The sequence below is a fragment of the Phalacrocorax carbo genome, chromosome 3 (genome assembly GCF_963921805.1).
Source record: "Phalacrocorax carbo chromosome 3, bPhaCar2.1, whole genome shotgun sequence".
Classification (NCBI taxonomy): domain Eukaryota; kingdom Metazoa; phylum Chordata; class Aves; order Suliformes; family Phalacrocoracidae; genus Phalacrocorax; species Phalacrocorax carbo.
The window spans coordinates 30,237,202-30,291,947 of NC_087515.1; the positions used below are offsets into that span (position 1 = coordinate 30,237,202).

At 40.9% G+C, this 54,746-nt stretch overlaps 1 protein-coding gene and 2 long non-coding RNA genes across 6 annotated transcripts; 1 reads left to right on the plus strand and 2 right to left on the minus strand.

Annotated features, from left to right (window-relative positions):
• Positions 1-2,150: 2,150 nt before the first annotated feature.
• On the minus strand, positions 2,151-23,517 carry LBR (lamin B receptor). 2 transcript variants are annotated; one of them, XM_064446348.1, is made up of 14 exons: positions 23,384-23,517; positions 18,672-18,852; positions 16,956-17,136; positions 15,155-15,240; positions 14,313-14,490; positions 13,521-13,717; positions 12,701-12,755; positions 10,643-10,837; positions 9,217-9,320; positions 8,646-8,771; positions 8,381-8,549; positions 7,020-7,100; positions 6,793-6,915; positions 2,151-4,686 (listed from the first exon to the last, which is right to left on the minus strand). In XM_064446348.1, exons 2-14 carry the CDS (start codon positions 18,834-18,836, stop codon positions 4,526-4,528), a joined length of 1,821 nt encoding a protein of 606 aa, XP_064302418.1. In that variant the 5' UTR covers positions 18,837-18,852; positions 23,384-23,517; the 3' UTR covers positions 2,151-4,525. The 2 variants fall into 2 exon arrangements, with proteins under 2 accessions (XP_064302418.1, XP_064302417.1); XM_064446347.1 differs by having other exon boundaries at positions 15,155-15,238; positions 16,948-17,136.
• LOC135312490 (uncharacterized) lies at positions 23,379-38,441 on the plus strand. 2 transcript variants are annotated; one of them, XR_010372044.1, is made up of 3 exons: positions 23,379-23,469; positions 27,722-27,821; positions 28,118-28,225. It is a non-coding gene; the product is annotated as an uncharacterized LOC135312490 (long non-coding RNA). The 2 variants fall into 2 exon arrangements; XR_010372043.1 differs by lacking the exons at positions 27,722-27,821; positions 28,118-28,225 and adding exons at positions 35,412-35,533; positions 37,537-38,441 and having other exon boundaries at positions 23,389-23,469.
• On the minus strand, positions 27,737-32,473 carry LOC135312491 (uncharacterized). 2 transcript variants are annotated; one of them, XR_010372046.1, is made up of 5 exons: positions 32,122-32,473; positions 31,925-31,977; positions 30,099-30,201; positions 29,253-29,419; positions 27,737-27,871 (listed from the first exon to the last, which is right to left on the minus strand). It is a non-coding gene; the product is annotated as an uncharacterized LOC135312491 (long non-coding RNA). The 2 variants fall into 2 exon arrangements; XR_010372045.1 differs by having other exon boundaries at positions 31,925-32,468.
• Positions 38,442-54,746: the final 16,305 nt, after the last annotated feature.

Genomic DNA, 54,746 nt, shown 5'->3' on the forward strand with positions numbered 1-54,746 from the left:
AGTATGTTTCCGCTGATGAATATACGATCGGTCATGTATCTCACCCTTGGGATCTCTGTGCAGTATTTCTCCTGAACATCTGCGAAGTCATTTCTCACGGCTGTTGCACAGACTGACTGAAATTCTCTCGGCATCAGCATCTTCTGCAAGTCTCTTAGAAGGGGAATTTTACTGGCTCAAACGTCCCCATTTTCAATTGCAAGTCATCTCCATTTACATTTCACGGAGGTCCTCAGGATGAGTTTATAAGCCAACAGCTGTTCTTTATGCCATTACTGCTGCATGTTCAGCTTACATTTCTTCGGGCAAGGCTGAGGAGGGAACTGAAGAATACATGGACTCACCGAACCATTACCCTCTTACAATCCTTTATGCAGAGGGCAAGCAGAGAAGCAAATGGTTGTACTGAAAAAAATGTAATTTTCCAACAGTAAGGCATGCTATTCCTTAACACGACCAGGTGGTACCGACACTGTGAAGTAACAAGCAGCTAGTAAGTAACCTGCTCCACCAAGCGTATGTAAATTGATATGCAACACTGTGAAAGACATGAAAAGGTTTTGCTGCAGCCCGCCTGCCTGTGACTGCAAACGGAGCCTGCCATTTCCTCCCCCCAGTCAAACGGCAGGAGAACAAAATACCTCAAGGTACAGAAGGAAAATCACCTGAACCATTCGGCTACAGTGGCGCTAGGCAGTCTTCTCAGGAGAAAGGTGGCCGGCGTAGTGATGCGACATGAACGCGACAACCCCACGAATGAGAAGAGAAGCTGGAGTACTAATCCAGTTTGGCAACTTCAGTCTTTTCTTCAAAAGGTTGCCCCACTCCAGTGATGGGGCAGGAAATATTCTTCTCACGATACGCTGTTACATTGTTATTACTTATGCTTTTATATACAAAAGGGAGGACTGAGGGTTGTTTTATTAAAAAAACACCTTTCTAAAAAAAAAAAAAGTGCTTAGCTCTTCTGAAATATTCAAAACATAAAAGCACTATCAAAAGTTTCCCCACCAGAAAACAGTGCTGGAGTTTTTGGTTACATACAGACAGCAAAAGACATTCTCCATCCCACACTGGAAAGGTTTTACATCCCCCTTGCCGAAACAGCTTCCACTCCACAAGAGGTAAGAACCGTGCTTCTCTCCCAGGTTTAATGAGTTATTGTAAGTGTAATTTAAGCAAACGGTTTTATTACCTGTGGAAAGTAACTTTCTGTGGGGAAAATTACCATTACACCTCCTTTAATCACGTATCGTATTTCTGCTCAAGTCTTGTTCGCATTCGGCCAAATTAGCAGAAAATATTTCCGTGCCGTATGCCTCAGGCTGTATCCCCCGATTACATGCAATAACTGTTGGCTTTTGACTTCTATTAGAAGCTGTGGGTTAAAAATTCAATATAATACAGGCAAAACAAGCCTTGATTCTTTTTACGGTTAAAATTAATTTTATTTTTGGATTGACAGAACGGAGGACCAAGAAGAGGTAATGCATTAATGAGCCTTGCCCACCCCCCGGCCCCCCCAAGGATGCAGGGCACCGCCGCCCCCGGCTGACCGCTTCACTGCACGGCAGCAGCCAACCGGCAACACGAGCAAGGACAGATTCACAAAAGCAGGCGCCCTGCCGTGCCAGCGCCGTGCCAGTTCTCAGACACGTTTAACGATGCCTATTTAATTTCTCTGAAGCCCTCACCTTTTCCCAAAAACATAATCACTTTTTCCTCCCTCAGTGACAACTGAAGTTACGGCCACCGAGGCTGCTGAGCCTGCGCTCCCGTCTCCTGCCATGCCACCGACTTCTTAGCGCTTTTTCTTCAGTCCGGCAGACGGGCAAAGCAGCTGACAGACAGAGCCGATGCAAAGAACAGGCGTGCTCTCAGGCTGACGGTGGATCTGTGAAGTTTTGCATCAAGAGAAGCAGAAGAAAAGGGAGAACTGGAGATCTCCTTTTAACTGGAGAGACCTCCTTCCCTTGAAATTCCCAAGACAGGCCAAGAGAAGCACCACATGTGAGCTGGCAATGCTCAACCCACAACCGCAGATACAAAAGGAACTTCAGCCAGCTTGCATGTTTACTTAGTAAAATAAATCGATGTCTTTTTTCTTCCTCAGACACCACAATTGGAGAAAAAAAATAAAAACACACTACTAAATTTTAAGCAAAAGCTTTATTTTAGTTCATAGACTTGTTTGTATTAAAAACAATTACTTAAAAATGCAATTCACATAAAACTGAACATGTAAATAAAATGAAGTTATCATTGGTGAAGGTCTATTTCTGAAAGACATGGGCTCTGAATCACATTTTAACAACCTTGAGTGGCAACAGATAAAATTGGGTTGGCGGCAGCAGCTCCTGGTTTACAGGAGTTGAACTGTGAACCCCTTCGGTACATTTTAAAACACCAGCTGCAAACCGCCACAGCGAAATGATTGCTCCATTTCCCATTAATCCATTGAGCAGCCATTGAAGAAAAAAAAAAGACCAGTATCCCAGTTTGATCTGCCGCTTCACAGGAGTAAATGCTCTTCGGCGTTGCCACAGGCGCTGCAATTTTCCTCCAGGAACCAAAGTACTCGTCTTAAAACATTTTCCTTACACCACCAACAGACAGATTTTCAGAGGAGGCTGTCACAGTCAAGCTACATTATATACATGTCAAATGTACAATTGTCTTAAAAAAATGCCCGTGTACAAAATAGAGGGTTCTTTTATTAGAAAAAAAAAAATCACATGCTAGATTTCAATTACAGCAACATTTTAAAAGAATTGAAAGTAATTGGTGAATAACAGCAACATTCTGATTTATTAGGAACCTTCCCGCAAGCAAGTGTAGAGGTACCCGCACTATATTCAAGATTCTAATAAGCTTTTTTGACAATTTGTGCTACAAACTTCACGTACGAAGTATGCAAAAAGCTCTCGGTTGTAACGACAGAATAAGAGCCAGTTAATTAATGCAAGATTATTTCAGTAAAATATAAAATTATTCTACTTATGAAGTAAATACTGCAAATGCGTCTGATTTACAGCCAGTTAGATGAAGAACACACCTAGTGACTAGAACACATACATTAGTTAAAAAGTCAAATATATACAAAAATATATTAGAAAGTGGTCGAGGTTAACCACAGGCTCATGTAAAAAAATGTTGTTTTAAATAGCAATAGCAAAAAAATAGCCATTTTCTCTATCTGCAACAGTACAAAAGGCAAAACCTACATATGAGGTAGCAATGCCAAATTAAAAAAACCCAAAACAACACAACTTTGGATCAAGGAGAATTTTCTATATTTTCATAGCGTATCTGCCAATACAAATATTTAAACGACCACTTCAATTGTTTCAAGAAGTAATACATTAATTTACAAAAACCTTTATTCAGTGAACATTTTTTAAAAATTACTGGAAATTTATTTAGTTACTGCTTTCTCCTGTCTCTAAAAAAAAAAGCTATCGCATTTTCAAATCCAAACACTGTACAGCGAAAATGTGGCGGCTTTATTATACACACTCAGTAAATGCTATGGTACATTAAGACATAATTTACAAAGATCAGAATAAGCCAACTGTGGTCATCTTATTCTTTTCTGCCAAACGGGCGTAGGCTGCGCCTTGAGCTGCCCCGCGTTTGATGCTAGGTGCAGGATCAGGGCCCGCTACTCACCTCCACAGCCCTGCCCACAGCTGAAACAAGTGTTTGTACCATCTGCCTTCAGGAGCCTGAGCCAGAAGCGTGGCTTCTCTCTAGGGTCAGGGGCGCTGCTGGGCAGCAGCTCAGAGCCCACCTTGGCCTGTGCTCAAACTGCCTCAGGAGTGCGGGGATGGGACAGGAGGGGACAGGTGTGCCCCTTCCCTCCTCCCGATCCCATCCTCTTGCCCCTGCTGCAGGCACAGGGCAGGAGGCGCCACCGGAGCCTCCCAGACCAAAATATCCCATTAATTTAAAGCCAGGAGGGGGAGAACCAGCCAGGTGAGCCGTGCCAGCTCTGGGCTGGGGGCTGCAGGGCAGCACAGCCAGCGGCACGGGCCCCTCCTGTGGGTCAAATCCTCTGCTTCAGCTCCACCAAGCAAAGATACCCTGCTGCTCCTCCAATTCAGGCAACTGAGTCAGACATCTGAAGTTAGATGGTACAATTAACACCAAAAAAAATGAACTGGAGGGAATTTCTGTATTTGTTGTATTAAGAAAAATAATATACTTTACATCACAGTGCTTAATTAAATGCAATTAAAAAATGTAAACTTAGGATTCTAGATAAAATTTAACTTGAAAAATCAGGGCTCCAAGACTTTCTAAAATTCACAATTTTTTTTAAAAAAATGAAGTCACAGACAGTCAGTTCACATAACTCACAGATTAAGATTATTTGTAAATACCTGTTGACGCACTTCACTGTTTGGTCACTTTAAAAAAAAAAGCCTAAATAACAAATAGACCAAGTGCAAAGGTAAGAGGTATATGTTTATTTGAAACGAAACTAACTTTAGAAGTAATTTGCAGATCAGGCATCTGGAGTGCTCTAGTAGATGTAAGGAAATATGCGGTACGGTACACGCTGACAATACCTTTCCCATGCTAAGCCGTATTTTTGCTTACAATGATGTTCATCACGAGCTTCTCGATGAACAAGCAAGCAGATAAAATATATCACGTAGAAATACGGTAAAATGTGACTAAAACCTGTAGAAGAAAGTGAGAAAGCCACATTAGATACATTTAAAAAATAATCCAGAAGTGTTAGCTATTAACAACATGTACAAGCTGGTGACATATACTGGTTACGGACTGAAGCATCTTATACTTGTATTGTAAAGCATCAAATATTCAGCAAGAGAGTACAAAAATTGTGAGACGTTTACATGCAGACAGGAAAAGACCCACCAAAAAAAAACCCCAAAAATAATCCTTAAAATTCAGAGTCTCAAAATCTACCAACTTCACTCTCAACACATGCAAAGCTGGCACATATTTTAAGTTCTTCAGCTATCAAAACCAGAGAAATAGTTAAACCTCTGCAGCAGTGAGCTGCCCCACAGAAGCCCCACAAGGTCTTCTGTATCCTGGCTGTAGATGGTAACTGTAGCTTTGCTCAGAGCATGCTACTTGACTTGTGGATGAAAAACTGGACATGAGCCGGCAGCGTGCACTTGCAGCCCAGAAGGCCAACCGTATCCTGGGCTGCATCAAAAGCAGCGTGGCCAGCAGGTCAAGGGAGATGATTCTGCCCCTCTACTCCACTCTGCTGAGACCCTGCTTGGGAGTGCTGCATCCAGCTCTGGAGCCCTCAGCACAAGGACACAAAAATGATCCGAGGGCTGGAGCGCCTCTCCTACAAGGACAGGCTGAGAGAGTTGGGGTTGTTCAGCTGGAGAAGAGAAGGCTGCGGGGAGACCTTATTGCAGCCTTTCAGTACTTAAAGAGGGACTATTGGAAAGATGGCGACAAACTTTTTTGCAGGGCCTGTAGCAATAGGACAAGGGGTAATGGTTTTAAACTAAAGGAGGGTAGGTTTAGAGTGGATATAAAGAAAAAATTTTTTACAATGAGGGTGGTGAAACACTGGAACAGGCTGCCCAGAGAGGTGGTAGATGCCCCATCCCTAGAAACATTCAGGGTCAAGTTGGACGAGGCTCTGAGCAACGTGATCTAGGTGAAGAGGTTCCTGCTCACTGCAGAGGGGTTGGACTAGATGGCCTTTTAAGGTCCCTTCCAACCCAAACCATTCTATGACCCTATGATCCCCTCCCACCCATCCTCACCCCACACACTGTTACGGCAACACTTCCACTTCTGCCACGACGATGCTGACAGAGGATTCGAGTCCCTGGTTTTCATGGGGCAAGCCTTTTCCAGGATACTCTCTAAGAGCATATATGCTAATCTACTATCATCTACTTTCAATTAAATCCAGAACAAAATTAGCCCTGGAGGAACACATGAACTCCAGCATCCTCTCTCAGCTGATGCTCCTGGTCAGGGCATTAAGGACTTGGTGACAAGGTCGCAAGGTACCAAAACCGCCCGTGTACCACAGTCTGCAAAAGGCAGTCTGTGCCATGGGTGCAGAATAGCTCTGCCTCAGCAGCACATCTGTCACACATTTCTGTGCTTTTATAGAAGAGAAATTCCTCCAGGCAAGGGAGGAGCCCAAAGCCATTTTTCAGACTTGAATGAGAGGAGCAGGACTACACCATGATCAGATATATTTTCTGAAACTCTCACTGCTCTTTCTAAGGTCTTACGAAGAACCAGGACTAGAAACCCCATTGGACAAAAGACTCCCTAATTTCCTCCAAGTGTAAACTTCATGAAAACTAGGAAGTATTCATTAAAAAAAACTTTCAAAGAGAATTCCACTCCTTTGTGTTTGATTTTTTTTTTTAAAACGTATTTTGCTCAAAGTCCATCCCTTTATGCGGTAGTCCTTGTCTCCAAGGGAACTCCTACTTTTTGGGAACTCCCTTTGAAAACACTATAGCACAGCCGCTAGCCTTAAAAACGTAAAGAACAACTTATGAGCAAGCAAACCCCATTGTTATTGAATAATGAAGTGTCAGAAAGAAGAGTCAAATCTATAGTATGATATGTCAAATCTATGGTAAGATATAAAGGATAAGATGTAAGATAAGGATAAGGTGTCGCATTATGCTTACAACACAGATTTGTCATTTGATTAATTATAGGTTTTAATATCTCAAATAATTATCACTCTGCATTTCAAACCCAGTCAGATGCCAAAACATCCAAGCATTTTTAATGAAACCCACTTTAGTCTCAGGAACTTACCGCAGGGTAGGGACCATGCTAGAGCCATGATGATGTCACCGAGATAATTAGGGTGACGAACAAAACCCCACCAACCCGTGACAAGAAGCCCTTTTCCAGTTGCAGTGGGTATAAATTTCAGATCTGTGAATAAAGTATTGTAGTCAATACAACAACTGAAATGTCTGTTTAAATAGTACAAAGAGACTGTGTACAGCAATTGAACAAATTTTGAAAAATGCACTTACAGGCCAATTTGGGATCTGCTGGATTCCTTCGGAAATTATTTTTCTGAGAATTTGCACTACGGAATATGTAATATCCAATACCTGAAAATAAATATTATTTATTTTGCATTTTCAGTATTTTCCAGTTTTCTTTCCTTCAACAAAGCAATCACATGCTCTCTGCCACTCTTTTTACATCCAAGTCTTTTCCTCAGAGATGCAACTGTGGCTCTCAGAGCTCTAACACAGAAATGCTATTGGAAGCCTGCGTTCCAAATGCTCTGACACATTACTGACTAGTTTTTAAGATCCTGGAGAAGCTTTATTTTCACATCTACTTTTACATTTATATCTGACATAGTTTATTACTGTAACACTGAGTTTGCAATTCATATAAGGTGATGTGCTGCAGTTTAAGATTAAGGCTATTAGCAGGCCAGTATTTTGCTACCGTGCCTACTCTATAAACTGACCAACTATTTACAAGTTCACAATATTAAAAGAACGAGCCAAAGAAGAATTATCTGGTTTTGAAATTCATTTCCCCCATCATTTTCACACGGCAGCTCAAATTCTTTTCCAACCTTAACGATTCTATGAAATTTGTTTTTCAATACAGCCTTGGAAAATGCATGATCACAGCATACTTCAAAGATGTTTAAAAAAAAACCAAGAAAAAATATTAACTGAAAATGAAAAAAAAAAAGTTGTATTACTCAGGATTGCACATACTAAACTGTATGCCTCATATTCTTTCAAAGTGTTTAAATGCTTTGTCATGTCTACAAAAACCTTTTTCTTTTAGGTTTACTACTTAGATAAAAGGGACAAACTACAGGGCCATATTGCTGCAAATTTAAGGTCCCCTAAAGGTGCATGATCCTTTCTCAAAGAACTCGGCTAGAGAAAAGGAGATGTTTTCCGTTGACATGAGCTTGTAACTACAGGCATCAGGGAAGGAGATGCAAAATGTTAAACAACAAAAACCTCTTTTTTCCTTAGGGTCAGTAAAGCACAGCCAACACGCTATTGAGTTTTTGGTTTTTTTGTACGAGTCACTCATAGTGAGACTGAATTTAAAACATTTTGAGTGAAGTGCAGCAGATGCCTTAAGTCACTTCTGCAACCCCAGGCAGCATCCATCTAAAGATGCCTCTCAACAGAACAATTAGGTGTCCAGAGTCTCGTTTATCCTTCATTTAGTAAGACAAGAATTTGTTATATTCTTTGTACTAAACAGTAGCCAGACACATCCTTCCACCAGCTGTGGTAATACAGAAAATACAATCACCACATCTTAGTTAAAGCTTCACCTCACAACTGAAAGAAACAAAATCAATACTACATTGTTATTACCAGGAACAACATTTACTATAACTTACAGTTCAGAATAGTAATTGCAGCAGCAGCAGGCCAAGAAATTGCAGTCGGATGACCAACTAAATAGAAGGCCTGCAGACTGTAGACAAACGGAACCCACACCAAATCTCCAAATGCTAGCATGAATCCAAATCCATCATGGGTAATATCCATTGTAGTCAAAATAGCTTCCTGGAAGCAAGGAGGAAGGAATTTATAATTTACAAAGCTTAATTCATTTAGCATTGTAATTAGAAATGGTAACAGTTTAATATGATTGTCATTTACCTCATTCCAAAGAGCATCCACCACATACAGAAGCTGAAAGCTGTTCACAAGTATCATTGACAGAGACGGCATATTTTGATTGTGTATCTTCATCTCAGCCAAGAGCATTGCCAAGTTTATAACAACCTAGTTTAGAAAAAATTTTATTACAAATTTTCCTTGTAAAACAAAGCAGTCTCTTCTATTACACCATAGTACATTTTAATGCAGATGTTTTCGACCAATGTTTAAGTTAAAAAAAACCAAACAAACACCACAACAAAACCACACACTATTTCACAAGCCACAGTTTGCAACATTTCTCAAGCTGTATAACCTCAACATATGAATACTTTAAGAACAGTTTTCGTTTCCCACAAAGAAAAGAAGCTAGAATGGAGAAATTTTCCTAAAGTGAATAAAAATGGTCTTTAAAAATCTGGCAACATGAAACTTTTTCCAAGTACTTTTTTCCTCTTTATAAATGCATATAGTATCCTTAATACCAGGTTTATATATATATATAACTTTTTTTAAATAATCCATTTGTGTAGTATTTAAACTAATAGAATAACTAAGATTACTGACTCACCCAGCCAATTAATCCTGGACGCAACTCACAGAAGTATTTGAGGTCAAAACTGCCAATACGAGGGTTTAATTCATGTCCAGTAAAAAAATCATAAACAAAATACCCTGCAGATAAGACAGAGTCTTTGTTAGCAATAGTCTTCCTTTAATCTGCCACTACGCTCCTCCCCATAAAGCAGTTCCTACTTTCTAAACTTCTTTCATAAATTAAAAAAAAAAAAAACCTTTAGATTGGCAAGAAAAATGTGAGGGCATATGCAAAACACAAAGCAAACCCCACATGGTTTATATTTTAAGAGGCCCAAATATTTTATTTATTAGGAGGACTAAACACTTGAGAAGTTACTGTAGGCTTATTTCTCCTTGACACTTGTTCCTTCTTTATTTTCAGCCTTATCCTGAAGCTCACATCACAGTTTCCACGAGCATGATCTTGTGGTATTAATTCTACTTTTCCTCCTACTTCATTGCTCTTCTCTGGGAGCAAGAATTCCTTTAGCTGTGATAATTACCTGTCCATCAAATGAAATGGACAGGAGGAAAATACAATACCTTGACTTCAACAAGATTCCCTGCACTGAGTTAGCGACAAGCACTTTTCAGAACAGATACAGATGCTACTATGCCACTTACAGAGGCTAGAATTGTGCTTTTCAAAGAAAATTTATTTATGATCATTTATTATTTCCCTTCATACACATATGTGCTGCACTGACAAAGGAACTGAGGGTATTTGAATACTCCGTTTTAACACACTAAATGGTCTGTCCATAAACTCATTTTCTTAGCCACCCTATCATCATTTTAAAAAGCAGTCTGTTTAATATTTAATGCTAATTGACTTCTCTATCTCTCCTTTGTCCTACAAACACATATGCATTTAATTGATACATTCTGGATAGGCAGTCTTATGAATGTAACAGAATCCCTTTTGAAAATTCAATTTAGTAAACTAGATTTAGAAGCGCAAAGCAAAATAAGAGTTTACAAATACATCGTAATTTCAAGTTCTGTACCTGACTTTCCACTAGCAAAATATCTAGATTTTCCAGTTTTTCTTTCCATTCCCAGCTGTTGCAGGAAAAGGCCCACTGGCAGAGGCACTATGAAGCAAACTAGACGCGCTCTTCGACAAATGCTAAAAATGGAGAGGAAGCAACTATCCTCTCATTGCTAGGGGACTAGACCAGCCACCAGCCAAGATATTTTTTGTGTAAACTATTCAAGATAATCCAACTAAGATTAAGCATTTTACCATATCTGAGTGTGAACAAGAATTGCTATTTAACTTGCAACATGAATTTTACATTGGTAGAAAGAAAAAGACACAGTATTATAATAACCATCCCTAAAGCTAGCCTTTAATTCATAAAACAAAACTGTAGCAAACAATTGGAAAGAAATTATCAAAAATATTTATAACTCACCAGAATTTCCACCTGGTGCTAGTTCTTCCTCGGGTACTTTCAGGGACCGAAAATACAGATAAATGCTCAACACCATAGAAAAAGCTGCAGCTGACACTGCAAACTGCATGAAGTGATCATACAAATAATGAAGTTCAAATTGGAAGTATAATAAAATTCCAATAGCTGCAGCAGTCAAAATAAAAGCATAAAACCCTAAAGGATATAGAAAAAAATATATTAGCCAAAGTGAAAAATCTTTCTAATACAACCTACCCAGTCCAGCCTCTCTCCATTTTTTCCTTCTTCCAAGATTTGTTTATATTCCAATGTCTTACACATCCCATGCTCTTGAGGTTCAAAATTCTGGGGGACAGCAATATACCTAAGACATTCTATCTATGCCGCGAAATTTTTTGTGCTCCTCATCAAAAGGACAAGAGGCAGGACACTGAGTGCTCCTACATTTATTACAACAACATAGGATCCAATTTCAGATTTTATAGTGGAAATATGGGGAGTGACACTACTACTGGATAATGACAGCAGGTCACAAAATCTTATCTGTGGGACAGCTCAGATAACTCAAAGAAGAAATACAATTATCTTCATATATATAATTTGATACAGACAGCAGTAATTAAAGTACTAAAATAACTATCAAGTCAAAACTTCAACACAAACTTTTTTACTTTGGGAGTACAAAATCATGTAGAATGGAATGATGTCCAAATATAAGCAGACAACTCTGCACAGCTTTCGCCTAAGTACCTTCTATAAACCCTTTCACAGGGTCACAACGGTTGAGGTTAGAAGGGGCCTCTGGAGCTCATCTAGTCCAACCCCGCTGCTCAAACAGGGCCACCCAGAGCTGGCTGCCCAGGGCCGTGTCCACACAGCTTCTGAATATCTCCAAGGAAGGAGACTCCACAACTTCTCTGGGCAACCTGTGCCAGTGCTCAGTCACCCTCACACTAAAAAAAAGTGGGAGGGAACCTCCTGTGTTTCACTTCGTGCCCGTTGCTTCTTGTCCTGTCACTGGTCGTCTTACTTCCCTCAAGAAGGCTTTCAAAGTTGCTTTGAGAATTAGCCTTTGAAGCAGCAAGAAGATGGCTTCTCTTTTTTTTTTTTTTCCCTCCTTTTAAATTTTTTTTTCCTTTTTAAACTATCCAAATCATGTAGCTTATTTCCTCCCTTTATCAGAATATAGGAAAAAAAAATAGCAGGTCTATACCCCTACTAAAGACATAAGTCCAAAACAAGAGAGTTATGAGGCAGCCTCAATATGACTCACTTCCGCAGGATGTAATTCACTCTGCATCTATGATTTACTGCCCTATTCTGACTTTAAAATGGTGCATCTTACCAGACAAAATCAAAAAAGACTCAACTCTTTAATATAACATTTGAATTCTACTACCATCACGCAGTGTCCTTGAACTGACTAATCAAATAGGTAGTCTGGAGTACCTGCAAGGCATCAAAGTACACTTTTCTATTTAAGCCTGAAAAAAACAGGACTGCTCAAAGTTGTTGAACCGTATTCTAAACCTAGATGAGAAGCTTGCCTTATTTGTAGGAAGTGAAATCAGATCCGCATAAAGACTCAGAACCGTTCTTTGCCAGGCCAGGATAAGAACATCTTAAATCAATTACACCGCACTTTTTATGAGTCTGTAAATCAGAGACATCCAAGATCATCTGGACACATGGGTAAGATCTCTCCAGATCACTCCTGAACATCTCCAGAGCAACAGTCCTTGTTACGTGAGCATTACTAACACTTCCAATAGGCAATTGCCTGTTTAGCAATTATACAAGGAATATGACAGGAGTCACCAGACACATCCTGGATGCAGATCTGTACAGTATAGTGTCTTGCTCTTGGGGCAGTTAGTTCGCGATCATTACTAATGGTCTCCTTCCAAAAAAAGGCTCATCAGATTTTACTTAAGATTTACAAGAGATACATAGTTTGACCATAGAGTGTATCTTTCAGCACATGTATCTTATGATACTGAGCAGTGCAGATCAGACAGTGGTATCAAATTTCAGAGTAAGCAACTGCAACATACTTACCATTTATCCGGTACTGCAGTTTCCTTCCATTTGAAAGAGGCAGGCCTTCTACAACCTGGAAGGATAAAATACTAGTGTTTCAACAAAGTACTTTCTGGGGGTACTGGCAGGGGAGGAAAATCAGCCACATCTCTGTCACAAAGACATTCAACCTATATAACCAGCCGGACACATTCAAATCTGAAGATCATGCACTGTTCTCAGAAGCATACTTTGGATATCAAAAGGGTAACTGTTTCAAATAAGAACATTAAAAAATAAAATCTCTTCCTAACCAGCCTCAAGAAAACAGAACAGCCCCAATCACTGTAAACATGTATAGCAATAGAACAACATGATTGCATGAATTATTTATTATAGTGTTCTTTCACAATCTGCCAGTATCCCTCAAGCCAAAGAGGGAAACAGAGCATTTGCCTGATATACATATGACTAGAATGGTTTATAGCTTCCTGGAAGTGAAGATTAGCTTCCAAAACACTCGATATCAATAAGAAGGTATCAGTTAGGTGATTTAGAAGTCAGATACCTGCAATTCTTCTAGAATTATATCAAACAAAGTTTATCCATGCTTTGATTTGAACTCCTATATAATGCCTACTGCCTTTTCCTACTGTAAGACTAAAATGCACAGCCATTAAATTCTTAGCAAACTGTGCTATTTTAAGCTTGCAGAGATCTGCAGTAGCCATATTCCAACTTAATATGGAAAACAAATTCATTTGCTTTCAAATTCACTGCATTAAGAACATATCCTAGCTTCCAGCCTAATGCACAAATTAATTATCCATAAAGACCCAATTGCTACTGAACAGCTTACCTTTCCAACTGGCAGTAAGTAAAACAGAGCTTGAAGGAAAAACCACAGAAGAAAAACACCAAACACCCTAGCCTCCCAAAGACTTTCGAGTTTTGGAAGAGGAGGAGGGAAGTTCATAAGACTGGGGTCATCTTGTTTGACCATCAACAGCAAGTAAAACACAGCAGCAGGCAGAAGAAATATCAGTGTGAAGGCCCCTGTAAACAGGCATCATGCCGTATTAGAAGATAAACATAGAAAATAAAAAACCTAGTTTCAATCCCACTAATAAAGCTCAATATTAACTTCTAGTAACAAAGAAGAGGTTGTCATTGTCTATTCCTGAAGTAAGACAGCAGCATCTCCCAGTCACGTAATGGGATACAGAGACATTCTTCTCACTCCTGTATGGGGACGTATAACCAAACTGAAGGATCACACCCACTGCATCCCTTTAAAACTTCTCAAAAAACTGTATAAAGAATACTTTACTGTCTAGTTTGAAGCACCTAGGTTTTGAAAATGTAAAAACTTTGGTAGTTACCTCTTAAATTTAATTTGGAAATATTTAAATCTCACTGTGCAAGGGAAGGCTCAAGATCTTCACCATATTTCACAAGAGAACCAAGTGTAAGAACGGTTCTTTGACCACCACCAATACCCACAGACTGCGTGAAGCACTGTCATATGACTCTGGATTCTGCAACCAGGGTCCAAAAATTGGAAAAACAGTTCTTGACATGACAGTATGGTCAATAAGTAAAAACCGTAGAAGTACTAATTTTCAAGTATTAGGACAATTTGCACACATACCAATTCGTCCACCAAACTCTAGCTCCTTTGTTTTTGATGATGCTTTCTCAATTTTTTTTACTGTCTCAATAATCTTTTTCTCTGAATATATCTCTTCTTTTTTCTTTTCTTCTTTTCTTGGGCGCAAGCTATACTGTTCAAGCACACGCTCTATTTCCAGGTCTGGTTTCAACTTTTGCTGTTAATGAATAAAAAGAATTTACTAATAAAAATCCCCAGAGATTTTCTCTTATTCTGTTCCAATATTTTTTATTTAGGAGGGCGTTGTTCACTATAAAACGCTAGTATGCAAGTGTTCTACTTCTATACAGTACTTAAGCTTATGCCTTTACATGAAGAGACTGATAAAACCACTTTCACTGTGATCACTTAGGCTATGATTACATATCAGCAGCAGTTCCAGCACAGGTTATCAATTCCCACCCTCCTCCCCTCCTTTCTGCCGTAACTCTGTGCATTAGCTAACAATCATGACTAAAGAACTGATTTGGCTTACAAAAAAAAAAAACCAAACACAACAACAAGAAGGAAAACCCCAAAACCACAAACAAACAAAAAACCAAAAAAACCCAAACCCAAACCCAAACTCCAACACAAGTAATCAGTGAGGATTTGATTGGGAAGGGGGAATCAAACAAGAAAAATGCATGTCACACAACTCTAGTACTCTTCCCTTCTGGCAACTTTATCTCCCTCTCCGCTGAACCGTAAACTTATTTGACCTCTAAGCTTTACGTTGCATTCTATTTCTCCTTGATTACTGTATTGCCGTTTTCTAGGGATTTCTGAGAGCGCTAAGTTAGAATGAGACAGAAAACTAAGAATAATTACAATGTTCATACCTCCAAGCTTATGCAGGATGTGTCATTTCTTTCTGTACTGTCAGGTTCACCATTGTACCTTCTGGTGTTATTCTCACTCAGTTTCTGTTTAAAAGAAAAAAATCCTAGTTTTAGCTTTCTGAAAATAACAGCTGCATCAAGTATAATCATATAATGAATAATTAAGAACACTAACTATCTGGGTTTTTTCCAATTGGAACTGCTCTGGTTTTCTCCACAGGAAAACAAGTGGGTTCAATACCCAATGTATGAATAGTTTCAGCTCACAAACAGGGGAAGAAAACTCATTTAAGAAAAGGAAAAGGTTACTAATTCTTTTTATTAGCAGTGAAATTAAGAGAGAATACAGCTTCTAAGTTATTTTTCACTCATCGTTAGGAACTGCCAAGTTCAAAATACACATCTATTTAGTAATTTTGTTTGGAATGCAGAGAAAATTTCAGTGTTCTGTATATGACACTGCTCTGCAGGACTGAAGTTCGGTTTTCCATTAAATACCTAAGAAATAAATTTTCTTACAAAAATTTTAATAAGTCTAGCTTACACAAATCTGGGAAGACACAACTCATCTGTTTTATTTTATTTCAGCTTAGGCTTTGTTGAAAAGGACCGGGTCACTCCAGTCATACAACCAATAGATCAATCCTACTCCTAAGCTAGAAGCCTAGAGAAAATCACCACAGATATTTTAACCTATTTGTCCAAAGTAAAGTGTAGCTGCTGGCTACAAACTACTTAAAAATGACTGTATGTTCTACAGGCTGCGCACTGGGTCACACAGCTCAAAGTAGTTAGCTGAAAACAAAAACCACAGCAATTGCAGTGCCAAAGAATGCCTTTAGTAGTAGCAATTTACTAAACTAAACCCATCTATTTAGTTTAGATTGGTCTGGTTTAGTTTAGTTGAAACCTAACTAAAACCTGTTTTCAATAGATCAGCAGAAGGCATTTCCAATTCAAGGGACTGTGTCTCAGACAAGTATCACTTGAAGCTATCTCAACAGCACATGAGGCAGAAGAAATGCTGTTTGTCTCTTAACAGAGACACACACCACCTCTACTGTGCTTCACTTACAGAACACCAAAATCATTTTTAGTATTCATTATAACCTTCACAAAAAGGCCCAGAACAAACATGACAGATTTCAGCTAAATCCAGATATCTGATAAACTTAGAAATCCTTACAGGGTAGTTTTTATAATTAAAACAGTTCTGCAGTATTATCAATCACCAAGGCTATATATTTTTTTTTTTCCACACTTTAATTATGCAGCAATTCTCCCACAGAAGCTTCACGTGTTTTCTATTACTATTTTAATGAACTGTATACAAAAAGATAACTCATTTTATTTCAAATTATAATACCTACCTGCTATGTATTGATCAATACATCTTACAAATAGGCTAACTTGCTTTGCCCCATTTCACAAGTGGGAGCATATGGCTAACAATGACTTCAGTATTCAGTATTAAGGTGTCAAAGAATTTGTGTTTGTTTGAATTTTGAGAACGTCACTGCACCACCAAATTCAAATGGAACTTAACAACACACATTTACATTTCAAGAATTTCCTCACAGCTTGGCAAGCTAGGAAACCTGTTTTCAAAGAAAAAGGTAGTTCTGAGATACGCTTTTGCAGGTAATTATGTTGTTCAGGGAACATGAACTACAGCTAGCTTTTACAATAATAAAACCAGTATACATAGAACAAGTCTTCTGCAAATAGCAAAGATCTGTATTTAAAAAATCCAACAAACCCCCACACAAAGAACAAACAAACAAAACTAATACCAATAGAGCTAAGTTGGTTTCCTGAATTGTTTTCTTTTTGTCATCTTTATGTTCTCTGCTTTGGGAAGAAGAACGACGTCTGCCTTTTGCTGGCCGACCAGGAGACCTAGATCGAGATCTGCTAGAACTTCTTCTGGAGGGAGAACTCGAAGAGGACTGGCTCTTCCTCTGCTTGAATGACGACTGTGACTAAAAGAAAGAGGGGAAGGAATAAAAATCTTATCTTAGATGGTCAAAAAAACTTTAGAAACCTGGGGTTTTTTTGTGATGAGGACTCTGAATTGTCTCTTACTTCCTTTACTGATGCTGTAAAAAGGCTGTTAAGAAAGAGCAACTACAGCACACTCATTTTGCTGGCAATACCCAAGTAATCCTGCCTCATGTCCAACAGCTGACAATTCATGTCAAAGCCACAGAAATCAGGATATGGAGGTAAACTATCAATGTGAGCACTAAGCTCTTAAGCATACTACCCTCTCAGGCCTTTGCACAAGTAAATGAAGTGACAGCCATCTCTTAAACCTTAAGAGACAGCCATCACTTCAGTTACTTAGCTTTATTAATACATTTGGCATATCAAGATGCAATGATCTGTTTAAGGCAACACAGCTCAAATCGACATTAAGAAACCCCTAGTCTGCTAAACCATTACATTAGAGATGATAACTGATTTCATGAAGTCTTCCCCAAAAGCACTCAGTTTTATTTCTCTGTGAAGTCTACAATGCTAATTTTCTCACATAAAATTTCCACAACAGAACTTTTAAAAGGCACAAACGCTTTATGACAAAGAAAGGTTTTTCCTCAGCTTGAGTGTGCTTACCTGCAAGCACAAAGTTAACAAGTTAGAAAGTCTTAAAGCAGTGAAAAGCTTTGTCTAACTCAAGGAAGAAACATTTTGTCCCAATTACAGAGCATGTACACTGCCACCAAAAATGAGACTACAGTTCACATAAAGACAAACAAGTTAGCTTTGAACTTATGCAGGTGTCAGAACAGGCCTTAAAAATCAACTACAGCAAACATTCAAATAGCTTTGTGTCTTATGCATTATCACATTTTAAACTGAAATGAAAGTTGTACACAGAGCTTTAAAGGCCTTCATTAGTAACAGAAAATGAAATAATAAAGATATGTAAACAGGAAAGGTTGTGCTCACATACATATGACATGAACCTTTTTCAAAAGTCCCTAGCTGTCACAAGTAGGGCAAAGTACCTTACGAAACCTTTGGGGACCTAAAACGGTACAAGCTATTCACAGATATTAAGTATGTGCTCAAAGGGTATGTGCAATTATATTCCCAGTGATCCTTAACTACATGCTTGCATTTGTTTTCAAATTTTCTTATTAAGAAGTGTAAAAAAGTCAAATTAATATCAACCCTCTGATTACTAGCTTTACAAGCTACAATTCTCATGAACAATCATGAACAATTTCTCATGAACAATCATGCCACAGATCTCCTGAATGATCAGATTTGTTTTTCCCCAAATATATCACCATTTTTTCAACATAAAGAAAAAGAATCACGTTTCTTTAAAAATAGGATCAACATTCTGAACTTCTACTTGAGGTGTCACATAGCAAAGAGCTATTATTTAGCACCAATTCCCTGAAGGCACAGTTAATGAAGACTTGCAAGGCAGAAATCTAATTGTAAGTTGTATTTTTATCTACATCCTCCATTAAAAATACTGATAATTATATAAATGTGTACTCACCCTTATATCACTTTCTTTCAACGCGAGTTCAGTCCCATCTTTGTACTTAACAGTATAAAGATGAGAAACATCATCGTAACTAGTCACTTGGACTTCATAGTACAGGACGCTTCCCGGCCAACGGCCCATCACCACCTCACCATCAGCAAACCTCCGGCTTGGCATTTTGCAAAAGGATTCCCTAGAAAAGACATAAATCAATGTATATGGCAGCTAAACATCAGGCTTATTTTTTTTTCCCTACTCCCCTTCCATTTCATTTAGGCTGGAACTAGGAAATTTTAAAGTAAACAACTCTTCACCTTAAACAGGCAAAAAAGCTGCCTGGTAAAGAAAAAAACACCCCAAATCTATTTGCCCAATTAACAGTAGACAGAAGAAATAGGTTTAATATAGCACAAAGATTTAAGCTAGATGTTAAGAAAAAATTTTCAAATGTATTAATACTACATCCAGACCAGTATTCAGCTATAATATACAATCTCTATCATCAAAGACCACCAAAACCAGGCAAAGCATATATTTAACCAAAATTACATAAGCGTAGTTGATCTTATCTAGAGGTGGAAAAGTAAATTAAGTGTTATCTAAGTGTCTTCTAACTATCTTTTCCTGTTACAGAAGTGATGATTTCTGAATATTAAAATAAAATGTCCCAAATCTATGCAGTACACGCAGCCACATTACACACTTTCTTCCATTTGTTATGCCAAACACTCAAAATTTAGGAAACACCAGAATTTAGGCTCCTGGGTTGATTATCTTCTCTTTTCCACCTATTTAGCTCGAAGCATGTAACGCCTTTCGCAGGGGCCTGTAGGAAAACAAAGTACAGGATCACAGTGATCACATAATATCCCAAAAACTTAAATTCTATCCTCCTGCCTGCACCATAAGGTTTTGACTTGATATTATCAAAACAGGGTGTAAGTGACTACCACCCTTGGTCCACCATAGCAGCGTGCTGAGAAAAAAAAAAACCCACAACTGCAACTTAAAGTAAGTTATGATTTTAAATGTAAAATCTCATGTAACTCTGAGAAGTGCCTGTATTATGTCATTGCCATCTGAAAATAGGTACCCATAGCAAAAGATGCTTTTAACCTGAGCTTCTGTGACTCAGGCCTCAACATATAAAGTGAGGGTATCTTAAAAGTCCAAGGTAAAATACATACTAACTTATGTACTATCACCATTTGCATGATGAACATCAGATCTTAGAAGGGGTCGTGGGGGAGTTGGAGAAACAAACAAACCAGCAACTGTTTTTGTTTCACAGCATTTTAACTTGTTTGCTATCAATAAGATGTGAAACCATGCAAAATGAGCTAAAACCAAACATTTAACTAGATATTCATTCATTATACATTAACCTGCAGTGAAAGGTTAGATTCTTTGGCAAAAAAATACTGTTAATATGCAATGACAGACCTTCATAACACATTGGGGGATGGGGCTAAGTGAGGCTTCTCAATCAGCTTTCATTCTGGCATTTCCTGAAGCTGCTGCTGTTGTTAGATCTTATAACTGTGTAGCTCTCCATGTCACAGAAGAAACCAAACACTCCGCAAAATTCCCTCATGTGGATTTTACTGTTAATGTTCCTAATTGCTTCAGAACAGAAACATCTGGTCACCTCCTTTGCTGCATAATAAATATTACAGGGGTAAAATATTAAGGAGCGAAAAGTTTTATCATTTGGTTTCACTGACACTTGCCAGTTGTTTAAATTATCATAGTCAACGCTTGTAGGCACATGCTCTTCCAACTCATCTTTCTTCTATCTAGTGTTTCTTGTCCCAGTCTCTTGTTAGTTTCTTATTCTTTCTGAATTCCCACTCCTCTGACTGTTTTATCCCAGTCATTTTAACCCCCTCAAATTCATACTCTTGTTTCTTACGACTCCATGAAATACAATGTCCATATTTTCGTTTCAAATTCTTCTCCATTCCCTCCTTACCCCGCTTTAACTCTCTGGGGGCTGTCTGTCTTTTCTGCCCTTGTTCACCAAACTAGTTTGTTCCTCTTCGCCACCTCTGGGCTCAAGATCTGAGCTCAATCCCCATCTCTGTCTCCTTGTCCAGTTTTCTCACCCAAAAGACAGTTCTTTAGGAGATCCATGTCTACTACTGCTCTTTCCCCAGACGCTTGCACAGTTCCAGCTTCTTCCTCCTCTTCCATAAATAGTCTAAACACCAGTCCTCCACCGAGTCCAGTCATAGCTTTCACCAGATGTCTCAACCTGATCTATGACTTCCTTTCCTCTTTGCTGTTGTACTTCCTACACTCCAGCCACCTGTTTCTTCTCTTGACCTGGAACACCTCAGGCATCACCTGTAAACTCAGAGCCTGACCAGGACAAAGCTGCAAGATCCTAGGACAAAGTTGTTAAAAACAGAATCTTTGGAGTTTAAGTCCTTTTTGAAAAAGGGAAACAATTTTTCACAAAGTTGTTACTAAGGGCATGTAAAATGATGTTTATGATTTAAAACAACCACTTCAAAATTTAGATATAATTTCATAGGGATAATGGAATGCAAATCTCTGCCAAACTTGAAAATCCAGCATTTTTGTACACAAACATTTAGACAGCCCAAAGAAAAGGTAACCTGATGGTTTAATTCCTTTTAAAAGCGGAAAGACCTTCCCCTCCTCCAACCGTGTTCTCAAAAGGAGCCGAAGTTTGTTTTAAGAAGTTGGAAAATGTGGTTGAAGGACCTGAAGCTAAATCAATGTTATGGAATTCAGTCTGAGGTAGATATCAATGACATGAAATTCCAGAACAAAAAATTTTAAGCAAGTGGAAATATCTTCCTGTGATTCAAAAGTAATGAACAATCCTATTAATGGGAAGACCTATTTATTTTTCCATTTTTTTCCTTAAATACTGAAGCTTAATAATGACATAAAACATTAAAACACTAAAAAAAGTAAACCTTACTTCTTACCCTATCAAAAATTACCACCTTGTTCTGCACTCCTGTGAGGGAGGTTTGCAATCCTCATTCCATTATATGCCACTTCAAAAAGCTATGCCTTTTAAAGGTGGCCTTCATCTGTTCACATAACAAAAACCATCACTGGCATCAAGAAAAATATCGGAATAGTTTAGAAATTACATTTTGAGTTTACTGTTCTTTCAAGCTCTACATACACCCGATAATTTTCAGGGTATCAGCTGGCATTAGCCTGATGTTCACAGTAGTCCTAGACAAACTTTTTAATTCACAGGGCTTCAAAATATATATCCAAGCAACCTCAAAAGTGAATTATTTCATACAATGAACCCCATACTGTACAGATACTTGACTGCAAGTACATTCACTTACTACCAGGATGCAATTTGTGTTTCTGCACCATTATGATTTTCCTTTAAGAACCCAGGCTCTAAGGGAATGGCTCAAAAGGATTTTGTATCCTACACCAAAGCCAAGACAATTAACGCAAAACTCCCTGGAGCCTAAAAGTTGGTCAAGAAGTGAAGTTACTGCTTACTCAACCAAGAATGAAATAATTAAAGAGAAACATGGCAGAGAAACATATTGCCCCACACATCCATTTCTGGTCTTTCCTAATGACCCTCTCACTACATATGTGGAAAGATATTTCAATCCTGTCAAGAAAATAAGAAAAAGTCTGTGAGCTTGTAGTCACTAGAAGATCATACTACATTATCAAAGTTAGGTACGCAGTTTTAAGAATAAAGAAAAAAAACCCACTAAACAACGTTTTCCCTCTCAGTTCGTGCATATCCAGTGATTCTACTTACTAGTTCTGACACCTCACCACTGGTAGATAATGTTGTGCATGTCAGAGGAGGGAGGCAGTTGAATGCAAGAAAAGTAGAAATGCAGGAAAATAAAGAAAACATTGACAGTAAAGGCTAACAGATACAGCTTCCTACCCAGAAAGTTACTACTGCAGTCGCCAAAGCCGTGCAGGACCTTTTCAGGGCCACCATTACTCACTCCACATTTCCAGCTCTCTACCTCCATAACGGTGGAGGCACCTACCACTAGTCAAGCTTGGCTCCACTAAACAGCCAAATTCGCTTCACCGCTAAAAATCAAGCGCGGATAAGCCTCAAGGTAAAATCAAAACCTATCAATACTCAGGCAGGGAAACGAGGTGTTTTCCCCAGAAGCACTAAGAGCGGAGGGAAAGCATCAGGAATTCGAACTCCTCCGGCAGGGCCGCGAAAGGCGGCGGGTGAAGGCCGCGGCGGGGCGGTGTTGACAGGAAAAGACCCACGTGCCGGGGGCGGGGGGGGGCCCGGCCCCTCGGCCCCGCTCCACGGCCCCGCCCCGACCGCACTCCCGGCCCAAGGCCTCCGCCGGGGCGGGGGGAGGGGGGGGAAGGGAGGGGCCGCGCCGGGCCAGGCCGCCCCTCTGCGCCTCTCCCACGGCGCGCCCCCACCACACCGGCTGGCCGCGGCCTTTCCCCGCTCCGGGCCCGGCGGAGGGCGGTGGCAGCCCGAACAAAGTGGGGGAGCCTAAAGCTACCCGAGGCACAAGCAAAAGGTCTGGGAAAAGGGCCCCACTCATCCGCCCACCGGGAGAGAGGCCTGCGTGGGGCCGCGGCCCGACGCCCGCCCGTGGGGGCGGAGAGAGACGGCGGCGGCGATTGGCCAGAGCGCTTCCCCCCGGGAAGGCCGCGGACAGGCGGGGGTGTTCCCCCGTCCACGCTCGGCCCCGGTGCCGCCGGTCACTTACCTAGCGCCCGCCCCCACCGGGCCGGGCAGGAGGCGCTTCCGCGGAGCGGCGGGAACCGGACCCGAGCGCGGCGCTCTCCGCTGAAGGTAACAACCGCCCTGAGCAACGGTTACGGCCGCGCAACAATCCGCCCCCTCGCCCCGCCCCTTCCCGCCCGCCAACCGCGCCTATTGGCCACGACGCGCCGTTTGAATCGTGGGTGGCCGCACGCTATTGGTTGCCGCGCGATGGTGCGGTCCTCCCGCCAGAGGCCCGTCGCTTGTCTGCCCCGGTGAGGGGAGGAGCGGGGTAGCTCTGTATCCTCGCGGCGGCGGGGGGCTGATAGCGGCTGCGAGTGCGGAGCGGGGAGAGGGTCGGGGAGGGAAAGCCTGGGCGGTAAACAAAAACGGGAGTTTTGTATACGAAGCACTCGTGGTCTCGCCGCCTCAAACGCAGCGGCTCCTCCACTGACTGAACAACTGACCGAACAACTGCCCGTGCTCCCGGCCGCCGTGCGCCCAAGGAGGCTGACGTGTGGTAAAAACACCCACTCTCCAAAAGAAAAATAAAAAAGGGGCGAAAGAGCAGCGGTGTGTGGTTAGCAATGTCCTTTTGAGGCAACTTTTCCAGAAAGGCGATTCAATTTACCGGCAGATTATGAAATAGGAAGGCTAAGCAATACTTCAGCAGGCATAAGAAAAATAGGTTGTGAAAAAGTTAACGAGGCGTCACACGCAGTGAGTTTTAATGTGAAGTAAGTTGTTTCAAGTGTTTGGATCTTAAAAACGATTAAGTACTTTAAGCATGAGTACGGGCATGTTTGTGTTTTTACAATCTATGTACTTCCCAAACTAAATTTGGACACAGGCTCACAAGTCATATTCTGGCCTAATAAAGCTTCCCAGATCAATGAAAATTCCCCGAAGACCACTATTTTCTAATACAGAAGACTAGCAATACCACACAGACATGGCAAAAATCTCAGATTAAAAGAAACAATAACAACATCACCACAAAACAAAAAACCACCCAAAAACTGTAACCAAAACCAAACAGACATAAATAGGGCCTATGGTAACCATGGACTTGACTTGTCTGAGATTTACTGTTATTTGCTCAAAAATTTGTGAGGTCCTTTTTTTTTTTAAGTTTTTAGCTATAATCATAGAATTGTAGAATGTTAGAAGGGTCCCGCAATGATCATCAAGCCCAACTCCTGTCCCTGCACAGGACAACCCCAAAATTCACACCAGGTGTCTGAGGGTGTTGTCCAAGGGCTTCTTGAATATCAACAGGCTTGGCTCTGTGACTGCCTCCCTGGGGAGCCTGTTCCAGTGCTCCACCACCCTCTGGGTGAAGAACCTTTTCCTAACATCCAACCTAAACCTCCCCTGGCACATCCTCTTGCCATTCCCTTGGGTCCTGTCATTGGTCACCAGAGAGAAGAGGTCAGATCAGCACCTGCCCCTCACCCTCCCCTTGTGAGGAAGCTGTAGACCATCACGAGGTCTCCCCTCAGTCTCCTCCAGGCTGAACAAACCAAGTGACTTTAGCTGCTCCTCATATGGCTTCTCCTCTAAACCTTTCACCAACTTTGTGGCCCTCATATAATGTTTGAATTAAGAGTATGGCAAGCTTTTTACCTAAGTAAATGAATGCAGGAAATAGGCCTTCATATGTGAATTATTTTTAAAAAATATATTTTACTATTCTGCCTAGTTTTGCCTTGACCATTTTAATTCTCCCAAGCAATTTTTTTTAAATTTTATTTTGTATCCCCCCTTTTTTTATACCAAATAGGTCAGGTTGTATTTTCATATGCATTCATTGTATTATTCACTACATGATGCAATAAGGGACATCTAAATGAAATTAAAAGTTACTCAGTCAAACCAGAGTCATGTTTAAGCATAGATTTAAATAAATGCAGTCAGAATAAATTTGCTCTGTAGTCGCGTTATGGCAATCAGCTTTTATCTGAAAGACATTTTATGACTTACTGTGCAAAAGAATGCAACTGAAGCATCATTTCTGGCTTCAGATAATGAATGTTTTTGGTTCTGGCTGAGATTGTTACTTTATTACTGTTGCACAGTTTACAGGTATAATGTGAAGAACTGTTTCCAGTAGATGTCTTCATTACAGCAGCTAATGCTTGAAATGAGCCTGCTTTGTTCTGTCAGCAACAAATGCCTACAATTAATATGCCTAAATATGAAGGTTTTCAGTTATATCACATTTAGAGAATACACATGGCCTCAGAGTAATGGTTTGGTTTGGGGATTGATTGTTGAACCTGGATTAGAAAGCTGTTGGGCCATGAAGAACTGTTTATTGCCATTCTACCAGTGAACCTGTTGATAACTGGTAAACATTTGAGAGATTCTTTCAGAAGCATTTATGGGACCATCACAGGACAACTGTTAAATGGGACAAGTGTGAAATCCAGTCAGATCATCACCATTAAAATTATATTACCTGTGCGCTGCTGCAAGTTAGGTTTTCAGTGCCTGTATAAAGGACTCCAAAGCAGAGACATTTGCCAATCTACACATAAAGCATCTCAATCCCACAACATAAACCTGAGAAGAGATTCCTCCAGGCTTTCAATTTAATGATAAATATTAGGCACTAAAATGTCACACCTACCTGAGAATGGTACAACAGCTGACTCCCTGTAAGATGTTGATCCTTCAAAATTCAACCCTCAGTTCTCTTTCTGATTTCAGTAAGAAGTGTAAGAGGGCTGCAGTGCTAGAGCTGGTCCCACCAAGGCTGCCTGCGACCTTTCCTCCTCTGATTCCTGCCTCTGAAACATTCTTCAGCTGCAGGTAGAAAGAGGGGCAGGGGTTTGGGAAGAAGCCATTCAAAAAGCACTGGGCAGTGGTGTTAACTGTGACAAGGCTCATAAGATTGGTGGAAAATAATACTGATATCCTCCAGCAAGAGCCAGGAAAAATTTCTTCAGATGTAAGTTATGATTCTCAGGCCTCCTCAGGGCACGGAATTAGCAGTAAAAAGGGCTTGAGCTTAAGAGAAAATGTGAAATAGTTGGCTATGTAGAAGTTTAATATGAATAATATTATTTGTACTCTGTAAAATTGGAGTGTTGTCAAAGTGCAATTTGAGATTTTCTGCAGGACTGAAGTCTCAAATAGCTCTAACTGACAGCTGGGAAGGCCCCTATAGGCTATGCTTACTTGCATGGTGTTGTAGACTTACGTAGTCCTGGGAAGTTCCATTGTGTTGACTGGCCTTGGGAGAACAGGTTGGCTTTACAGAGGACATCTCTTCAAATGATGAACCCCTCTGAGATTGGAGGCACTGAATTTAGTATCCCAAGGTATTAAGTTATCTTTAATTTAATAAAATATATTTTTAAAAATACTGGGATATTAACTACAGTTAATATCCCAAGGCTTACGGTTCAGAACTGGTGACCATTTGAGTCCCCTGAATTGTTAGTAACCATGATGTGGCTGCCTGTGATACTATAAATTACTGGTATTACCATATGTACTGATGTTTAAGCTGATATATCTGGAAGCTCACAGCTGTATGCTTTCTCAATGCCTTATGAAAACTCAGGTTTCACAAGAGAGCCCTCTGATAAGTCTATGGAACTAAATTCAGCTTATATCCAACCTGTCTTCTTTTAATTAACGATCTGTAAGCAGTTACTGAAACATTCAATTTTACTATAAATCCTTTTACATATATGTTTTCATTGTTACACAATAATGTTTGCATACACAATGTCTATCTTGCATTTTTTCCCTTCCTATTTTTCATTTTACATGGAAATGTTTGTGGCTGACAAGTAAAATAAATCCCATCTCAGAAGTGCTCTCATTCCAATAGTTTAAAGTCTGAAAGATTAACTAAACTTTCATTGACTAGGCAAATAAAGTTCCTACATTCATTTTTACACTGTTTTTGTCCATCTGCCTATCTTTTTTAATGTAATAAGTTGCAGATTTTGATTTTTTAAAAATATAAATATTAAGAAAAGACCATTCTGATACCAGCACCTATCTTTCACAGAATTAAACCCACTTTAAATTCACCAAACCACTTATGCAGCACTAAGGGAAAAGTATACAAACATTTCCAATATTCAGGAAATACAACCTTAATGCACTGCAGCAGTAAGAGCTGACCATGAACTCCCCTACATTTGTTTAGATCTGAAATACTTAAAACATTTCTGGTCAAAGTTGATCTGTTTCAGTCCCACAGCTAGATCTAACAGCCTAGCCGTCCAGGGAACTCCCATGTATCCGTACCGTACCTAGCCACCTCTGTGCTTAAGACAAGTAGTATTGTTACTTAGGGGTTATTTTACCAATTTTTTAATAGGTGCCGTAAAAAGGTTGCAAAAATGAGTCCTCCTATAAAGTTGCCAACCCAAGAATGTTGAGAAACATTATGATAAATGGCTCTAGCAGAGGCTTCAGAGGTGGGTGGGGTAATCAGCTTCTATTTCCTCTCCTGATTAGCCCTTCGCTTCTGTGGAAGAAAACACCAGTAAGAAGTAAGACTCATAGTAAGGTGGGGTTTTTTGTAGTCTGTTAAAAAAACCCATGTATTTATTGATATGTGAGTACTATCTGCATATACTATATATGCATATACTGTGTAGGCTATAGTATATATATACACACACTATAAGCTTTCTCTTTCTCCTTCTCTCTAGTAATACATATGAGCAAAGCATCCTAGCATGTCTAGTGAAAATACCTCTACTGTTTGCAGGAGAAGAAGAAACCTCCTAGCTGGCAGCTGTGTTCACCACACACGCGGCCGAGCAGTTACCTGCTGTAGCCCAGCAGACGGTGATGAACACACGCGTTGTCTTTGTGATTTTAGATCACAAAACGTAACCTGGGAGAAAAGACAGACAGAATTCTGCACCTTGACAAAAGACATCTCCTCTCTGCTTCTCAAATGGCTGTTGGAAAACTAAGGACAATTCACTTTCTAAAGCGGTTGTGAAGATTAAAGAATGAGTGTGCTCAGGCACTTTGGGGATAGTTTTGACTAGTACATGTAATTTTATTAATATCTTTTCAGTGATAGAATGGTTCTTAAAAGAGGCGTGGGAGATTTGGGATTAACCTCTGAATTTTGTCAAACAAAATCAATAAAAAGGGGTTTTTTTGTGCAGACTTTGGTGAGGCAGGGATTCCACCCTTGAAGTTGTTTCTCATTATATATCAATTTATGATACATCGAATTTGAACTTAAAACCCCCTGTAAAGGAACAGCCTGCTAACAAACAGTGTGGCTCTGGGTAAACTAAGTTGAGCGCTTGCATTCTGGGAAATTTTGCAAAGTGTTTATCTTTAGAAACAGCTTTAAAAAAATGCCCAAGGCTATCAAGCATGCTGGGCTCAGCAATAAGGAGAGGCATACAGACACATGCAGACTGACTTCGGTTCTCTAAACAGGAGAAGGAGACAAAAACACATTGAAACTTTGATCTCCACAGCAATGCAAGAAGCTTCCTTTCTGTATTGTATGTGAATTTATAAATAAGACTCATTATTGACTAAGGGAAGTTGATGCAATTCTCCAAGCAATGGGTCCAGAGATAAGAGTTTTGGCTACTGTATCATTTCTGCTGGGCCACTTACCTTCCCATTTTTGCAGCACGACTGCCTATTTACTGCGGCAGCAAGCCCTTGAAACAGTCAATTTTCTGGAGGCTTACGGAAAACACAGACTGCAGTATTTCCAAGCATTTGTAAGATGTGTCAGAGGTATGTGCACAATTAAAGAATTGTGTTTAAACAGAAAGTGGTTTTAATTCTAGAGAAAGTCAGAAAATGTTATTACTTTAAAATACAAAGAAAAGCTCCTTTCACCTCCCAGGCACCCCCTGATTCACAAGTAGTTTCACTGAAGGCTTCTGGCTTTTGAACCAATATCCTCTAGTCTTCAGAAAGAGATTACAGAGCAGAGAGTGACTTCAGCTGACACTGCAGCCATCTGGGATCTCCGCAGGATGGGAGGGACAGAACATACCTTCTCCTGGTTCCGGTGTGACAGCCTGCCCTGGACGAAGGGAGAAATTTGGCCTCGATCCCCATTTATAGCACATTAACAACGTTACATCCTGAAACCACGAAGGCACCCTGGTGCCTGGGGGAAAAAAACCCACAAACCTTAACAAACGCAGAACCCAAAGGCTTTGAAGTGACAACCCAGACACATACACATGCATACGTGTGTGTGTATATATATTACACATACATATATATGTATATGTATTAAGAGTGACCAAAAATGTTGGCTTTTCAGCCTTGTTTTTGAGCCAATTCATTATTTTTATGCCTGTAGCTGGCGGTATGCACAACTCCCTGCAAGAACTGAAACTAATATTTAAGAGGCTTTGTAATATGGGCTGAAGAGCACAACACGCTGTTGGTCCGGAGCGAGCAAGCGGCGGAGCTGCTGGTGCTCAGCCAGGCAGGGATCAGCAGCAAGGCTGCAGACGGGGCCCAGCCGGCAGCGTGTAAGACACTGTGTCAAGGTGGAATATTGCACCCAAGGCCAGCTTTCAAAATTGTCTTAAAAATTTATGTAATGATTTTAACTGAATTTTAAATAAAAGGAAAGCACTGTACTTTGGGGAAGAAATACGTGAGGAAAATAATTTGGGTATAATTAGGCAAATACTTGCAACACATATTTCTAGCAATGGGATATGTAGAAAAGATTATAAATTTCTTACCAGAGTACAGGCACCAAAGAAATTATTTTATTTAACATGGCGCTCATATTCAGACTCTTGTATTTGTTGCTGCTGCCATCCTCACACCTCTCATCTCCTTATTCTAGGGAAAAAAAAAAATCTAATTACTGAAACATGCAGGCCCAAACCAGAAGCGATAAACAAAAAAATCAGTTTGATGCATTTCGCAAAAGATGAGCTCACACACCTTGGCTTTAGGAGCTGGTAGTGCTGCATGCCTACTCTCAATTAAACTGACTTCTTCTCTGATTAAACCTGTTCCACTAGTCCTGTTTATTTTTTTAATACAGTAAATTAAATGTTAATTAACTCTCTGAACTTCAGCTATATTCCTAACAACATGATAAAATATATACATGTACTTAATTTTTCCACTGTGTTTCCTCAGATGGAGGCTTTAAACAGATGCTGGCAAGAAAGAATTTTGTTTGTTTGGAAGATTCATTCAAATGTGGTCGCCAAAACTGTACATCCTGCACATGACATTTGGGCCGGGTTCATGTCACATTTTTGGTATCTGCCACTGAAACTGCCCAATAGACTAGGACAAAAGAAAATATTTCTATAATCCAAACTAGCATAGATGCATCAAGTTGTGCATTTTAATAAATATTAGTGATAAGTATTAGAGCAGAGCTTCAATGTGTATGTGAGATCCTTCCTAAGCATTTTTCATCACTCAACTTCAAAAATTCTTGTTACAGAACACATCCACATAAAGTTAGTTTCATTAGAAGCAATTTCAAGTAAATTAATTGGAACCTTCAGGGCAGAATTTGCCTGTACAAGCCTACGCCTTCCTCATTTCCATAAATCTTTCTTACTTTCCTTCCCTCCATTTTCAAGTTTATGTATCTCTACCCTGGCCATGACTTTGTACATGGCCCACCCATTTATAACACAACAAAACCAACTTGATCTCCAAGTTCTTGGTTATACAGTGAGCAGTGAACACCTGGAACAGAGGAGCTGAAAGGCAACGTTGATATGAAAAGTTCCAGTGAGCCAGTACATGGAGACAGATAAGCAGCAAAGATAGCTGCAGACTTCAGAGCCTTCTCTTTTTCTCTCTCTCTCCCTCCATTTCTCCCCAGTTCTCTCATTTGCAAGGCAGCATGAGCTGAGCCCAAAACATGAGTTATGGGAAGCAGGGGCTACTGTCAGACTTCTCATTTAATTAAAGGAGAAAGCATAATTAGTTTTCTAGCCTAAACTATAGATAGTTTCTAGCCTAAACTATGCTAAAAACTGAATCCATGTTTCTGGCACTAGGCAGAATGCCAGTTTTCAGACACTTCTTTCTTATGCTAAATTTCATACGCAGTCATCCCTGGCTGTTAATGCAACAGTCATCTGTTCCTGTCGTGGATATATACGTAATTTTCAAGCTTCACATAGCAGTTGCAGGCATTCCCAAGCAATAAGCGGGTCAGTGTTCCGAAACATATGACTCGGATACATTAAAAAAAAAAAAAAAGTATTTCTGTTATGACCGTTTCCCACACAATGTTTATTTGTTCAGCGCTACTTAACCACACATGCACAAAAGGAAACTACATTTTGTTCTCAGAGAAAGCTAGCCTTGCCACAGACATCGGTACCTTGGCTCAGAGTCCCGGTAGGGCAATTCAGGCGGCTCACATACTTTTCCCAGCCTGTGCAGGGCTGAGCAGTCCCAGAGAGCTTTGATGAGGTTTTTAAGACCAGAATTAGATAGATGTGCACACAACATGGCTGGCATTTTTGTGGGGATTCTGGTTTAGGATTCATCATTATTAAATACAAAAAAACAGAGATGCAGGTACCTGATATTGAACTGCATGAAATTGCTTCCCCTCTGCCAGGTCAGACGGTCTCGCTGCCGGAACAAGATGTTATATCACTTGGCCAGAAATGCACCTCAGCGATAACCTGCCCTGAAAGCACCCTCCCGTGCACAAAAACAAAGACACTTCCTGCTCCTACGTGCTTTGCATTTATGCCAACAAGAAACATGACTCACTCTATTTACTTGTAAAGTGCGTTTTCGCTCCAAAATTACTCTGGCTGACCTGGCCTGGATGGATCCCTCCCACTACGGCAGGCAGAGCCGCAGTGGTGCGCAAGCCTGCACACTGGAAGACCCGCAGATCTTATCAGTGCGTAAAAACAGGCTGTGCTGGACTCATTTTCCTTTTTATTCTGCTTCTCTAAGGTGAAGCTGCTGTTGTGTGGCTCAGGGGTTAGTCCTGTAAAGCATTGGCGTTACTCATCTCACACACACACCCCTGATGGAAGCAAACGGCATGTGGCAGGAAGACCTCGCAGTGCAAAGGCGATTGGGGAACTGAGTTTGAAAAACACACCGCAATCTAAAAAATACCCAATTCGCACTCTTACTTCTCTGTTCCTTTCCGCTCTGCTATATATAAGAACATTACCCAGGGCACGTTTCCCCCGGTTACGACCTTTGCCAGCATTGCACCAGCCTTTTGGTGAAGCTGTGGTGGCACAGGGCAGCCAGCTGCAAAGCCATTTCCTGGACTAGCTGAGTTCGGGCTCTGAGGAGGTGCAGCATCTGTTCTGTGTTCAGCTAGCACTTCAGCACTGAGACACCGCATGAGCTTTCTCCTGAGAGAGGGAGAAAAAAATAAAACCCAGACAGAGTCGCAGAGCAGCTACCCATGGCCAAAAAAGCCAGGGCTGCTTTCACAGGCTGAAGCAGATAGGCTTTAGGCAGGGCTAAACAGAAATCAGGAAAATCATCACTGCGTCTTCCAGCCTTGCTTCAAAGCAGGAGTTTTAAAGCATTTTCAAGTTTGAAGGAGAGATTTTTTTTTTCTGTGCAAACAGAAGAGGATAAACCAGCATCAGCTGATACAAAAATATATTTTTCAAGTAGTCCGAGTGGCTCACATAGGCTTGAGTGGCAAAACTGTTCCTATTCAAGGTATCTGGAAACACAATGTTCTGGCCGCTAAAGCTGGTTTGTAGACAGCTGTTGAACCGGCCTCGCTCAGTCCCACCTTCCCCCTGCAGCCCTCAAATTTAAAAATGTCAAATTCATAAACGCACAAAATCTGGGAGGCTTCTTGTATTGCTTCAAAAGAAATCCTGAGGAGAGGCCTTTCTCTAAATGCTTTCTTACCTGCCTATTTACGTCAGTGAAGAAACTGCATAGGTCACCCAGACCGTGAACTCCACCAATCACACTGCTGCTCTCGTGTTCACTTGAAATCAAGTTTTGCTTTCAAGTTCAAGATGAGAAGATATTCTTTTCCTGCACACAGCTGCCAACTGCTTCTTGAGCCTTCTCAAGTGCAGCACATTTCCTTCTCTGGGAGAGGGGAATTTCCGCTTTTCAAAGCACAGGGTCCCTCCCTGCACCTCAGTCTATCCCCTGGTTACTGTACACAACCTCTCAGAAGACAAAAAAAAAATGCAAAATACTTTGGATCCTTTGGGTTTATTCGGTTCCTTTGTTTATTAACTGTGCGTGTCTAAACCTTCCTTTCCTCCCCAGAGCAGGCACAAGGAGTTCACATTAGCACTTAACTGCAAAAGGGAGACCAGCTTCTGGTTTGCTTCGCTCCTGACTCCCCCGTTCTGAATAAATCAGCACCAGTGATTGTCGGTGACTTTTCTTTGCAAAATGAGAGCCCTGCTAGTCTTTTGAGACTTATGCCTACTTATCCTATTTCTTTTACTTTATCTTTATTAGCACAACCTAATGAATGTGCCGGGCTGTTCTGTTTCGGCTTTGCAATACTGCTTTTCATGCGCATGCAAATAGACAAGGTATCACAGCTCCCGAAGGGCCAGGGAGGAACTGAGTCATACACTTGGAGAGAAGTCTTCTTTAACTTGATAGTTAACAAATGATGCTGAGCAAATCAGAGATTACAGGCTTATAAACGTGTGAGAAACTGTGTTTAGAAATACATAAGATATTTATAAATGCAAATTTATTTAATTATATAGGCTGTATATTGCACATAAACCACAATATGTAATTAATATATAATTAATAGCATTACAATTATGCAAAATTATATAATTTATAATTATGGCATTTGTAATATAAAACCCCATTAATTATATATATGTAATATAAACACTTTGGAAATTTTATAATAAAATTTTAACTTGGTAAATCCAGCGATGAACTTTCTCTGCAATTCTGGAAAGTATTTTTTACTTGAAATCTACACAACACAGTTAAAATCTAGTTTGGAGCTTCAGCACATTGAACCTGTGAAAATTTTGCCTATAAGCAAGCGCCTCCAGAAGCAGCATGTCTGGACCTTATTGTTTTGCTCCTCAGAAAGGAAAAGTATTGTACTGCGACCACCTTCAGCAGCTGCCCTAGCAAGGGCAATTTGGAGATATGGTCTTCAGGAGTCCTGCTCGTCACAGGAATTTCTCCCAAGCTGCTGCAATTTACCCAGTTTGAGTCTCAGTTTGTCTCAGTGCAAGTGTAAAACAAAACACAAAAGGAAAAAACAAGAAAAAGAAAGAAAAAAACCCAGAAAAAATAGAAAGAAGAGAGAGAAAAAAAGAAGAAAAAAGAAAAGCATATCAAGCTTTTAATTTTTAAGCAATTGTCTTTATTTTGTTACTTTGCGCGTTTCTTCCCACCTCTCTTTATCATGTTACAAAGCAGCCGAACTTGCCTAACATCTACACTAGTGGCAGAGGAGCAGAGCTGAGCTTTGATGTTGTGCTCTGGGTCAGTGTAGCTTCACGTGGGGAGGAAAACAAACCCTCAACACTTTCTGCTAACTAAATTTCATCCTCAGGGTGTGAGCACTTGGCTGCATGGTGCAGCAGGGGACATCAGGAGGAAAGAAGCAGCACCTAAAGTAACAAGGGGCTTTGGTTTGGGACTGTCCATTTGGGGCCTGGAAGCCTTACAAGTTAAAAGATAATTTTTTTTTAAATGCAAACTGTTACCTCTCAGTAGAAACACCATTTTTAGTGATGGTCTCACAGAAACCACTGACACCAATGTCAGGGGGAGCTGCCTCTGGTCTTCACCTTTTGGTCTCAGGTGTTGGTTTACTGCTGGATCGGACAACTGGTGGGAAAAAATGGGGCAAGGCAGAGAGGAGAAATTCTACAGTGAATTCTACAGAAATTCTACATCTTTTGCACAAAATACAGCTAGTTTATTCACAGCTCTAGTACTCATACAGTCTATTTATTTGCTCTTTGGTGTATATGATACAGAACAAGACAATAACTTTAAAAATATTAGGGGTAAAATTAACAAATACACAGCATATTAAGGAAGAATCTTTTTGTGGGAACTAGAATGAGACCTTCACCTAAACTGATGGAAGCTGGAGTCATGCCTATCATGCCGTCAAGAAACACGGGAGCATTAACCATATCCGATAGGACACCAAGGCTGTAGACTACTTCACACCTCACTGGTATTACTTTAATTTCATGTTCCTTTGGAGTACATATTTCAACTGCTGTAGTTTATGCATGATTATTACTGAGCTGGATACCAACAGCCCCCCCATGTCTCTGTGTGCTTACACTGCAGCCCTGCCCTGGTGACTGGCTCCCTGTGGACATAGCTACTACAGGCTGAGGGCTTAATTTAGGGATGAACAGCCCACACAGTGTTCACAGTGTGGAAGAGAAAAACATACAGAAGTTATCCTGGTTTCTTCCCTTTCCCTCATTCAGCATCACTCCTCTCAGCTGTCTCATCCTTCTCTACTGGAGCCCTCTGGAAGGTGATGGGTGATGCAGAGCACTTGCGCATACAGCCATCACAACTGCATGAGCACATCGCTGTGCTCCTTCCCAAAATGACACGGGCTAGTGAGCAGCAACAACCAAGTCCCCTCCACAGTTTTCAGCCCACCAAACCCCAGGACCCTGCACGATCGGGTTGTTACGGGGCTTTTGCTAGACCAAGGGGAGCGGTATGCAAGGCCAAACTGTTGGCTCTGAGCTGGGGACTCACTGGGCACAGGGGAGGACGTCAGGATCCGGCTGGGCAGACACCTGCCCACTGCCACAGCCAGGTCTTCATCTCCTGTGCTTTCTGAGACCCCTTTAAAAATCTTTTAGGGAGGCAGAATAAAGAAGAACAATTCTTATGCCACAGTTTACTTGTCCCAGTATCTTGACAACCCCAGGAATTGTTCTGACTTAAAAAAAAAAAAAAAAAAAAGGCTTTGATTCACTAGCTTGATAAATTATTTTTATCTAGTGCTTACACAAAGTTTCCTCTAAATTTTGTCTGGTGAAGCAGTAGCAGCAAATTCAGTCTGTTACAGCTTCAGTGGCCACTCCAACTCTCCACTCAAAGAGCTTTCATTACCAATGTTTGCAGGGAAATGTCTAGGACTGGATAGCAATACAAAATTCACTGACTGCAGAAGTTACCATTTATCTGAACCGGAGTTAGATGACTGCATGGCATGCTTTTTGAACCTTGCATCTACCGCCCTTTCAATACACATATTTCTTTTTTCTCTTCTTTGAGGAAGCCATCTGAAAGCCATCTCAAATGCAACTTCAGGCAGACAGACAGACATACAGGGGGATGATACTTGGTAAACCTATTTTTTCACGTGCTACCTGAAAATTATGCTTAATTCGCCGTGCACATCTAACAAGCTGATGACTACAGCACTGGCTTGAGTTGAGAAGGCTGCCCTGTGCCAGCGTTACTATTATATTATTACCTAAAGGGTTTTTTTCAGTGTTAAAGCAGCCACACTGTTTGGTCTTTTAAAATGTGTATCTTGGGACAAGAGACGGGCTCCAGGTGTTTTTGTGTCCAGCTCCAACACTCCACAACAGCCTGCAGGTTGCACAAAGCAACAGGTTTCCGGAGGGGTGTGCAAGTGAGCTTCATTCTTCAGCTCACTCCCCTCATAAAAAAAAAAAACAAACAGCTGAAACAGCATTTCACACGTATACGCACACAGCCAACCTGTAAACGTCAGGGCTGTGGAAAGGTTTTTGCACCGTTAGCAGCTCTCTCTGACAGCCTACCATGCAGCACTGAGGGAGTTCAAGGTAAATCATGCTTTTCTCAGGAAAAAAACCCAATGCAGGACACCTCCACAGCAACCTCATATACAGAACCAGAGAGGATAATGCAAGGGACCATTTACCAGTACCTCTCATGCATGTTAGAGCATGCACTGTGAGCATGTGGTTTCTATTTTGAGGTGCTACAATTACAGCAGGGGAAAGAAAAGCAATCAGTGTAAGCTCTGACCTCTCGTGCTGGATATATCTTAAACACATCCCAATTAGCATGCTAATTATCTGTGAGAAAAATGGCCTGTAAAAAAGCCTTCATCCCTGTCCTTTCCAGGGGCAGAGGGGAATAAATTTACTTCCCATCAACATGCTAGACTTTGCCTGTATCTTACAGCATTCACTTTTTTTTCCCTGTTTGCAGGTTTCTAACAGATTTTTCAATGGAAGCGCAAGCCACTGCTTTGGAGATGTAGGACTCTGAACAAAAGGCTTACGTTTCTTCATTCTCCTCTCCATTTTCCTTGGAGGCATTGGCAGATCACTGAAGGTGCACCGGCTAAGAGCAGCGCTCTGTTAGAGTGGCCTGAGGCATAGCCCAGGGTACCCTCTGCACACTGGGATCCTGGTGCACGCCTGAGCTCACTTCCAAAGCCAGGAACCTGTGAGTGCCCCTCTATTCGATGCCAGCTGGGGTGACAGCCTCTGCACTGTGGTGGAGAGCCCACTTGGAGAACCAGGAAAGCTTTACTCACATAGTCCCTGGCTCCCCAGGGCACCCCATATACCTTTGTGTGATATGTACCTTTGCTAAACAGCTTTCCTGGGCAGTCTCGTGAAAAAAAAACAGGGTTGCAAAACAGTGGAATGAGTACAGAGAGAAAGCATGAGAGTATGTGCATGCATGTGTGTGCGTGTGAGGGTCAGGGGTTGTGCAATCTTCCCCATGTTCAGCTGTGACCTTGTCCTGGCTTATTTAGATGTCATTTCTGGGCTCATGCCCCCCATCACAGTAAAAACGGGTGTGATTTCCTAGGTGTTGGCCTTAAACAGGCTGTGCAAAAGAAATCTTGAGGTTGAGGCACTTCTCATCCCTGCTCTTTCTCCCTCTCCACCCTTGTTCATGGGAAATAACTTACAGTGTAAAATCTTGATCTGACACTTCTCTGTGGTCTCTTCCTGGCCCATTTCATGACCTGTACCTGATGCTGCATAGAAGCCTCCAAGAGCAGAGACTGCGTTTGCTGTCACATTGCTGCCACAATGCTGATGTGTTATTAACTGTGTTATACTTCTGTAACACGAGTTTAATAAACTGAAATGCAAAAATATTTCTCTACCATTTACAAGAGTAATTTCAAGCTGTGGTAATAAAAGGCCTCAATTTTTTTTTTTCTGTGATTTCAGCATTGTGGGATTTACTATTTGCAGATAGCTTAATTCACATATGAAGAAGCTAAGCAGTGCAGAAGAGATTGATTTTGTGCTTACTGGATTCACCATCAGCATCCAGATAATGCAGAAAGCTGGGAAGGCTGCTTTGGCCAGTAAACTGGAGGATCTAATTGGATACGCTCTTTCATCAGGAAACAGCATCCAGTTCTGAGCATCACACTTTGAACAAGCAGCTGGATTTTAATCTGCAGAGAGTTCATAAAACCACCAACCTCAGGGACCCTGAGGGAACAGATTTCATCAGAAGCTGCGGGTGGCGCACAAATCAAAAGCTACAAGTATGTGCTTTTTCTGAAAGCCCGGGAGACTCCAAGGGCCCTAACCGAGTAAGTTGTTGTGAACTCGATGCAAAAACCCCAGCCACCATTAATGCCCCCACGAAACAGTCCTGAGACTACTCTGACCTACATTGCTCTTACCAGCCGAGCTCCAGCTTCAGTTAGGCTCCGCAGAAGTGAACACGCAGCCCTCTGCTCTTGCAGCAGCGACAGCCGACGCAGCATCATTAGCAAGTCTGGCAGCCCACAGAGAAATAATTACACGTGTTATGAATCAGCGACAGTGATGACAGGCTCAGAAGGTGGTCCCATAATCAAGTGAACATATAGATAAGGACAATAATAGTGTATGGTAACTCAGAGGAAGATAACAAGTAGGTTATTGAAATATGCTTCAAGGAGTAGAAAGATCAACTCAAATAGGAGGGAATCAAACTGGTGTTTCTTTTGATTCAAGTTCAACCTCTGCTATAATCTATACATTCAGGGTTAGGTCCAATTCAGACTACCAGCAGATACCCCCCACCCATCACCACTTCAGCTAGATCACTTCAGACCTCAGCTTCAGTAGAAATATTTAAAAATGTGAAATAGCGTTCCAAAAGCATTCAAAATTGAGTTGTTCTTTAGGCCATTTCTGTGACGCTAAGCAAAAGGTGTAGGAATCATTCTGATTAAACCTTAGACCCAAGGGGCAGAATAATTTAAATATTGATTCCCCCCCGCCCACAAGTAGTCATGAGTCACTGAACCTGTCTGAGTTACGGCACACTGAAATGTATACTTTATAAGAGAAGTTGAAAGTATTGGTAGTCTTCAGGAAATGAAAAGTTTTAACATATGGAAGTTATGTATGAAAAACTAGTATCATCCCTTTAATGTTACACCTGTGGCCTCATCAGCTGCACTTGGTAGCAAGTTTGATAGCAGGTAGCAGGTTTTGATTTTGGGGTGAGGTACAGCTTTTACGCTAAATCCTGAAGCCCATCGGTTTTCATTGTATCCCCTTTACAGTCAATACTTCTAGACAAACATGCAGCAAACCAGCATCAACTCTGTCAGTGCCTGCCTTAGAAAAAAGGAACAGAAAATAGCGGTGTCCCTGTAGACTTTCTGGGTGCAGGTACGCCTATAGTCCTCTGTAGATATGTGGATATTTACTGCTTTCTTTCCTCCCCTCCCCCAAAATAAGCAGCTCGCACTTCGATGTCATGTATTTGAATTCCTACAGTTCCAACAAGGGCAGGACCTTCCCAGCAACAGGGCTTTTTTCCCTCCTCAGTGTTGAGCAATTTAATAAATAAAATAAAATTTTAAAAAATCTCTGGTTCAAGTTTAGTAAGATGGATAAAATTTCAGTCATTCACTATCAACACATCTGGAAGCTGTAGGTGGATTGCGGGACACTGGACGTGTAACAAATGCACAGCTAACCTGCATATAGGCACTGGCTATACATCCAGGACTCCCACACCCGTTCCTGCACGTAGGCTGTTGGGCTGCATGAAGTCAGACCCTCCTCCACAGGACACGGATTAACAAGGAGGACTTCACTACTCGAAGCAGAAGAGGTGGTGCATATGAAAACAGTGATTCGGGTTCAGTGAGAGTTCACATAAAAAAACGGTTTAAGTTTCCAGGTGGAGCCACACGCAATGCAAAGTCAAGCCCTTTTCAGAAGGAAATGAATTTGCTGGGGCTCGTGAGGCTGCGCCAAGCAGAAACCCACGCTCGGGACATGGTGCGAAGGTTTGCAGTGGCGTTTCCGACTTCATACAGCTCCTGCTTGCCGTCAGGACAAGCTGGTGGCGTCTGAAAGGTGGGGAGGAAATGGCCAGGAGTTTTGTTGGGGCTTTTTTTTTTTTTGTAATATAGCAGATAAAAGCCTTTTGCAGCACACGTAACTAGCCATCCCAGCAACATGGTTTCTGTGCTTCAGATCGTTTCCTGTGCACTGCCACAGCCCCTTAATCTCTCCACGTTAGTGCTGAAGCGCTCGCCATGCAGCGAGAATTTTTCTCAAAAACAAAGTTTCGGTAAGCTGTCAGGAATCAAACGCCCAGGTGGTATGGCAAGAGTTATTTTAAAATAATATATCGGATCATTTAGGTCAACATTAAGCTCCTTTATGCCTTTTGTTATTCTGTTCCAAAACAGATCCTGTTGTAATATTCCCAAAGCATAGTAGACTATCAGTCCTATTGAGTGGCCTCAGTAAAAAATCTCAGACACTACTTAGGATCAAATTCCACTCTATGAAAATAGTCTGAGTTGTGCTGGGTTTGTGCTGTTGCAGCTCTGAAACAACACAGAAAACAGTTTCATTTATATAGCACTAAGACCATGCACAATAGGTTTCACAAAGCTTCATCAGCTCTTTGCTGTGTAATTTCTCTATTGTTTCCTGCTGTAGAGAAAGTTACATGTACGACTGGCTCCTGCCACTCCACAGATAAAAGGTAAACAGTATTCTTATGATGCCTTTGATTTATTCACCAACAATATGTTTACTTGCCAAATTATTATGCAGCATAGAAGTAAGCCCCTCTAGCTAATTTAGTCTTTCACTACTATAATTATAAAATATATGTATATATTTTCTATACTAATCTGAAACACTGAACCCAAAGAGTATCTGTGCAGGTCTACTGTGCTAAGTTAAAATTTTCCCAGTGGAAAAAGATATCTTTCAGATTATTCCTTCTTCCCCCCCTACAATTGCTTAATTATACACAACACATTCAAAGCCATTTTGGATAAAATATGCAGCTTGAAACCAACCATACAAATTGGGTCTTCAAAAGACATCAGTACCATACAGTGCTGCTTTGAATTATAGGATAAAATGAGCTACAAAGGCTTTTAGGCTCCTAATACAGCTGCTTCTCATTTACCACTGACATTGTATATAAAGAGATGTGTTAACTGAATGCATCTTTTTACATTACCTCCAGAAGAGTGAATCCTTTCTGTGTTTAAAAAGCAGATGTTGCATTCTTTCACGTGATGTGTGAAATTCAGATGACCCTGTACCTTTTCTGGTTGGGAGCCTTGGGGGAGAATAAAGGAGAGTTTGGTTTGTTTAATTTAAATCACTGGATTTTTGTCTAAAAAGTAACTTTTACAGCATTTAAAATAAACTGAGCCCCAAGTGGTGAAAAACAGTTCCCCAAACTTGCATGGTATTTGATGGGTTTTCACAGTGACGCTAATACAAGAGTGATTTGCATTACATCCGTTCTCTCTTCTATGCATCCACATCAATGACTTAAATTAACCTCCAAGAGGCTGCACATGTAAGCATAAGCACCAGGGAAATGCTTACACACTCAGCTGGAGACATGATCGGTATTCTTCAGGTACCTCCTTTTGCTTGCATGGCTCCTTTCTGTGGACATACTGCTCTCTTTGGCAGTGTCCCCATGAAAAATACTGAGATCACCCAACCTGACTGGGGAAACCCATTCACGTGGTTCAGCCATTTTTCATCTGTGCCAGACCTCAAAGAAAGGCAACTTCAGCAGGGCTGAGATGTTCTAAGACTGACATGGATTCAGAGAAAGCAAATCCTTAAAATAAATAAGTAAATAAAAATCAGCGAGTTTATTCCATTATATTTAAAGCAAAGAATTAAACTTGTAAAGTGGATTACAGGGAAATTCCAGCTGGAACTAACCCGAGGAGTGCCTTGTCCAACCTCTGGCTCAAACCAGGGCCAGCTATAAGGTCAAGCCTGCTCACTCAGAGCTTTAAATGTCCTTGATATGGCATTTTAAATAGGTCGATAAAATATTCTTTAGTGTCTGCATTAATACCCAGCTATCCCACCTATTATCACTGAAAACCTTGCAGTTTTAAACCTTGCCAGCAGATGCCACTAGAGTGAAGTTGTAATAAAATACATCGACGAGTCAATGGGAAGACCTTTTGTTCCTTGGTATGTCTTGGTGCCTACCTACCAGCTTCACAGAATCACTTAAATCAGAAGCTGGGCATTGGAATAAAATCCCCCAAATCCTGCACCACCACCATCCCTCCCAGGGGACTGAGTTTTCTTGGGTTTAGCGCAGAAACAAAACCACAGTATTGCAAAGCATGAAGGTATTGCTTGATGCAAGAAGGAAGGGTGGGCATGGCAGATGCTGATCATCACATTTAACCCACCCTGGCAGAGACTGAGGCACACAACAGAAACCTCAAGAAATTGCCACATTTGGAGCATCCTGCCTGCGGTTTGTGCTGCCTGAATCCTTGGAGACCTGCTGGTGCTCAGGCAGCCTGAAGTATCTCAGCTCTTTCCATAAGGAAGGGACTAGAAAAGAGCTTGGGTTTCAGTTTGGGTTTTTTGTTGTTCTGCTTTTGAAGTTTCACCATAAACCATTGCTTCTTGATACAAGAAACCTGGCCAGGCACAGGCATCAAAACCCAGCAATCAGTAGGCACCAGCAGCCATGTCTAGGGAAGGTGAGGCTCCACCTCAGCTGGAGTATTTTCCTGGTCAGGTCTCTGTTTGGCTCTTAGTTTCTGAACATCCTTATACTTTTCAGAGAAGGAAAGAGCCGCACTATTGCTGGTAAACTAGCTGGATGATATGTGACTGCCCTTGAAGAGGCTGTGGGGAAGCATTGGAAGATCCCGTCCACTTTTCTTGGCCTGCATTAGCTACAGACAGTTACTCCATGATAGGGGAAACCCAGCTGCAGAAATGCTCCTGCCTGCTGCCAGTTAGGCAACCTGAGAAGCCTGATAAGGCTCAGAATGCTGTGCTGGGGCTTGACAGCGGTGGCCTATGACTTATCCAAGGAGCAGCTTGCCACAGCAGCAAGGCAAGCAGCACCATGTTCCAAACTCTTGCAGCTGCCTGAGGATGTTGACTTTAATTTTTTTTAAATTACACTTATGGTTACAAAGGTGCCATAAAGGAGGTGGAAGGGAGATCACGTGCTGTGGGTCAAGTACTCTAAGAAAAGTTGAATGACATGGGGTGGGAACTTCCAACCACAGAACAATATTAATGTATCATTGCTTCTGAGGACAGTTGTGGTGGGCACAGGAAAGCAAGAAAACATATTTATAATGGCTTTACTAAGAAGGGGGAATAGGAACAAGGCACACATTTAAACAAAAAACGTGGTGTCCATGCAGTTCCTGGGCATCCTATAAACTAAGGTTGCCCACCAGCTTTTGAAAGAGATGGAGAAGATGTGGCAGGTGCACCCACCCTGACAAAGACTGGGGCTTCCCAGCTGTTGAAACAAAGCAGTCACTGGTTCTTTCTGTGCCCTTTGGCACAAAAGTGACTGTAACTTGCTGTGACTGTGGCACATACCCAGTCACCGGTAGATGGAGCCTTTGATCAACGGGAACGGACGTGGCCATCTATGACCGCAGGTCAGATTTCACTAGGATAGAAATGGGGTCCTCTTCGGAGCAGCAGGTCTGCAGTCAGGGACTCACTCGCCCCTTGGTCGGGACATTGCCCAAGGTAACTCCTCAAGATTGAAAGCCCTCGCTTTATTAGGTGAGCGACTGCACATCTTGAGTTACCATCATTCTAAAGCTTAGGAATTCTTAAGTTAGCTGGGTAATATTAAGTCCAGTTGGCATCCTGAATGTGTGGCTTACTAATGTTTGTTGGAGTACCAAAACACTTTTGATTAGAATAAATATTACTTTGGGTTACATCATCTGCCTAATTTGACTTTGTGTACCTCTGTGACAGGACAACACAGGAGAAAAGCACTGTCCTCCCAGGAAGAGAGACAGAGAAGTCTCCCCTGGGCTCCTGGGTTTCTCAGCAGGGAATTTCTCCACTCATGATGCCCTAGGAGAAGGAGGCATGTCCACAGCAGCTCACTCCTTGTTTAATGAGTCTATCTTCCTTTGTAATCTCCCTAATCTCAAACTGGATGGTAGAAACCTACTTACAATAGCACCCAAACCTCCAGCTGCACAGCAGTCAGGGAACTGGAACAAATTCCTTAGGAGAAAGAGAGCCAAAAGGAAGAGTTCCTTGAGCAACTATGGCCCTGTATTGCCAAGCCACAGTCAGAGAGATGAAGCCTTCATCCTCTGGAGATGCCAGTTTCTTTCTGTTGACCGTTATCTAGGCTGAGTAGTTTAGACTTGAAGGTCTAACCCAGGCATGAAAATGGTGTCAATCACTCCTGAAGATGTAGGCTTCCTTTAGGGCTATCAGCACTACCTTTGGGAATTAACATTCCTGGTCTTCTCCTGTTTCCAAGAGGCAGTGATTTCTTCCAGCCATGCTTAGGAAAAGAAGATGCCTCAGCACCGCTCCCAAGGTGCTTCTCTATCTCTCTGTGGACAGAGCAGACTTTTAGGGAGATTGCAGATGGCATCTGTTCTGCAGCAAGGTGCTGAGGATGCAGTAGCTCCCCAACACATATCACTGTGTATTAGCACCAACGTTCAGCTAAGCAAATAATATTCCCAGGCTCCTATCAGCAGCAACTCTAGCTTTACTAACTCCCCAAAGCCTTTCTGCCTTACCAGCCTCAAACTCCACTAGTTTGTACAAGGGATGCTACCCCTTGTACATCTCAATTTTGAACACGTTGACAGGATTAGCAGCTCTCCACAAGGCAATTTTCTGTGAACTTAAACTAATTGCACATTTATGGCACAGGAATGCATTGCCTCATGTCATGAAATAACTCGAACCGCAGAACCAAGGTTTCCTTCTCTGTTTTTTTTTTTTTTCCTTGCACTTTTAGCAGCAGGTTTTTGGGTCAGCTCTTAGAAATGCAATGGTGTCACTGTCAGATTTTTGTTAGAATTGTTAGATGGTACTCTGCCATCATCACCTGACATTTTAACTGCTCCTTTTGTAACACAACCTGGTATTTGTGCATGCTCAGTTTAAATATTGGGCCACAGGCAAAGCAGACTAAACACACAGAATAGATCTTGCTGCCCAGAAAGATGAAATCCACTCATCTGCATATTTTCCGCTCTTGGAAAAAGGGGAAGCCGTTGTAATTGTGGTGTTAAGGAGTTAAGGTTTATGAGTGAAAAGCCCATCAAGAATTAAATTCCTTTGCTAGACTAAGAAAATAGCAGATATTGATGTAATGAGAGGAATGACCACATGTTTCTTGTGATATGCCCTATGTAGTTCGCTAGGAATATTTAAAATGAGTATGAAAAACTCCTTTTAAAAAGTCTGATCTTGCAGTCCCCGTGTAAGCAAGGCTTCCATTTTGAATGAGAACTAAAGGATTGTATCTTCTAATCAAAATATCTTTATTGCCACAGGTTGCTTTGTGTTCTTGCATGGAATTTCTATAGACAAATGTATGGATGGGACCTCCAGGCATCACTCAGTGAAACTCCTGCAATGAGATAGGATCAGGGAAGCCTCAGTCATCATCATTGAGGTCTTACGATAAAATCCTCCAGTGAAGAAGAGTGCAAGACTTTCATAACCCGTTTCAGGATTTCAGCCCATGAAATAATTTTAAAGCTTAAATAAATAATTCTAAACTTAACAAATTTTAAAGTTATTTTAAATTAAGGTATTTCTTAGTAACCTAAGTCTTCATTGCATCTAATGAAGATTATTATCTTACTGAAAAGTGGCTATGGAGAACATGGACATTCATATCTTTTTAAAGGAGCTTTTCATATTGGAAGACTAGTGCGCCTTCTCAGTTGACTCTTTCCTAGAATCAACATACCCAGTTCTTTCTGATTTTCCATAAAGGTCATGCCAGCTCTCCCATGCTTTTTATCCCTTGACTAAATTCAATTTAACCTATTCACCTCCTCCCCAGTTCCAGGGAGGATGGGAGTGAATGCTACCCATGCCACCCATATGCTATGCTTTTAAATACCTCTCAGTTATTTCACAGATGTCTCTGTTTTGTCTTTCAACAAATACTCCATCATGGGCTCCCATCAGGTGTGACACCCGGCTTACTCCCCCTGTTTTCCCCACAGCGTCTCGTTCAGCTCCAACCCCCACCCACAGCACCAGGTGAATGTAACACAACCATGCCTGTGTGTCTCTTGCTCTCAAGTATTCTGCAGTTCGTCAGCACTGAATGTCTTAGGCCATCTCTCCAATTTAGCAGACTTGGTCTGAACCCTCAGTCATTTATTTAAAATGACTAAAAGAAGCCAGCCCAGGACAGATGTTCATCTGGATTCCACTTGACAGCACATCATCTTCCCTCTCTCTTTGGGCAGGGAAATAAATGCTTCTTGCAAGTATCTTCTCCCTTTCTTCCTCCAAACTAGTTTGAGCCATTACCATAACAGTAATGACCTCTGGACTACACTTTCAACTCCCATTCATGGTCTTGTGGGACATTCTCACAGCATCATTAAAGTTAAGATAGAATCTTGACCTCTTCCTCCTTATCAGCTAAGCAGATGACCTCATTCAAGGAAATAGTTCGGATAGGTTTGTTCTCTTCAAGACCATGATAGTTCCCCCCCTCCCCCCTTCTTTTAATTTAAAAAGAAATTACTTTTTGAATACTTACAATCACACCTTTCAATGATTTCAGCATCTTTTGTCCAATCCTCTTTTGAGTTTGAGTCCTCTCTTTTCAACCCTCTTCTCATGGTAATACATAGACCATGTTACCAAAATCAGCTGGTACAGACAGAACTTCAAACAATAATTTATGTTCGAATGTCAAATCACGTATTTCTGGAACCTATCAAATGCACGTTGTAAGACAAAGAGGCTGTAAAGCTACGATGATAATAATCTGTTCTTGTAAGAATGCTGCCATGCCTTAGAAAAGCTTCTTTTTCCATACAGTTTTACTGCTGCTTACAGTGCAGTTGTTCTGCAAAAGAGATTTATAAGAGCATTGTAAAGCATCATGCTTTTTGCATCAATCTTTCTACAACTTGTTCATTTTACAAACTAAGAGATGACTCTTTCTATTGTCAGTCCTAAACTTTAATCCTGCCTCTGGAAGTCAGCTATTTCTTTTCTGGGAACCCTGCCACTATCAACAGCAATTATACTTTAATAGCAATAGCAATCCCACAGCTGGAAATATCCTACTTCACAATTCTGGGGGCAATGCAGAAACCAGAGTGCGGTTCAACATTACATCATTGGCTCTGCAAGATAACAGGCACTAACAAAAGTCCTCCCAAAAGTGTAAAGGCATTTGGACTGAAGTCCACTATTTTACCTTTGCTTACAGTCAGGAAAATAAACTAAAATTACAAACATAGATGCAAGCAGTCAAAAGGAACTGCAGCCAAGTATTTAGCCATTTTAAAATGGCTATTTAAAAATAGAGGAATTAGAGGCATTAAAATACCCAGCCCTTACTCCAGGCCTGCTTCTGAAAACGAAGAATGGTGCTGACCAACAATGCCTGCTGCTTGGCAGGGAGGAGCCGTACTTGCTGTCCCAGCAGCTGCACATCAGCTGGGAGGACAGAACCACCCTCTATTTCCTCTGACTTATCCCCCAGACAGGCACAATCCTTTCTTCAACTCAAACATTTCCATCATTGCTTGCCTGTTACTGTTTCATGCGACTGTTTCTGCCATTGATGACTTTTTTCCTCATTCCTGCCTTGGTCCAGCTTTGTCAGTGATAGTTTTGGCTCTGTACATCCCACACAGACTGCCATTTCATCAATCCCATTATAGCCTGAGATCTTGAAAAGATATTTGTTCAGGTTTTTAATTTTAAACAGAGTCTTGCATGTTTAGGAATGGTGATCATACACAGGAACACCTCCTAATTGCCCCATTGCATATTTGTTGAAGCTAGCAGAGTGTAAACACATACACACACCCCCCAATTACAATTAAGACCTCTGTTCCCACAGACCTTATTTTTCCTCTTCATTGGCTCCAGCTATTTTACACGTTTCCCATGATATAGCATAATATTGGACATTGTATCTGGAGTGGAACTGCTGAGTGATTTACTCCAGCTGCTGCCTTTGCTGGGTGATTTCACAGCAAATGGTTATTTGCTTGTTAATATACAGTCATGTGAGTGACACTCCAGTTTGAGCATTCTTGGGGGGTATTTTATGTTTAAATTGCATTCTTGATATTGGAGTAAATGCTTAGGTGTTCGTACTACTGTGTTCTGAGGCTTGTCAGGTGGTGCTTTTATTTTTTTACTTGTTTAATGGCAAAAAGCATTATGCCAAGCAGCATAGTCCACATCACCTGCCTCCTCCCCCTCCTCCATAACTGCAGACAGACTATTTTTCCATTCATTACAGCATCAATATTTTTGGATACAACTGAAGATGATCCTGATATGGTGGGACCCTGGCTGTAGGGAACCAACACAATACCAGTATATGATTGCTAATAAAGCCCCAGTGAACTATAGTGAAGTGCAGGTCTTCTGGACCCTAAACCCAATTACTATAACCCAAATCACCATAGCAGAGACTTGCAAAGTAGCTCCATATCTAGAGGCTCAGAACTACTCTTTAGCTGATGAGGGTCACCAAATAACGCCCACCTCTGCCCTGAAGTGAGCAGAACAACTTCTCTGCTGCAGCCCTGAAAGCTCAGTAACTCTGAAATACTAAACTCTGGAGGGCAGAGTACATTAAAAAAAACAAAAAGAATTAAAAAAGAGAGAGAATCTGAAGCTTATATATATGATTGGTCGCATAGAAGCATCTCTAAACTCAGTTGAAGACCCTTTCTTTGTACAAACCTGTATGAATCTCTTTATCCCACAAAATACACAATTTAAATATACAGTACACAAAGGAAATACCATGCTACAGAAGAAGGGTAATTGAGGCATCAGCAGAAAATACAACTCCATAATCAGTATTTAGGTACTTAATAGTATTAACTACCATAAGAGTGAGAGTGAGAGAGAGAGTGTGTGAGTGTGTGAGTGAGTGAGTGTGAGTGAGAGAGTGAGTGAGTGTGAGTGAGAGAGTGAGAGACAGAGAGAAGTTAAGAAATCAAGTAGTCAAAGGCAGAAAAGCCAGAATACACAACTGACTCCTTAAAGAAGACTCACCCCAGTCCAACAGTCTTGGAACATAAATAACCTATATGTAAGATAGCTTTGTGTGGCTTCAGACAAGTGTCATTCTCAAAAGCCACCTCAGGCGCCTCCCTTGTTTGCATCATACTCTTTTAAAAAGGCCACAGTACACAGCACAGTCAAAATATTAACAGAAAAAAAAAAAAACAAAACAAACCCAACCCTCTGATAGTAAAGAGAGAATTCCTGCTTGACATATAGGAAAAAGCCCTGCATTCTCTGTAGGCTGAAGGATGGCGTTGGAGGTGAGGGCTGTTCATCAACTGGCGTTTGGACGAACTGGTGGACCTCCAAGTGTAGGGGAATGAGGTTCTAGATCAATTTATCATTCTAGATAATGTTCTAGGTCAGAGGGTGGTTCTAGATCTGACAAAATTGAAACCCTTTATGTTCTATGTACTTTTTGTTCTACAAACAAAATCTGGAAACTTTCTTGACTGCAAAGTTCAGCAGCCTGGACTGTTAAATGAAGTATATTTCTGTGGATTGTTGTGGTATTGACTTTATATTTCTTTTATATCTCAAAAGGCCAACAAAACCAGTCGAATCTTGAATTCACAAGAAGCTACAAATAGTCTTTTGGGAATATTTTGATACTTTGTGGCAAATCCTAGGTTATATTCTACTGTTCTGCACAGTGATCTGACTTGAAAATTATATCATTTATGTTATCCATGAGACTTCAACACTGCAAGGGAAAGAAATCAAGATGGCTCAAAGATCTTAAACGAACAACACCCACACTCTAACACAAGACCTGCTTTGTGCTAGCAAGCTCTGTTTGCTTTGAAAAGAAAAAATGCTGAAAATACATTAGGCATGTAGAGCTTTTCTGCTTTATTATACAACAATCATCTTTATCTTCACAGCAACTAGGAGAAATTTAGGTGTCAAATTCTGTACTGTTCCCTACTATAAGCTTTGCATTTTTTACATATGATAAGACTGATCAATTTTAAGCATGACTTGCAAGAAAATAATTTTTACATGACCCAGTTCACCCCATCCATCCAAAAATCTTCATATCTTTTGTCATACTGTAGATAGATTCTATTTAGGAAGATGAAGACCTAGACAAAATTAGTGAAGGACACCACAAAACTGCAACTGTGAAAACTGAGCAATGGAAAAACAGTAAATTTAGAAGCCTCTTTAAACCCATGCAAACACTGAGTGAAGTAACCCTCCTCTGAGCATATTTAAGTCTGTACATTCCCACATATTGTACATTTATTAGAAGTCAAGGTAGACGACCTTTACAAGGGGCTTAACTGGATGAGATGAAGATGTGATGTTCGCATCTCCAGAAACATTTCAAATATATAACCAATGTCTACAAAGATTTTGGCTCCTACTCTTGAAAAAATACTAGTTTTGAAGTGATGTCTTTTGGCATCAAGTGAGATTCCTGCAACCCTCACTGTCAAACAGGCGATAAGGGCAAAATGCCAACGTGAAAGGGGCAGTTCATCCTTAACATCGTGCTCCATGGTCTGCTCTCCGCTCATGCTTTAGGACTTTTCTTTGCAACCAAATGTGGAGATCATGTGTAGCACAAAAGCAGCTTGAAGGAAGAGCTGACACATAAACCAGTGACATCCAATTTCTATCTTCTGTTGTCTGACAAGATTAGAGTAACTGGGAAAACGGAGTCAGTCCAACCAGCAGTCTAATAATACTGCTCACAATCACTAGCGAAACTACTGAATGCTGTAGTGGAAAGGTATGCATCTGCTTTTGTTCAATTACAAAAATCAAGGCAACAGAAGTACTAAGAAAAACCATCTCGCTGTAGCTTAGGGGAAGGACACTGTGCCAAAAAAGCCAGGAGCACAATCCAATATCTGTATTGCGCATCCTTGACGCAGCGCTGTTTTCTAGGTGAGGTCAGACAACTTGTCCCCTCCGGCAGCTGCAGCACAGAATTTAAGTTCATAAAGCCAGAGCCATCTGTGAATTTACATGTACTTTGTAAGTTAACTAAAAAATGCCTTTTAACTATAAAAAAGCCTTTTTAGCTTAAATAAAAATGCTTTCAGGCTTACAGGGTTAGTCTCTGAAGCTGACATGAACAGGGTTTTGTTAAACTTTGCTGTGCTCTTTCTAACTGCTGGACGATGGCAGGCTCAAGAAAAAGAGCCCATGAGCTCTGTGTGGCAGCATCGGAATTACCATTACAATTATTTCCTACTGCAACCTATGCAGAAATGAAGCTACAGCAGCAGTATTTCAGCTTTTAGGTTCTTGTTTTGGTTAAACTGAAGTTGCTCCCTCAGTAGTATGGGGCAAAACCTGAATTTTCTTGAAAAAAGCTCTATGTGATGAATATACATAAGAAAGGATGCAAAGGTTGACAAAGGAAGGAAAGCATTTTTTACATTTAGCATTCAGTCAGGCATCTGGAGACCTAAGGTTTTGGTAGGAAGGCTAAGGTTTGCTTCACAAGGTGATTACTTGTATAACCCCAGGCCCAATCACAAAATGGTTAGAGGTTATTCCCATCCCCTGGCAGTCTGGGCTGATCAACTGCCAGACCAGCTAGCAGAAACAAAGTAGGTTTAAAAAAAAAAAAGGCTAGGGAAAACAAAATGCCTTGTTCCTGCCTCAAAATCCAGCTCAGGCAGTGCGATGTGTGTGGTAGGAGAGGACAACCTTGGTCAACTGGCGAGTGAGAGGCTGCTAAGGGAGAAAATTTTGGGAAGCCCGGAAGAAGAATGTGAATCCATATCTGTGTGCCTACCTTTAAAGATTAATTTAAGCCTAAAAAGACCATGGCTGAGGAGTCATCCCCTGACTTTTCTGAAGCTATTTTAAGACTGAAAACACCTGAAGGAAGTTGTTGGCCAGATTTTGAAGGAACCAGTTTAGCAATGCATCAACTGCCCCTTAGAATATCCCCTAGGCTGAAACTGTGATGACTATGTGTCATGGTTTAGCCCCAGCCAGCAACTAAGCACCACACAGCCACTCACTCATTTCCCCCGGGTGGGATGGAGGAGAGAATCAGAAGAGTAAAAGTGAGAAAACTCATGGGTGGAGATAAAGACAGTTTAACAGGTAAATCAAAAGCCAGGCACACAAGCAAAGCAAAACAAGGAATTTATTCCCTACTTCCCCTGGGCAGGCAGGTGTTCAGCCATCTCCAGGAAAGCAGGGCTCCATCACATGTAACAGTTATTTGGGAAGACAAGCACCATCACTCCGAACGTGTGTGTCCCCCCACCCCTTCCTGCAGCTTTATGTACTGAGCATGATGCCATATGGTGTGGGATATCGCTTAGGTCAGTTGGGGTCAGCTGTCCTGGCTGTGTCCCCTCCCAGCTTCTTGTGCGCCCCCAGCCTGCTCGCCGGTGGGGCGGGAAGCAGAAAATTCCTCGGCGCTGTGCAAGCCCTGCTCAGCAGTGACGAAAACATCCCCATATTATCGATGCTGTTTCCAGCACAAATCCAAAATGTAGCCCCACACTAGCTTCTGTGAAGAAAAGTAACTATCTCAGCCCAAACCAGCGCTCTATGAAACAAATGTATTTTGATTTTCCTCATTGCTCTACACCTTGAGCATCCAAATCCTTTTGTTAAAAGCGAGCCATCACAGAACAGACTTTTCTGGTTTCTGCCCTATCTCAAGCACTTCAATTACCTTTCTACAACACCAGAAAAATCAGTACTCCTTTGCTATTAAAAAAACCCCTACACATCTTATATTCATGCCAAATAATGAGGATGTATTTCAAAAAGAAAACTGATATTGCACTGTATCAAAATAGCACGTCTTCTAACCAGGAAAGCATAGGTATGAGGAGGAAAAGTTAATCTGCTATCACCAAGAAACGTGTAGTACAAGTTTTTTGTTTCTTTTATCTCTTTCCAAACCAACATATTTTCAAGAAGAAAACCTAAAATTAACAGGAATATGAAATCTATATGCAATTTGTAAAACACAAAAGGACCATTTTTAAGTCACTCTTTGCAATACAGAATCTCAAACCCAGCTTGGATGCACCTTTGCAGCACTGCACTGAAGTTTTCCTCTGGGAGCATTAGTTTTAGCAATGACACCTTAAAAATGAAAAAAAAAACCACCCAAAAAATCTGTGATAACTCTGTAATTGGAGCATTTTCATTTTTTAAAATTCCTTTTAAAGCAGACATCAAACCATTTCTGAATTATTAGTGAGGAACTTCTCCATAAAAAGGTGTTTTCCTTACCTCTAGCAAATTTAGTACTACTGAAACTCAGTAGCAAAGTTCAAAAATCCCATAACACTTGTAATGGCTGCATCACCCTGTAATGCTGGCACCAAACTGCACCAGCTGATGATGCTATCCAGCTCCTTACTCAAAAAGGAGATATTACTTGTTAGTAGTTGCTATTTATTTATTCAGTATCTGTATCTCATTTATTTAGCAAACCAATTTTAACAAGAAATACTGCCAAATGCTTTTTATTCTTTACCCACAGCACACTATAATTGCTACAGTATAATCATATTACGGCATGTGAAGTTACTAGGACATCTATAACATGCAACAACGTACATAAAAGGCATGCCATTCCAGAGCATATAGATTGGAAGTAAGCAATTAAAAATAGCTTAAGCCATTCTGTTGCACCCCTGATGGTATCAGAAGCAGGATTCCCAACACCCAGTTAAAAAAAGCCATTTCCTGTAATTCAAGTGATATTTTATTGCTTACGTTTTTTTCATAGATGCATAAAAAATGCTGGACAGTATTTACTAGATTGTATAAATACAAGACAATTACATCTGATGGCTGGAAACATTTCAGACTAAAAAGACCAAACTCTGTAATACAATGTGTATTGACTTCAGAGAAGCTGAGAATACTCAGGGCTTGAAGATGTGC

Bases quoted from the DNA above. Each gene is read 5' to 3' on its own strand.
- LBR (XM_064446347.1), bottom strand. From the start codon at position 18,836: ATGCCAAGCCGGAGGTTTGCTGATGGTGAGGTGGTGATGGGCCGTTGG. The intron at 14,491-15,154 runs GTATGAACATTG...ATTCATTAACAG, and splicing joins CATCCTGCATAAGCTTGGAG to CAAAAGTTGAAACCAGACCT. The intron at 6,916-7,019 runs GTAAGTGCATTT...CTTTATTCACAG, and splicing joins AGCAGATCCCAAATTGGCCT to ATCTGAAATTTATACCCACT.